The sequence below is a fragment of the Gossypium raimondii genome, chromosome 13 (genome assembly GCF_025698545.1).
Source record: "Gossypium raimondii isolate GPD5lz chromosome 13, ASM2569854v1, whole genome shotgun sequence".
NCBI lineage: Eukaryota > Viridiplantae > Streptophyta > Magnoliopsida > Malvales > Malvaceae > Gossypium > Gossypium raimondii.
The window spans coordinates 2,269,493-2,336,470 of NC_068577.1; the positions used below are offsets into that span (position 1 = coordinate 2,269,493).

The window sequence follows — 66,978 nt, forward strand, 5'->3', positions numbered from 1 at the left end:
AATCAAATAAGTTGGTCACAGTCTTCCATCAACAACCAAGAAGACTAACAAATTTATTTATAATTCCATGCATCAATAACCTACTTACAATTGTCAACTAAATGCTAGCCGATGTATAATTTCACTGATACATTATTAGTTTGACTTACTATGAAAGGAAGGTGTAAACAAGAGAAACATGAAATGTTTAGTTTTATAGAAATTAATTAAAAAATGTTGAAAAGGCAGATGTTTTTGACATTTTTGAGTGAGAAAACATGGTATTTTATCCAGCAGGATGAACTCTTCAAATTGATGGGAGTTGAGTGATGGGATTTTTCTAATAGCTGATTTTGCTGACTTTAGCTAAACAGACAATTTATTTTCTTGTCAGACAAGGAAAAAAAATGGCCATCTTTTGACACAAATTCTAATTTGACCATTGAATATTGGAATTAATTATCATTTCATCAAGCAATCTTTTGATAATACATGTACGTGGTACTGTGGTGAAACTGAAGGAACGAGATTTCAATTTTTGCTTGGTCAAGGATTTCAATTTTAGTCTTGAAAAAAAGGGGTTAATTTGCAAATTAGCTATTTTTTAGTGTTATATTCAAAGTTTTTGTTGGAATAAAAAAAATGTGTACTACAAGAAGAAGTCAAAAAAAAGGAAAGCCCCAGATGAGAGAAAAAAAAAGAAAAAGAAAATTTTTATAAATATTTTTTAATAAAAAATTGTCTTAGATTAAAACCAAAAATGAAAACATTTCGTAATAGATGGTAACGGTAGAGTGATCATTTTATAATAAAACGATAACATAAGTGATTAAAACATAACATTTCAAACATAAGTGACTAAATATATTCTACAACAAACAAAATTGACTATTTTGATCATTTATCAAAAAAAACATATAACAAAATAAATTAGATCAATGGCCGTCCTAAATAATTAAACAGTTAAATTTAAATATATATATATATATGTATATATTAATAAAAGAAGTTGAGGTACCTTGCTAAGGCATAAGGATCCCAGGTAGAAGGAAGATCATTAAGAACATGAGGAGAGAGAAGGAGAGGATAGCGATGAATATGAAGATTAAACAAAATAATGTAATATCCATCGATTCCCAAGCATTTGGTATTGGCTGCATCTTTCCCCCATGACCCGCTTTGAAACCCAAACATTGTATTGAATCTCCCCGATGGTATTTTCCCTGGTATGCTGCATTTTTTGTTGAAAAACTCCGCCATCTACGTACACACCCACCCACCCACCCACCAATCATACACACACAGATACACTAAGATTATGGGTTTAGAGATTGAGAGGTACATCAACAACAAAAAAAAAAAAAAAAAAGAGAGGAAGAAATTGGTATTCATTACCTGATTGAAATCTAGAATATCAGACTGGTAACGAGTTCGATCGCCCTTATCGCATTTAATATCGATGGGAACATCTTTGATGGAACCGAAACCGGGTACGGCAATCTCTCTCTTATCGGTTTCGTCGAGTAAAATGAGCCTCTCCTTGCCTTTGCAGTACTTGAGTCGAAAATCCATTGTTAAATCGAATCCTCTTCCAAGGCTGCTAAGAGCCTTCTCAACTATTCCAATATTGTTGCTCATCTCACTTTCCCTCATACGAAGGAAAAGCTTGTCTGGGTTATTTAAGAGAATGTGGATAAAGACTGGGTATTATATTAGGGTGAGAAAGCTTTGACATCGTACATTGTATAATGAGATGATTGAAGACCAACAAGGAAGTTTCTCTTTCCTTTCGTTTTTATTTCTGGTTTTTGAGCTCAACTTTGACCTTTTTTTTTTATTTCTAAATTTATGATTTTCACACGCATGCACGGAATTTAATATTTCATTCATCATGCATGTCAAATTTAATGTAAATTAATATTTTTTTAATTATTTTTATACGTAAAAAATATTTAAATGCTGAATATTTATTGATATGTAGAGTCTTTTAGATAATTAATATGATAGAGATATTAGATTGATTTAAAATTTTACATGCACGAAAAATTTAATTATATTGATAAAGCGATTGAATCGTTAAAATATTCATCATACCAAAATATACTAAATGGTGTAAGTGGATCCCTACCGTATTTTATTTTTTGGTCTAATTCTATCCTTAGTCTATGTACTTTTGAACTTTTACATTTTACTCTCTCTGATTTCAATTTCAGGAATTTAATCCTCTCTACTCTTCTAATTTAATCAAAATTTAAAAATATTTAACGTTCAACTGATAATACTATGGATGAAAATCTACTAATATTCAAGGTTTGCTTTAAAATTAAAGTTCAATTGATAAAATATATTCAAATTTAATAAAAATAAATTAATAATATTATCAATTGAACTTTAATTTTAAATTAGACAAATAAAGGCACTAAATTCCTGAAATTAAAAGGAAACAGACTATATTTCAAAAATCAAAGAGTACAGGGACTGAAGAGAGAATTAAACCTATTTGTCATAGTGAAATAATTGGTGCTTGAAAATCTCTGTTTTATTAACATTCTCATTGTTGAATGTGAGCAATAACGAAAAAGTCCAAAATTTTACGTACACACAAGGGTTTTTTTTTTGATTGGAAAATTAAAATTATTTATTTATTACTTAATTCACATGTAAAATTTTAAAATACCTACCATACCATTTTCCAAATAATCATATTTTAAAATATGCATATTTAATTTTGAATAGATTTTATTTATTGTATAAATTTAATAAACATCTAACAAAATCTATGACTTTTAAAAATAATAATTATATTACATTATATTTTATCACATAATTTATATTATTTTTAAAATTCAATTCTCAAAGGTAAGCTGAAAAAGTATATTTTAAGTTTGGACAAAGCTTGAAAATAGCCTACTTTAATATAAAGAATAAATAAATCTCACTATACCTTTTTATTGACTTGAAGACCAATGGATTTAATTTGTCCAAAGTAAGAAATATGTACATATAGTTGAAGTAAAAATGGGAACCGTTATTTAATAATAAAATTTAATTAATATAATATTAATATTTTAAAGATTTAATAAAAATAAATTAAATTAACTCTATATGTATGAATGTTTACATTCATACTGTTTATAAGGAAAAAGAATGTTCACTTTCATATTACACATTTGCATTGTAAATATGGACAATTCGGTGGCCGACGTCCTCAAGGAAAGGCCCTTAGAGAGGAAGAACAGTTAATGGCGGCTGCGCCTCTTGTAATAACTCCGACAAAAACACGTTTATGATAAGTATTAAATATTCCCAAATGATGAGAGACCACGTCAACTGAGAGCTACAATTAAGCAACAATGGCAGAAATAGCAGATGGCAAGCTTTGGTTAAAGCTTTTTCTTGAACCAACAATGGCATTCAATCTCCTAAACCAGAGCACATATTTACGGCTTTTAATTAGTACTAGAAACTGTTTGAAGCCGACAGTTGATAATTGCTTAGAATGTAAATATGTGTTGAATGGGTGTGTTTGACTGCAGTAGCGGTTTTAGTAGTGATTACGATGAACACAATAAAAAAATACAACATAGAAAATTATTTACGCAGTTTGATTTTCTTACATCGGTACGAAGCTTAGCTCAGTGAGTAAATTTACTATCTTTAACCCTAATACAATAAGTGATTCAAGTTTTATCATGACCCGGTATAGCAACTTCACTTGTGTACGTAAAGGTCTAAGATCACTCACCTCTAAATTCTCTCACCGAGAACTTAAGCAGTAAATAAAACTTGTTTACTCTCTCAATATGCACTCACAAAATACGTTCCACTATGGACAAATAAGTGCTTTCATTGCTCAATTACAAAACCTATACTAATCTCTCAAATATATAAAAGTTCAAGATTATACTAAAAGATCAATTACAATTTAAACTAGTCTTCTCAAAAGCTAAAATTACATGAGAAGAGATTGTACGAAACTGTGATTCTATGTCATTCCTGTCCATTTTCAATAGGAGAATGACAAATCAAAGTTTTCCTATTGTAAGCTTTTTCCTCTTAAAAAAAGTAGAATTTGGTTTGTCATTCTCCTATTAGAAAAAGATAGGGATGACATTTCATACAATCTTTTCTCAAATTACATTAATATTTTATTGTAATAAAGACCAAAGTAATTAGGACTGTTTGAAGTTGAAGATAAGTCTTCAATGTTTCTCTATCCAACATCAATAATTATATCAAAAATTAATATAAAATTAGCCAAATTAAATAAATTAATTCCTAAATTAAAATTCGAGATTTAACTCATTATCTAATTAAAATTAATCCAAACAAAATTAGGTATATACACTTGCTGTAGTGTGGTTAACAAGTTCAGTTCAGCTGCTTACTCTGTGGGAGAGAACCTGATATTGGGGAGCAGATGTTCTGTTATTGCCCCATTGCTCCATCAATTTGGGGGCATATTATGCAAAGATACAACATAACTCGGCAAACTAGAGCTACACATGAAATGTAAAATGGGCCATCAACAAACTAGAAGGTAAATTATTTTCTTCTATTTGCACTTCGTCTTGCTGGGCATGTGTCACGTCTCGGCATAATTTGGCATCCATTCGAGTCACTAAAAAGCAACAAGAACCATCAAGTGGCCCAACCATACTGCATAGAGGGTTGGAGCCTACACGAGCCCATCACACCATTGGAAGATTCTAGATGAATGTACGCAAGCTTGCCCACATTTGTTCACACTCCTTGTATACCATTTATGATGAATAGTTTGAGAGCTAATAAAAATTAGATCTTCACCGTCCATAGTAGACCTTGTAACTTATTCTCAACCTAGATTCTTTGGAGCTTTGCCTATAAATAAAGGGTTTCCCACCTTTATTTGTGCAGATACAAGTATCTGGTTCAATAAGTGCATACTCGAAAGTTTACTTAGACATATTTGTGTCCAAGTTTTTAAGCCTAAAGCCGCAAGGTAAATCAACTTAAATTCTATGCGACACATTCACATAAATGACAAGAAAGAAATAGACAGTGTTATATTAAATAATCAAGACAACTTAAAATACTCTATATTATCATTAACACTATTGGCCACAGGCTACATGATAAACAAAATTTATAATTATGCACAAAAACCTTTTAGCTTTTACTAATTATTAAAAAAAAGGTGAAGAAATGCATTTGGAAAGTAATCTTATGAGTAACAATTGTAATTAGAATTGAGAAAATTAAGCAATGTAATTAAGCATGATTATTTTTAAACCCAAAAATGCAAACCGAAAGGTTAGTGCTATAAAAGACAATAACCAATGGCATAAACACACACCCAATGCAACAATATTCTTAAAAAAGACCCACCTTCATTCCCTAAACAAAGGTAAAAGCATTGCCACACAAACTATAAATCAAATAAAACTAGACAACGCACTCAAAATACAAAAAAATAAAACAAGTCCCCTACTGAACTCATACGACACACCAAAATAAACCAAAAGCATAACGATACTACAACATGAAGCTCCTGTACCTTCTTCAACGACCTCCCAAGTCACATGCAGTCCTCGCCAATTACCAAAAGGAAATGAGCAGCATAACACTACCAAAGCATAAAGCCCCTGTACTTTCTTCAACTATACCATTACCAAGCAAATTGTTGCCAATACCTGCTGCTATTATTTGCTTCAATTTGTCATCCTAGCTCAACCAAATCTCCGTCGATTGTTCAAATATACTGCTGCAATTTGTTCCGTGTTGCCACTGCCAAGCTTGTATGTATTTTCCAAGTCGATTCAACTTTTGTTGTCGGTTGTGCTTCACCAAATTGTTGCTTTTCTTTTTCCTGGGACAAAAGCATGCAGTCCAAGAAGCTCTTCAAAATGATGCCATGGATCACCTTAACAAAGCAGGCTGTGAGCAACAACAGAATAAACCAGAAAAATGCTGCAATGAAGTTCCTTAGAATAACCAAAATCCATCGCTAGGCACCAAAAGACCATGCCCAAAAACTAAAAGGAACACAAAACAGCGCTGCACCAAATTAACATGGGGCCCAAGCTCATCCTTATCAATATATCCCACTGCATGCACTTTTTCAATTCCATTTACTAACCCAACGTAAACCTTATGTAGCGACTGTTCATCTTCAATGTCAACCGCCATCAAAAGAAACTGGGATGATGAGCGAGACGAGGTCATACACTCCCACCCTCTTTTGGATTTAAACTTGTAATCCCACATAAATTCAGAAACACGAATCGGGCATCTGATGTCATTGCAGTTGACAAAAATAGTTTCATCGATCCTCTTCTCATGATTAGTTAAAATCAACCATGTTCAAAGTATCCCCGTCAATCAAAACTAAATCTCCCCACATTTCTGCAATTCTTTTAAAGGTGTTACGGTTCCACACATGAAGAGGAAGGCCATAGGTCCCAAGCCATGTAAATCTTTTCTCGATGAGCGAAGTAGTCCATGGCACACTCAGATAACTGAGACCAGTTTGAACCCTCCTTCTCTTGTCTAGTTCTATCATCGGCAAAAATCAACAAAAACAAATTCCCTGATATCCATAGTTTATGAAGGGGAAACTAAAATCACCTCAATAGTTTCTACAACATATTCACAGAGGAGAGGAATGATAGTATCATTTTAGTTTCAATGAACTTATTGTTTTTCCATAATTCAGGCCCATAGCCATGAGACAAACTTATAATGTTTTCACCTTTGATGTGTATTTTAGCCTGAAATCTCAATGGCCTTAACCTTAGGTTTCTTGTCTTCCTCCTTGGGGACCATTTTCCATGCTAGCCTTAACTTGATCCATCTTAGCATTCTCAGGCAACCTGAACGTCCTCAACAACTTCCCACTGCTCCTCTCAACGTGGTGCCAGTACTTGTCCTTCTTCTTTTAGTGCTCCTTGCTTCTCTCCCCACTTATCTAAACAACCATCCCTTCTTCAGCCCTTGAAGGATTGCTTTGAACACGTGAGCTTTGGGTGTTTCCTTCCAATCAACCCTCGCGTTGGCAATGGCCGAAGCTTCGCATGCTGAAGATGATGATGGCACAGTGTTTGCCAATGCAGAGTTGAAGAACACATCTAAAGGATCCCATACAGAAAATGGATAACCCAGAAGGCTAGGAATTAAAGAATTCAATCCCAAAAAATAAGAAAATGAAAGAGGTCCAGGACTCGATTGATAAAGAGAAAGCAAAATTAGAGGTTAAAATTAGTAGTTGACTTACCAAAAATGAAATTAATAGTTTGCTGAGCATCATTATAGTTTACCCAAAATTTCATTAACTTCACATAAAATCTCTTAACTCTATTATCAAAATTTACCAAATAATAATCCTTTCCAATAATATAATATAATTAATTTATTAAATTTATATAAATATAGATATTAATTATAAATTTATAACACAATAAATATGCTCTTTGTTTCACTGAAAATAGCTTCCGAAAAATGATTTCTGGAAAATTACTTACTTTTCTGGAAAAGCTAATATTTTCTGGTGTTTGGATGAATCTGTGTAAAACATTTGGAGGAGTCATTAGATCTCAAATTAGTGGGGAGTGGTGTCGTCTCAAAATAAATCTGAATGTACAAAAACCGCTTCGAAGAGGAATCTTTGTTTCATCAGATAATAGGAATCAATGGTGGATTTCGTTTAAGTATGAGAAATTACCTTTATTCTGTTTTGGTTGTGGACGGTTGGGCCATGGACTTCCAGAATGTAGTGTGTTGAGTACTGCAGAAAAAAATAAAATTAAAGAGGATCCTCCATATACGATGGCATTAAAAGCAGAATCAAAATTTGTTGGAAAGGAAGTTATAAAATTTAATGAGTCTGCGAAGAAGGATAGAACTCAATGCTCTTATACTGGTGATTCTGAGTATGTGATGACTGAAGATATAATAAATAGAGAAGTGAAAAATTTGGAGGTGGAGGAAAATGGGAGATTACAAATTAACGTGAAAGAGGAGATGCTGAAAAATCAAGTGGATGACGGCACAGTAATGACTGATGCTAATATGGTGGATAATAGGAGCATCTCTATAATAAATTCTAATTCAGGAAAAAAAATGAGTTGGAAAAGAATTGGCCCAGGTCAAAGGGGAAGTCTACGAGTGGATGAAGGTGGTTTAAAAAAGAGGAAAGTTACGGAAGGAAGAGTGGAGTCTCTTAATGCAGAAGATGAATATGATAATAGCACGAAACGGCAGAAAAGGACCTGGAAGAATCGTTAACAGAAACGATGAGTAATATTTTGGTTGAGAACGAAGTTCAATTGCTTATGGGATCGGCGGCTGCCAAGAGACAAGCCGACCGAACGCAATGAAAAGCATCAGTTGGAATGTTTGTGGATTGGGGAGTCCACGAATAGTTAAAAGGCTGCGACATTTCTTAAGGCAACATAATCCCCAAATGGTCTTCTTAATGGAGACGAAAATTAACAAGCAATGTATGGAAAAAGTCAGGAGAAGTTGTGGGTTTCTAAATGGTATTGAGGTTGCTGCGGAGGGTTCTAGAGATGGACTATGTTTAGCTTGGAAAGGAGATATTTTAGTCACACTGAGAAGTTTTTCCAGAAGTCATATTGATGTTATGGTGAATGAAGAGGTTGATAATGTAGAGTGGAGATTCACAGGATTCTATGGATCCCCTTATGTTAAAGATAAGGAGGAGTCTTGGAACCTTTTACGAAAATTGGGACAGAATCAGGAACACCCGTGGCTTGTAACTGGGGATTTCAACGAAATTATGTATTCTTTCGAGAAGAAAGGAGGGCTTCTAACAGAAGAAAGAAGAATGAAGGCTTTCAGAAAGACCCTTGAGGAATGTCAATTAGAAGATCTGGGGTATACAGGGGCTTGGTTCACATGGAAAAGAGGGAATCTGCCTGAAACAAACATCAGAGAAAGATTGGATAGAGGTGTTGCAAACGACAAATGGAGAAACCTTTTCCTAAATGGTAACATTCAACACTTAATTCACTCGATCTCTGATCACTGTCCAATTTTACTCAATACAAGAAATGGTACTGATTATGTGGGGAGGCAAAGGTTCAAGTTTGAGGCATGGTGGATTATGGAAGAGTCTTTAGAAGGAAAAATTAAATCATCTTGGGAGACACCAGCTGATTCTTTAATGGAGAAAATGGAAATGCTTCAATCGAATTTAATGGTATGAGTAGAACAAATTAGGAAAAGCCGTGAAGGGTTAAAGAAAAGGCTAAAAAAGAATCTAGAGATGTTGTTTGAGGAAGAAAACAATGATGATGTGTTGGCAAAGATTATTGATACGAAGGCGCATCTAAATTTAGAAATTGACAAAGATGAGAGGTATTGGGAGCAGAGGGCAAGAGCAAACTGGCTTAAAGTTGGGGATAAGAATACAAGTTTTTTTCATAAGTATGCTTCGGCTCGTCGGAAAAGAAACAATATTTCGAGGCTTGAATTAGGGGGTGGAGGAGAGGTGGCTGAGGAGGATAGGATCGGTGAGGTCACAAGACATTTTTCGAGAACTGTTTACATCAAAAGGGGTTGGAGATTTATCTCATCTCTTAACAGGTATCGAAGGAAAAATCACGTCAGACATGAACACAGGTTTAACGGATAAATTCACGGTAGAAGAAGTGTTTTCAGCCTTGAGAGGAATGGGGCCTACGAAAGCGCCAGGGCCTGATGGATTTCCAGCACTTTTCTTTTAGCAATACTGGCATATTGTAGGGGAAGAAGTCATCAGTTTTTACCTTGACTGTTTAAACAGGGGTAAAACTCTTGGCCCCTTCAACTCTACTGAAATTATATTGATTCCAAAAACCCAGAATTCCAAAAAATTTAGCAAATTTCAGACCAATTAGTTTATGCACAGTTATATATAAACTAATTGCAAATCGACTTCAGAGGGTTATTGGGCAGTGTATTGATGTGGTGCAAAGTGCTTTCGTCTCAGGTAGATTAATTTCTGATAATATTTTAATAGCTTATGAACTCTTTCATACCTTTAGACGGAAACGTACAGGTAAGAAAGGTTTTATGGCAGTTAAGCCAAAGCTTATGACAGAGTTGAGTGGAGGGTTCTTAGAGAGGTGATGCTGAAAATGAGCTTTGCTGTTGAATGGGTTGATTTAATTATGAAATGTATTTCTTCTACATCTTTCGCAGTCAACATTAATGGGAAAATAGGGGAAATTTTCCAATCTTCCAGAGGGTTGCGCCAGGGGGACCCCCTCAGTCCATTCCTTTTCTTAATATGCAGTGAGGGGCTTTCGGCAGTAATGAGATTGTCATTAAAAGAGGGTAAGTTGAAAGGGGTAAGAGCAAGTAGGAAAGGTCCAGGGATATCACATTTGCTATTCGCGGATGATTGTATTCTGTTCACTGAAGCTACCACAAAGGGAATGAGAGTGCTAAAAGGAGTTCTGAATGAATACGAAGACTGCTCTGGTCAGTGCGTTAATTTTGAAAAATCTACGGGTTTTTTCAGCTCAAATACAGCAGATGAAACAAGAGGTGAAATTTTAGGCAGTTTAGGGTTAAGAGGGTCAACAGATATGGAAAAGTATTTAGGTCTCCCTAATATGATTGGAAGATGTAAAAAGGAGTCCTTTCAATATTTGAAGGATAAGGTTAATTCCAGAATCAGAGATTGGAGCATTAGATGGCTTTCACAAGGAGGAAAGGAAGTTTTTATTAAATCAATTTTACAGGCCATTCCGACTTATGCTATGTCATGTTTTCTTCTTCCTAACTCTTTATGTGGAGATTTGGAAAAAATCTTTGCTAATTTCTGGTGGCAAAAGAAGCAATGGCAGAAAGGGATCCATTGGTGCAAATAGGAGCATATGTGTAGAGGCAAAGAAGAAGGGGGGTTAGGCTTCAGGAGTTTGGCCAAGTTTAATATCTCTCTACTTGCTAAACAAGGTTGGAGAATACTCACCAATCCAAGCTCATTGGTCTCACAAGTTTTAAAAGCAAAATATTTTCCAGAAACTAATTTCTTAAACTCGCGTCTTGGGAATAATTGCTCTTACACATGGAAGAGTATATGGGCTACTAGGGGTATTCTATCAGAAGGATTATGCTGGAAAGTGGGGAATGGGAGTGAAATTTCGATGATGAATGATAGTTGGATACCAAATTATGCCAGGTTATCATCGCATTTTGTTAATTTACGTGATTGTAAAGTTGCAGATCTAATTGATGAAAGTAAGAGGGAGTGGAAACAGGGCTTGATTGAGCCTACCTTTCCACTGGAGATAGCTGAGAGAATCCTCTGCATTCCGCTTGCAAAAGAGCCTCACAAAGATTTTCCAGCCTGGAGGGGAGAGTCCTCGGGAGAGTTCACCGTGAGAAGCGCCTATAAACTATTACAAGGTAATGAAAATGATCCTAGGGCTTATGCCTTACAAACTGAAACTAGGGATTTTTACAAAAATATCTGGCTCCTTAATCTACCTTCAAAGATAAAAATTACAATTTGGCGAATAGCCTGGAATTATATTCCAACGTGGGTGAATCTGCACTTCAGAAGGCTCCTAAGTCAAACGACATGTTCTGGGTGTGGTAGAGCAACAGAAACCACAAATCACATTTTTCGTGAGTGTCATGTAGCAACAGAAGTATGGGAAGAGTTATCACTCTCGAAGATTTTACATGAACCCTATATAGAATTTTTAAAGTGGCTTACCTGGGTTTTCAATCAGAATAATCCCAATATACGTAGGGTATTTTATTGTGCTCTTTGGGCAATCTGGGAGAGCGGAATAAAAGAGTTCATGAGAAGATTAGTAGATCTGGGAAAGAAATTGCAGGTTTTGTACAGAGATATATTTCAGAGCTCAAGGGGATTGAAGAAAAAGCTACAAAAAGTATAAAAGAAGGTAGAATGTGGAAACACCCACCTGGTCAGTTTATAAAGTTTAACTTTGACGCAGCCTTTGATGAAAATGCTCGACAATTGGTAGTGGGAATTGTGGCCAGAGACAGTCAAGGAATCGCCCTTTTATCTATTACAGAGCTTCATCACCAAGTAGCATCAACCTTTGCCCCAGAAGCAATTGCTTGCAGGACAGCAACTCGCATCGGTATGAACATGAAATGGCCAAATATTATTATTGAAGGTGATGCACTTTCAATCATTAAGAAATGCAAAACACAAGCAAATGACAGATCAAGGGTTGGAGCATATATTCGAGATATTCATCAGTTACTAATACAATCAAAAAGACACTATTTTGAGCACACACCTAGAGAAGCAAATAGTCTAGCTCATATGCTTGCAAGGGAGGCATTAAAGGAAAAAGAAGAAATTTACCTGATTGGTAGAGTTTCGGATTATGCTGAGCGACTGAAGGAAGATGAACGGAAGGGAGTACAAAGAAGCAGATGAAATGAATGACACAAATTTTTGAGGTTGAAAAAGGGGAAACCCAAAAGTTTGAAGGAAACAACCTCATGGATATCCGGAAACGTCTTAATGAAGAAATGAAAAAATAGATTTGAAAAGACGGGGAAGGATTTGGTTCTGATTGGGCATGATAGCGGTGCATTTATTAGGTTCTAGAGGTTTCTGTTTTACAGTTTTTTAAGTTTAAAATTCAAAAATAAGGGGGGATTGGTTTTATGGGTTTTAATTTGCTTTCTGGGTTTGAGTTATAGGCCTTTGTATTGGTGGGTTCATTTTAATTTTGGACTTTTTTTGTGTTGATTTGCTTAATTTTAGTAATAAAGCCCAGTCAGAATTTATTCAAAAATATATAAATAATTAAATATGTATATTTAATAATATTAAAAAATATAATATTTTATATTAATATTTTAAATATTTTAAAAATAAAAATAAATTTTATTATCAATATAATAATACTAAACTTGATTTAAAATAACTTTTATATAAAAGTAAAATTATTTATTGAGGAACTCTTTTCCGGAAAATGACTTAAGCTTTTTAGAAGGGTAAGTCATTTTACAAGGAAAAAAGCTTATTTTCCGTTGACCTGTAAGTCATTTTCTTGACCAAGTTGCTTTTCACGTGAACAAACACGGAAAATCGAAAACATTTTCCGTAAAACCTTTTACATGTAAACAAACGGACCCTAAATTGCATGTTAAAATTAAAGATGGTTATGGGTCAAGCCCTAAGTATGATATTAATATAATTTATGTTTCCTCAACCAGGACCGACCCACAATATAAGCCTAAAATTTTTCTCAAGTCTATTTTAGTCTTGTCTATTTTTTAAATTTTTTAAAAGATACTTATATTATTTTAATTTAATATGTTTTTATTTATTGAAATTTTTTATATAGTCATCTTAATATTATTTTAATATTTATATTAGAGTGGTATTATATATTTAGTATAATTTTTTTTAATGTGTTATAAATTACATAATATATAAAAAATATCATAATATAAAATATTATAAACTTAAAAATAGCTTGGGCTTGGGCCTTGGATGTTTAAACCCAAACTCGACCCATATTTTAAATGGGCCTAATTTTTTTGTTAAAATTCATTTTCCAAGCCTAATTTTTTTATTCAAACCTTTCCAAATTTCAAGTGGGTATTCGGACCTAAATAGGTAGTCCAACCGATAAACAAATTTAGTTAAAATATACTATTAGTCTTTATACTTTTATCCTTATACTTTAAATCTTAAAAATTCATTCACTTTAAAAATTTTAGTTGAATCATCATTCTGATGAAAAATTGTTAACTTAATGTATTTATTTTTCATCAATTATATGCCACATGATATAAAGTTGATAAATTTTAAACTAGAAAAAGTAAAACAATTTAATTTTTAACTTTTAAAGGACAGATTAAATTTCGAATTTTATCAAAGTAGAGGGACTAATAGTACATTTTTACCAAAGCGAAGTAGCTAACAATTTCCAAACTTCACGCGGTTGAACGGCCAGAAGCGAAGCGAGGAAAATCCATATAATTTCCCCATTTTTACTACAATTTCCAGTTTACCCTTCTCATGCCTTTACCAAAGAGTTGCACTATAAAAATGAAATTGCTCACACTATTCTAAATATCAAATTTCTTTACTTTTTTTAATTAAAATTCAATTATGGTGAAACCGAGTGAAAATGGGTCTCAGTCAATAGCACCTTTTCTAAAAAAATGTTATGAAATGGTAGATGATGAGTCTACTGATGCGATAATTTCATGGAGTCAAAATAATGATAGTTTTATAATTTGGGATATGACTGAATTTTCAGTCCATTTGCTCCCTAAGTTCTTCAAGCACAGCAATTTCTCCTCTTTCATCAGGCAACTCAATATTTATGTGAGTCCCCCCTGCTTCTTTTTAATGGGTATCTTACTTTCTCAAAAAAACATGTCAGAATTGGGGGGTTGGTGTTTGAGTTTGGATTTTGGACTTTTAAATTGGGTTTTGAGTGTTTTCTTTTTATGTCTGTTGTGTTCTTGTTTTCTTGTTGAAGCAAGTCTTTGCTATTCTTATGATGGAATTTTCTTTTGATGATTTGTGTTTTCTTTTTTTGTTGCTTAGGTTTGTTGTTAAATTGCTTTTTTATTAGTTATGTGTTTGGTTTAATTCTTGTGAGAGCTTGGTTGTGGTGTTCAAGTTGCAGTTACTGGGAATTTAAGTTTCTGAGTGTAAATTCATAGAGGATTGTTGCTTGTTTTCAATTTCTAATATATAGGAATACACTAGAAAGGAATATTTGCTAGCACTAGCAGTATTTCTGGGTAATTTTTATGACTCAATTTTGCTTCAATGGTGAGGTAATTATTAGTTTGAATTTTGCCAGACTAGAAAAGGCTAAAATGGTATTGACTTAGTTTCTTCATTTTGTAATGTTGAGATAAACAAAGTAGAACCAAGTTTTGCTAGACAAGTCATTTGATTTTGATGGGATGCGGTTCGGTTCAATTGAAATTGCAGTGTAAAATTTCTTTATGGTAGCAAGGAAATTAGGGTTAGTAAAGAAAGAAGTACGGGAAATGGAAAATTTTTTGCTGTAGAATGTTGAAAGAAAATGATAATTAAGCATATTCCACAATATGCATTTCTCCATTTTGATGCTTACTATATTTTCTAATTTAAAAATAAAGAGAAGAAAATAACTAATTATTTTGTATCATTAGGCCAATATTAGTAGGCTCAAATTCATTAGAGACAGTGGCTAAATTTTGGAGCCCTTCCAATCCTGTCAAAAAAGTATGTGGGGGTGAAAGTGTTGGTGGAGTTAGGAGACTTTAACACCATTTATGGTTACCCTCTATGTTACTCGGGATATTGGAATATTCCTGACATAGATATGTTCAAGTTTTACAATGTCCAGATATGCATCAGATACAGGCTCTGATTAACATAGGTTACCTTTTTTACTAAATTTCTTAGAATTGGCAAAATCTAAATCTTGTCTAATATCCTTTAAATTAAATTTTGGAAAAATTGTTGAAATTAATTGGACTGCTGTTTTGTTATCAGTCACTCTCTCTCTTTTCCTACTCATTTCAGCACTTATTTGTTTTAGCACAATGAAATGATTAATTCACCGGACTGTCTCATACAATTTGAATGATTTATTGCTTCTTGCTTACATTGGAGGTGTGTAAGGTATTTCTGCATGTTTGTTCTACCTTTTCCATTTTGATTTTGTACTTCATTGCCGGGTGGAAGAGTGGCAGAAGCAAATGCTTATCTTTGGCTTTTTTTTTTTTAATGCTAGTATTTAGAAGGTACTCATAATGCTTGGATTTTTTGGTTGAACTGTTAATTCATTGAAAACATTAGTAACCCTTAAAGTTTTTTCCAGGGTTTTAGAAAAATTGATACAGACCGTTGGGAATTTGCAAATGATGGATTTGTCAGAGGCCAAAAGGACTTGCTTAAGAATATAGCTAGACGGAAACACTCCCCGGGATCTGAGCAGCGTAAACCATTGCAGCAGCAGCCACTACAGCAGCTGGAGAACACTGTTGGATCATGCGAAAACAATGAAAACACTGCACTGTGGAAGGAAGTTGAGAATTTGAAGACTGATAAAAATGCTCTGATGCAGGAATTGGTTAAACTTACGCAGTTCCAGGAAACTGCAGACAATAAGGTTCTTCTCTTGAAGGAACGTCTTCAAGGAATGGAGAAAAGTCAGCAGCAGTTGTTATCCTTCTTAATAATGGCTATGCAGAGCCCCGGCTTTTTGGTCCAACTGATTCAACCAAAAGAAAATAATTGGCGCATGGCTGAACCAAGCAATATGCTAGAACAAGTTACAGAAGATGGTGAACCAATTGCTTCTGACAATATGATAGTAAGGTATCAGCCGCCAGTGGATGGCACATCAAAACCGGTACTCGCACCAGTGGTAGATTGCGAAAATCCTCATGAATCTGATAACTCTTCAGATGGAACAAAAGATTTTTGGATGAATATTGATTTCGTGAAAGTGCTTATGGATGAAAGTCATACACCTTTCATTCCCCCAGATTTACACGATGATGGTGCGTGGGAAAAACTTCTTTTAGGCAACACCTTTCTAGAGAATAATGACGATGGAAATCAAGATAAAGAAATCCCCATGAACTCTGGTATGGAAATGGAGGTAACAGATTCCGAAACCCATTCAGAAAAGTCGTGTAGTTTTGAACAGTTACTACAAAATATGGGGAAATCCCAGAACCTAGAGATTGAACCACTTGTAAATGGATCACCATTAGAGAAATCTCCAGACTTGGAACTTCTAACAGACCAAATGGGCCATTTGACTTCCAAGAGTACTAAACCGCACCAAACTCCTTAGAAAGGTACTCTTGGAAACCTTTTAGCAGAATGCCTATCCTATATCCAATTTATATACATTTATATTCTTCTTTTCATTACACTATATCTAAATACATGCAGCACGATCTTCACAAAAGGGCTGCCTAGCAATATATAGAACAACCAGTGAGTAATGGAGGATGATATATGGTAGTTTACCTTTGTTTATGCCAAGTAGTTGTAGCTATCAAAATGAAGTTATCATTTTAAACTTCTTGTTCCATTTCTAAGTTATTTATAAACATAGGTTAGATATAATCCTTAAACAATCTCTAGTATTCATCATAATACCAATTATGTATTTGCCTGAGAATATCTGTTTATAGAGTCCCTAATTGTTATTCGGTAAGTGATAGTTATCGGGGCCGACATGTTTGAGCCTGAATCAATATGGGACCGTTATACGTTCCTCCCTTTATTTTACTTTTTGTTTTTGTCCTTTTGCTTATTCACTTATATGGGGATAGAAGATTCCTTTTTGGTATTCAAAAGGTATATCTTCTGAAAATAAAGAAAATAATATTGAGACGTGCTCCAGAAACATAATAATAAATACATTGAATCTTTTGCAAATTAGTTTGTTATATAATTTAGATAAATATATAATATCTTACACATGTATGAATGCGGATTGGCAGACACTTATTCATGTCGAAATGGTGATTTACTCATTCGTACAGGTAAAAGGAGAGAATTACATGAAGATCTGAGATTTTAATCGAAATACCAACATGAAAAATATTAAAGGAAACCCATATTTTCAGTTCTTAAGAACAATGCATAAAACTTCTAGGGATGGATAACCTTAGCTATGCCAAAAGCAGCAGCAGATGCAATGGCACCAATGAGAGCAGTTTGGAATGCGCTTTTTACCGGTTTGTTGCCGGTGAAGTAACCTTTGGCGTAGCCGAAGATGAGGAGTGCAGCAATGGTGATGACCACTGATGCAACCACCGCATCCTGGGCTCTTGGAATGAACATGTAAGGAAGGAGTGGCACCAATCCACCCAATATGTAAGAAACGGCAATGTTGAATGCGCTTTGTAATGCTCTTCGTGGATCTGGCTTCTCTAACCCCAGCTCAAACCTGCATATGTTTACAGCAGTGTTTTACCAAATATGTTGGATTTTATGAAAACAATGGGTTCCCATCAATATCCAGCAAAATGTTCTAAAAGAATAAATCTATACATGATTCCACTCCCATTGAAGGAGGGAATGAATGTGTTGAAAATATATGGAAATCTTTGTTTGTAACCAAAAAGAAGAGTTTTTTTTTAGAAGGAAAAAAAAAAAGGCCCCCCAAGTAGCATGCCAGAACCTGTTCCAGTCTGAAGCCGGCCACATGGGGGCACTTTCTGAAAAAGGAGAAAAGAGCATTGATCCGAATATTTCAAAAAGCAAATTTGGCATTTTGCTCCACTTTTGGAGAGTGAGAATAGGGCCACACATTCACTTAATTCGTCAAACACTATTCACTATTGATTGTTCACAATCTGTCTAAAGTCATTCCCATAGATACAAACACTTAATTTCATCAGCCCGAGGCGGTGTTGTGTCAAAGAGTCAAAATCCCAACTCAACTGTGTAGTCCTTTTTATGTCTTTTGAGTTTTGAGTTTTCATTAGCCGATGGCCAGGAATTGCTTAAATCATGGATTCCACCCGTGAAGCAAGACATTGGTTCAACCCTTAAACTGGAATCAAAGGTTTTCTCTATTTACAACATCGAATTTTTATCATTACAAGTCTAAGCAATGAAAGTATGGTAATAATTACAAGCATCCGTGATAAGCAAACTTACTTCATCATGAAATCAAGCCAAGCTTGAGGCCTTTTTCTTAGGGCATTCACCACAGGTGCATATTCATGTGGCTCTACCCCATACTCTGCTAGTATTTCAGCCACCTCAGCAGCCTCTGCATTTTCAGCCACGACACAATTTGCGACACTCAAATGAATCTCAATCCTTAAGTAACTTAATCAAATTACTTTTAAAAAAATTTATAAAAAATTTAATTATTACCAACATCAGGCACATTGATAATTTCTTCTTCCTCTCTTTTCAATTCCCTCGTGTAATGATCGGCTTCACTTTTAGCCGCAAGATACCTGCAGAAATGGAAAAACCTACGTAAAATCCTAATAATAACTTTCACTCTTTTTCTTGCAGTTTCTTAGTAACCAAACAGTACCCATTTTCGAACTTATCAAAACAATGAGAAGTATATACAGAGTTACCCGCCAAGTCCCATAGAGATGGCTCCAGCGGCAACCTCAGCGATACCAGCGGTAATAACAATGGAAGAAGAGGCATTGGCGCCAGACAATCCGGCGGCAAGAGCAAAGGGCACAGTTAAACCATCGGAGACGCCGATGATGATGTCGCGGACGACCTCTCCGGCGGTGAAGTGTTTTTCCTTGTGGTGATTGAGAAGGGTTTGCTTCTCGGGTTCAATGGTAGCTCTGCTGTTTTGAGCAGCCATGCTTTTTGGTAAGTACTCGAAATGATGCAATGGAAAGGGGAGTCGTAGAGAAATAAGAGCGGTGTGTGTGTGTGTGTTTTATATATAAATCCGTTCCAAAATGGGAACAACGTTTGTGCTTCTTTGGCAAGTGTTCACATATTCCAAAATTGTCTACTTTTTTACTAATATTATTGTCCACTCTTGGAATTTGTGGTTATGAGTACAGGTTTTACTTTTTATTTAATAATCTCGCTATCATTTATACATGCAGTATTTAGAATTATTCATAGTCTCTTTCTAACTCATAAATATGAGCATAACATGCTTCAACACATTTGAATCTACATCTTTCTGCATTGACAATAATTTCCATGCCAATTAAACTAAGACTCAATCGACATTTTGAGGTTTTATTTTACAAAAATAAATGCATAAAAATACAAGCTCAACTCTGATTATACGTAAATTTTTGAGTCATGGCTTAGCTGACATCATTATTATTATAGCAATCTAATTGCATTTTAACTCTAATCTATTCTAATTAGTTAGTTTGGGAGTTTCATTTTAGTCACCCAAATATTAAAGCTCTAATGACGGTTAACTATACACACCCCTATCATGTTTGCACTTTCTTTTCTGTCACTCAACTTTAGTTTATTTTCATTTTGGTCACCTAAAAATACATTTTCTTAAGTATTGATTTTGGTAAAATAATCAATGATTAAAGTGAAAACGTGGTAGAAACTAAAATAATAACCAAAAATAGTCAAATTGTACTTGTTTATCTTATTGTTGAAAAGTACAAATTTTTGTTTTAAAAATATAAAATTTTAAATATTAAGATTCAAAATTATAGCAACAAATCGGTTGACATTATCGATGAATAAAAATTTTCAACAATTTATTTAATTTATTTTATATTTTAGAATTATTTTCAATAATTATCAATGAAAAGTATTATTTTTAATAGTTGTCTCTGAAACTCAAATTTCTTTTAACTATATATATGATGTTGAATATGTCGTGCTAAGCTAAAAGTAGGGAAAAATCATTGCAATTAATTAAATTGATTAATTTTATCTTCCATGCCAAACAAAACTCATAATTTTTTTATTACTTATTCATCTAAGCGAAGAACAAGCAATTAATAAATTAATTGCGATGATATTTTCTTTTACTTTTAGCTTAGCATGGAAAAATGGAGATTATATAATCAAAAGAAATTTAAGTTTCAGAGACAATTATTAAATACAAGTTATTTGAGTTGATTTCGTTGATTTTAAAATTTAAATGGAGATTTAATTAATTAATTTTAATATTATAGTAACAAATCAATTGATATTATCAATGGATTAAAACATTTCAACAATTTATTCGATTTATTTTGATGTTTTAAAATTTAAATTTTAATATTAAAAGATTAAAATATTCAGCAATGGGATAAACAAAGTACAAATTAAAATTTTGTGTGAATTATTTTAGTTTCTATCACATTTTCGCTTTAATTCCTGATTTTTTTACCCTAATCAATACTTAAAAAAATATATTTTGGGTGACCCATATAAAAATGTAAACATGATGTGGCATGCATAGTTAAACGGTGTTAGAGATTTAACATTTGGATGATTAAAATGAAAGCACCCTGACCAAATTGCAATGATTTTATTTTGAGTGACCAAAATGAAAGTGTCCTAAAAATTGGATGACCGACGAGAGAATTTACCCTAAAAAAACCTCCGATATTACAGGGTACATTCTATCATATGTCCCCCTTTGACTATCCTTTCTCTAATGTAGTATTGGTGCCAACTTGTTCAGTGTCTCTTTTTGCAAGGTAATTGACTGCCTGCAATTTGCAATAACAAAGCTCGACAAAGAGGCTTTTACTCCTAATGGTGCTTTGGTTTTGGTAGCTCTTCAATGTTCGTGAAGTGGAGATTCCCCAATGGAAGGTGATGGTACCACAAAGTTTTTTATTTAATTGCCAATTGAGTGTTTGTTTTATTGACATCGGTACTGTTACCAATGCAGAAATACATGAATTTCAGTACATTAAACATATTATCCTCCGATTTAAGGGGAGGGAATGGGCTATGGGTAGTTCTAGACATTGTATCAAAAAGAGAATATATGATAAAAATTTATTGAAGTCATATTTTTTTAAAAAAAAAATATTATTCTGATCATATATGCTTTTATTGACACAATACTTAAAACTACCCATAGCTTCTCCTCAACACATAAATAGAAAGATAATGTGCTTTAATGTTCTCAAACTCACGTCTTCCTACATTGACAATAATGCTTATTTTAATTGAGCTAATACTCAATCAAACAATTAAAGTCATATTTGCATACAAATTTATATGGATATGCACATAAAATGCATACTTATTATTTGAACAAAAAGCTATATGTACTTAGAAAAATCTTGTAAATAAGATGAAAATATAGGGTTAAACAAAATCCGATTTAATTCAAAAAATTTGAATTAAATAATTGATTTGAAAACATAGACGCTTAATTCAAAATTTGAATTAAATAATTTGAGTTAATCGAGTTATTCACATCACTAGAATAAAAATCAAAATTTTCAATTCAACTCAAATATGGATTACACAATTCGAGTTATCCAAAATAAAAACAAAAACAAAAACAAAATTACATCGTTTTAATAAAAATTTACCTTTTATAAAATTAAAAGTTATAAAATAAAACTACATCATTTTAACCTATCAAGTTAAAAGGCAAAATCATTATATTGTTTATTTTAAATAAATAATCTTGTACTTCATTTACTAGTTAAATAATTAATCTATGTAAACGCAAGATTGAATATGAATAATAAAATCCATCAACCCGACTCAATTTGATACAAAAAATTTCAAATCGAGTTTAATTGCTAAAATAAAATTCATCTACTCGAATAATACGAAATCGAATACTCATCCCTACTGAAATATAATTAATTTTCCAACTTCGAAAAATTGAAAGCTTATTTCATAAGAAGCGTAATTCGAGATATTTATTTTAATATATAAAAACATTTTTCTAGATAATTATCAAAATAAGTCTGCATAGAGTTTCTATAAAAGTAAATATAATCAGTAAATTTACAAACCAAACTACTACTCATAGATACAGTACTTTGAGCAAATCAAATGCAGTGCCGTTGGTGGTTTAAATAGCATTTCCCTGGTTGAATACATAAACACTACAAAAGTTTCATAACATAAGAGCACCAAATTTACTTGGGATTTCTTAGAACAATTATAACAGAATCTCCCCTAAGGAACATCTTACTGATGAATCTGTCCTTGTTAACTGGTAGTGCCTTTTTCTTGCCTTTCCCGGTCTTCGGTACCTATACCGTAATAGAGAATCGATTTAACCTCTGTATTTGATTGTAATAAGATGAAGGCAAACAAAAGGAGGAAAGAAAAACAACCTCAGTCCACATTTCCCTGACATTTTCCAGAACCATGTTGCAGTGGCGATCGAATGCTCTCACTCGGCCGAGAAGCTTTTTGTTGTTGCGACAGTTGATAAGAACCTGTTTCCATAACGCTAATTTCAGCTCTAGATAAAGCACATTTACAAGTATTGCTAGGGGGTACGGAAGATGGGCTTATTACCTGAGTGTTATTTTTGACACTCATCATCAAAACAGACAGCGGTCCAGTGTTAAATTCCTCTTCCTCATTCTTTGTAGTCTGCAGGTAGATAAGCAAACAAGAGATGAATGTCAGCAAAGATTCATACAAGAAATGCATTCTTTTTGTTTGAATGGAGGGGGAAAACTGCAGTTATGACAACTTACATCTTCTTCCATTGGCCGACTGCAAAAAGAGAAGCAAACAAAGGAGAGGGTTAGTATACAATCTACGAAATGCAGCAAGCAACTTTTTAATGCTACTAAATGAACACGGCAAAGGAAAGAAAAAAGGATAAACCAATTAGTACCTCATTCTCAAATACAGAAGTCTTTAGTGATATCTCTCAGTAAACCTAACACAAAACCTGCAAAAAGTATGCAAATTCCATTAAAAAAATCAAGAAACCCTTACTACACTTGAAAATGGAAATTTTTTCTATGCTTATGTAACCACATGAATGATAGATTTGTCAAAATATTTGTAGAAAAAGAAAATGCATATCTACACAAGAACTACAAAAATTGCCCAATTGAAAATTACAATATTATGGCTTCACTGTAAATTGCCCATGTGACACAAACAAACAGAGTATTTGTCAAAATCTATGCAAAATCTATTCACATGAATACTCAGACTTGGGTGTGAGTATTTGGACAGAGTATGTTAAAAGATCATATCTCCAAACCCATGTCCGGATAGGAGTTAGACATTGGTGTCCAAAACAGGTATTTCAAGAAAATCAGAATTAGGGCAACATAAGAGAAAAAGGTATCAAAATACTATCTATATTGAAAAATCTTCTGAAACTCTTCAGCTCAGGTCTCCATAAAATTTCAGCATTTATTAGCTCAGGAGAACGAAAGTTTTTATATTAAACATCATCAGAGTGACAGAAGACCTTCAAATGCCTAATACCGTAAAGGTCAGTTGTAAGCTATAGTAATAACCAAAATGCAAAACAAATTCTTTTCCTAAATCTAATTGAAGAACAAATTGTAGCTAATTCATATCAACCTCTTCAGTTCAGGTCTCCAGAAATTTTCCGCATGGATTTTCTCGGAAGAACGAAAGTTTCTTATTTTCAATCATCCTCAGAGGCAAAAATGATACAAAAATGGCGAACACAAATATGACAGTAAATAGCAAAAAACAAAAACTACAATGTCTCTTCAGCTCAGGTCTCCATATAGAAATTCCGCACAGATTTTTTCTCTCAGAAGAACGAAAGTTTTTCAAATTTAAATCATCATTAGAGACATTTTTTCCTATCGATAGAAAACTGAAAACCTAAACAGCAAAAAAGAAATCCATGAGAAAGTAAGGTTAAGTAAAGAGAAGAGCGGAGATTTACCTGATTGGCACCTTGACCGATGAGATCTGATTTCAAACGAAGCAGAGTGGAGAGCCGTTTTATAGAGACTCCTCCGACGACCAAAAGAAAAACCCAAATGTTCGCTTCAAATTAGGGTTTTGGTTGTTGGGCCTGAAACTTCTATTTAGTTACTATTAGGGTTTGAATATTTGGGCTGTATAGTTTGTTTAGTTTATGGGCTTACGCCTTTCAGGTAATCAATTTCCTTTTGCAGTGCAATCTAATTATCAATTATCTAATGATGAAAATACACAAATATTAATACCTAATAGGATTTTTTTTTAAAAATTATTTTTAATTATTTCTTAAACTTTATTTAAAAATTAAAAGAATTTATTTCAAATTAATTTAATTTAATTTATTTATTAATTTCATTATAAGTTCGATAATATCTGCTTTTTTTACCTAATACATTACTCAAACCCACATCTTTCTGTATTAACAACAATATCTATGCTAATCAAGTTAAAACTCAATCAACTAAATAAAATTATTATTTATTACGATAAATAGTTAAAGTGTTAATTATTATTAATAAATAAGATATAATCCAAAAAATTGAAGATGGGGACAGTCTCAAATCACAATGATGGAGCAGACACCTTTGAAATGAGAAGATAATATAACACAAAATAAACAATGATTACACAGAATTGTGGGGATTCATTCGCCCACCACCTTTTCATTTATCATGTTTTCCATTAAAATGATAATTAACTCAACTATTATTATTATTATTATTTTCATATTTATTTACCCTTTAATTTGGTGGAAAAACCCTTTATTTATATATATATATATATATATATATATATATATATATATATATATATATACTCTCACAATTTTTTTCTGCTTTTCTGTGTCTTTAAAATAAAAAGTTGAGCCTAATTTGCCGATAACACCCGATCAAGGTTGGGATTAAATTATATATTTTTACGGTAGTAAAAATTTACTTTTATTATTTTAATAGCATATATTTTTATATTTTTAAAGGATTAAATCAATTTTATTATCATTTTTGAAAGCCAAAGTTCTATTTAATTATTATTAATTTAAAATTTTATAAATTATAAAATGCCTAAAAGGAAATCCTGCTATCCCCCGGGCTCCACCCTTACACTAGAGGTGTTCATGTGTCAGGTTTGAGTCAGGCTAAAACATGATCTTAACGTACTTTATGCTTGTCCGACTTAAAATATGGGCCTAAAATTTTGCTCAAACCCGCCCTTATTTGTAAAAGGCTAATTCAAGCCAATTTTAAATCCCCATATTATTTTTTAAAATATTTATATTACATTATTTTAATATTTAATAACTTTATAGAATTTTTATTTTTCGAACTTAATATTTTTACCTAAACCTTTCTAAATTTCGAACAAAACTTTAAAGCTGGACAAATAGTTAACACAAATTATTTAAAATTTGGGGGTAAAAGCTTAAGAGCAGTCTAACTACAAAGTGATGAAAAAAGAGAAGTAGAAAAGCCAAATATTTAGAATAGCAAAAGATGCATGCACGCCTAATAAAGACAACCCCAAACTATAGCATTAGCAACCCATTACTTGAGAGCCTCCCATGTTATTTTTGCAATATTCCACGTGTATAATCATTAATATATTTATATATTATGATTTAATTAAAAGTTTAGATTTCATAATTCATGTATTTCCATTGTTTTATGTCAAGTTATGCTCTCTATTATATTTTAATTATTTTTTCTTCTAATGGTATCATGTGTCTAGAGTGTTCAAGAAAATCTCAAAAATAATATAATTAATTTTAATTTTAATAATTTGATTTGTTAGTGCATATTTTATAAATATAAAAACTTTCAAGGACTAAAAAATAATAATTTTTGGAGAAGGGCAATTGTAGTATTTAAGAAGCCTCAATGATTCACCCACCTTTATAGGGTTTGAAAGGAGGATTTCTCACAAGATTGGATGCTAGCCCTATTTCCTAAAAACCTATAGGGTTCAATCTCTAAACCACAATATATATATATATATTGTGTTATACCAGGATATTTGGTATAATAAAGGTAGCTTTTCGATCAAGTTAAATTAAATGTATTATCTTTCCTCATAAAAAAAATAACTTTTCGATCAAGTCACTAATTTGAACATCAAATGTGTCTTGAAGTATAAGCTTTAGCACCCTATAATTTACTTTCATCTTGCAAGAGTCTAAGAGTGTATCCAAACCTATCTCTAATTCCGATCCATCTTCATTGCGACTGATATATATATATATATAACAAAACTGGGGAAATGCCCGTATCTTCTTAGGAGAAATATCAAAATACTTAATGTCAGTAATAGAAATAGTGACAGACAATTCCCTGCAAAAAACAATGTGGAAAAAGTATAGACCATGCCATGTGCAACATGCTTGCTGCTGCTGCTGCTGCTGTGCTCTCCCTCTATTTTTCACTTTATTTTCTTTCTTTTACCTCGTTCCTTGCTTGGTTCGTAGGATTCTCCCTTCCTCTCCATCCCCCACCCTTTTTTTCTGCTCTTTTTGTCTGCCACCTTCCTATCTATCCCATATTTAAAAAAAAAAAATTTAAACAAGACATTGTTCCCATAATGTAAGAAGACTGAGGGTCCCAATTTTAAGATTTACAAAGCTTACCATACATCACCCCATTTACCTAAAACCGACGAAGATTGTAACAATGAACCAAATCTTTTTAAGGGAAAACCATCACTCAATGCCAACTCTATTACAAACATTCCCATCATATACTATTAGGCCCCCAATGTATTCAAGTTGTAGCTTGAAAAAGAAAAAAGAAATATAAATGCTACAACTCAAACTTACCTTTATGGTATGTTTTACTAACAGTGCATAGAATTATATTAACCCTTGAAATAAATTTTATGATTATATGAAGGAAAATAGTGATTAAGGGTGTAATAAGGAATAATATACTATTGAAACCATGAAAAAAGAATGCCACCGAAAGAAGAACAAAATCATATAATAGATCCAATGAAATCTGTCAAAGTAGGGGTAGTTACAATAGGTCTTTGAAAACATTGTTATATGCATCCCATCAACTTCAATTCAATACCATTTTCACATGCTGTACAATCTCAACAAGAACCAAAACAAAAAAAATATCAGTCTTTAATGGCATTGTGGGACTGCCTTTCTCAACCAACCCCAACTAAGTTCCAAAATGAGGGTCTAATCTTGAAGACCAACTTCAATTCATTGCCAAAAAAAAAATGTATGATTTGATCCAACTGTTAAAAGCTATTTTAAGTACCCTTTGTTGAGTATCTACCAAAAACTCTTGAGTTATTAGCTGACTGGAGCTCTATGAGGAATGCCTTTCCTTTTCTTCACTCTTTTCCTAGGCTTTAACAGACTTTTGGTCACCCATGTCTTTGTCTCCTCAGAAACATCAGTTGATGAAAGAGATGATTGCTTTTCTTCTGTACTTATTTCGGGTGAATTTTTATTGTATTTCCATGAAACATGAGGGAATTCTCGTATCGGCAATTCGATTTTATCGGTTCGGTTTCCAGGTTGCATGGCTGAGACCTGAAACATTTGTTTATGATTCAGGTAAAAGGAAATGAGGGAATTCAAGTGGTGAAAAAATGGGGTTGAATTTGCATACCTTGCATGCGATAGAGCAAAATCTATTAGGAGGGTCTTGAAGGTATCTTCCACAAGCTTCGCAGGCAGCACCGGTTTTTGATTTTGTCGATGGTTTGGCATCTTTAGCTTGAGGCCGAGGGTTCAAATGTACAGCTTTTTCACCATTGATTTTGTATGTCTGGCAAACGATTAAAAATCATTACAGTAGTGTCATGAAACTATGTATCATATCAAATTGCTGGAAAAGCTTATCAAAAGAGAAAAAAAAGTGGCAATCAAAGCAATCATTTGGATGATTCTTCAAACATAATGATATGATTCAACAAGTAGTTTAATCAAAAACACATTATATATGGATCCTAATTAGTGATTTACCCCAAAAAAACAATCTTTTTGACCACATCTATTATACTACCAAGGCAATAAGGTCAATTGAATTCATTACAATTAGTATGAAAGTTTCATAATTAAAAGGCCAATAAGAGCATTGGAAAAGAAATACCTGAATTCTGGAACAATCAATATGTTTCTGCATATCTTGAAGGCGAACAACATCTTGATACACATATTTGCAGATCTGAAGTGAAAGATGTTGGCTATGAACCTTACAATGCCGGCAAAATTCGAGATTACAATCGATGCAGAACACATTTTTCTCGTTTTTCCTAAGGTCTTGATGATCAGCGCAAGGGCCAAAGAACTCAGTTTGAAGAAGGGGAATAAGCCAATCTGTTTTATCCTTTAAGTATAATTCACAACCCACCTGCAATAACCAAATTCTAATTCACTGGAAAAATATTAAAAAAAGCTTGTAAAAGTCATGAACTTTCAAAGCTTCTAGATTTACAATTCATTCCAAGATTGTAGCTTTGATAACAAGTACTCGAAGCAATGGATGAATTCAATAGCAAGATTCAACATTTAACTGTGAATACACCAGAATGAGTATAATTCATAAAAAATTACAACAAAACATTGACAGAATTCTAATACAAACTATTAAAAGATGTTGAATTCATGAAAGGTTAAACGTTTTAACAAAATTAAATAAACCAAAGAAGCCAATACAGGGTTGTTTTTTTCTTTTTGTTTTAATGAGTAGAACAAGCTGCACAAAAGATAATAATATTTCCTTGTGTCCATATAATTTTTTTTCCTGGGAAACAAACAGACCATTATAGCCAGATAACAACAAACACGAAAAAGAAAAACACGTACCCTTTATTCAACACTTGAGATTATGTTTAACAGAAAAAAAAATTTGAAAGAGACAACCAACAGTTAGTGAAAGAAACCAAATTCTCACCATTTTCCTTTGCTTTGAATCCGATATATATGCTCTGATCAGTACGCCAAGGAATAACACTTTGCAAATTAGAATTTGGCAAGAAAGTTGAGAGAAAGTAATTCAAAAATAAAGGGAAAAAAAAAAGAGAAGAAGAAGAAGAGAGAGTAAGAAGAGAAGCCTACAGAATGTGGAAAGAGCGATATAAAGGAATGTGCAGTAAAAAGATATTTTAAAAAATAAAATAAAAATGGAAAATTGAGAGAAAAAAAATTGTATATTTGCTAAAGAAAATGAAGTGACCTACCCTAGGCGGGAAAGGTTAATAAAATCATTCTGATTAGTGAGTTAAAACTTGATCGGACGGCTGTTAATTTATTACATTTATTTTGCTTTAAACAAGTAATTTTGCTGGAAATTTTGGATTATTTTCTTGAAATTATTATATAAAATAAATTTATTTTTTAATGAAATAATTTATTAAAAGATATTAATATTTAACTAAAAATGTGTGTTTTTCTTTTAAATAACTAATTATTATAATAAGTAAAAAAAGATAAATTATGGTAAAAACACCTTATCGGAGTGAAATTTTCAAAAGCTACTCGATTTTTGAAAATTCAAACCCAATAATATTAATTATTATCACTATCATTTATTTGTTATACTATGAATTAAGATCAAATTATTTCTCAATTAATAATATTTTCCAAATTTTGGGTTCAAAAAATATCTCCTAATTTTAATTTCAAATAATAATAATAAAGAGATAAAGGGTTTTCCAGATTAAATTCAAATTAATGTCAATTAAAGATTGTAGATATAGTCTTTTGACATTCCTCTAATTGATTCTTGCAATAATTTTTAAAGTTAGATATATTATTTATAATGATATTATATTAAATGTAGCATAATTTTATTTTTTTTCATTTCAGATTAATCGAAGTTCTCGTCTCGATCTTAATTTGATAGGACACTGACTCATCAAATAAAATTTGATGCGGAGAAAGTTTTTTTTTTTTTTGAGTGTAGCATAAAATAATTGAACGAAGCATGAGAAAGATTCATACAATAATTTCTCCTCTTTTACGAGACAAAACTCAAATCAATTAAGACAATATTCCTAAAGAAAACCTAAATCAAGGTGTAATGAAATGACAACATAGTCCCTTAAAACATGAAGAAATTTGACATTTAGTAGGGACATAATAAGAAATTGGGAGCCTTTATTTGCAATAAAAGAAGAAAGAAAAGGCTGTCCAATTCTTAAAAAGGAATTTTTTTGTAAATTTGCTCAGAAATTCTGAAAATGCAAATCTATGAATGAATGATATCTTACCAAAACCCTAGGTCAATTTTCAATTTATTATTAACTAATTAATTTCAGTATTTTTATGATGCAAAAGAGATCCTAATTTTGAGGATAAAATATTTTAAATTTTAAATTTAAACTAATAATTTTTTGTTTTATATACTTTAATGGGTTTTTTTTTCCTTTATAGAGGTTAATCATTTTAACATCTTTGGATAAAATTAGTTTTCTCAATATTGTAATTTTAACATATTATAAATTTATAACTAACAATTTAAAATATATTTTTATACTATTTTGATTAATTTTATGCTCGCTTTCTATGAATGAATTTATTTCTTTGGGTACAAGTAATTACATCGTAATTATTAAATGAGAAAAGAGAGAATGAGTGACAAGCACAAAAATCGAGCTTTAAACTTAATGTCAATTAATTTAAAATCACAAATTTTTCCAATATTTATTTCAGAATGGAAGTTGGAAGTGTTGGGTTTTTTTTAATTACTCTTTTAATAAGAGAAAATTCAAAATTTTACTTAAAAGAACTTTATTTTGTTTTATTGAGAAAAAGAAAATTATAGTTGAGTTGAAACAAATATATTCCAAACCCTAAAAGGTTAGTAAATTTGTCAAGTTATAATGGACTAATTTGATTGTCATTTTTGACTTATCATTTTTTATCACTATTGAGATCAAGACTCAAAAAAGTAGATGTATTTCACCAATGGGTGGAGTTGCCTTCAAGTTTGTATGTAAATTACCTTATTGGTAGAGGGTATTGATTGTTATCAATGCAAAAAGATGTAAGTTTGAGTGTGTCGAAGTGTATTATCTTCCTATTTATAGGTTGGGGAGGGATTATGGGTAGTTCTAAGTAGCGTGTCAAAAAAGAACAAATTTGGTCAGAACTTATAATAAAACTGTTCAAAAAAATGTATTAAGTAGATATCTACTCTTAAATTTAAATTATAAATAGAAATTCTTTTTGATAAATCATACCTCAACTTATACTCATATTTATCACATAATTCTTTGGAGTAATTATTATTGAGTATATACTAAATAATTGACTGAGACATAATTTCATTAATTAAAATAAAAAAACCCAAGTTAAAGGTCACTTTCTACCAAAATAAATCACCTAAAAATTGAATCCAAGCATGAACCCTTATTTTGAAATTCAAAAGAAAATCCAACCCACCTATAATTTAAATTTTAAAATGTGCTGATTAAGTCTTTAAAGTATCGATATCATATCAATTAAGTCCTTTTATTCAACACTAACTTGAAGGTTAAATATCAGTTCAAATCTGAAGTGGAGCACATTTAAAACACGTATATACAATTTTAAACTTGTGTTTACCTACTATATGAACAGTTTAAATTTGCCTATTAAAAGAAAACAAATCAAAATTTAGGAAGCTTATTTTTTTGACATACCAAATACAAATTGTTCATGTAATAGATGCATACATGTTTAAAATTTGATCCACGTGTTCCAAATATTCTCCGCATTAAATTACAGCTATGATTTATCGTTCAAGTTGACATCCAAGCTAACAAAAGGACATGATTAATATATATATTACATTATACTAGTATTTTGAAGACTCAATTAAAATATTTTGAAATTTAGAGACTAACGTGTAAAGTATCATCATAGTTTGGGGACCAATGACGTGATTAGCTCTTTAAAAAGAAAAAGAAAACTTCGATTTAAGGTGTTAAGTCACGACTTGAATAAATAACAAATATTAATATCTAAAATGTTTTCGATAATTTTTAGAGCATGTTAACTTATATATTATTCAAATAATTAAAAATTCATAACTGTAATATAGATATATATCCGTATTAGATGTATTTTATTAATATAAAATACTAAATACGATTCAAAACTATAACTTCCAAAAATTTCATGTGATGGTTTGATGATCAAATGTATTTATTACCCTAAGTATGGTCTAGATTCAAATTATACTATTTAAATCGATGTTTAAATTTTACCTTATTATTATTATTAAAAAAAACCATAACTTCCAAAAATAAAAGCAACCAAGTTTTTGGTTTGGTCTAAAACAAACTTTTAAAAGAGATTTGGATGCCCAAATCACTTTTTTTTTTTTTTGTTAAGTTTTGCTTTAGCTGAAAAAAAAAAAGCTTCTTAAGGACTTTTAAAAAAAATGCTTAACAAACTATTTTATGACGTCATAAAATTTAGGCTAAATGTTGAATATGAATCTAAACCTTTCAAAGCCCCCTTTGTAGTAATCAAAAATTTGAGAGTGATGAAATAAAGATTAAAAGTTTTCGAATTTACTCATAAAGATCAAATTTTTATATATTTATAAAGAAAAGGGTAAACTACAACCATGGTCACTTTTGTTTACCTTAGGTTACGTTTTAGTCACTTATGTTTGAAACATTACGTTTTAGTCATTTACGTTATCATGTTGTAACATTTTAGTTACTGAGCCATTAATAGTCGTTAATGGTGTAATGGTAAGCTGACATGGCACGTTAAATCATCATTTCAAACAAAATTTTAGGTTAAATTATACAATTGATTCCCATATTTTTTTCGTTTTAAGTAATTTAATTTTTTTTTCTTTTATGTTCTTTAAACTTTCCTCTTTTTTTCCATTCTCATTTGTTTCTCCCTCTGTTTTCATACATTTCCCATTTCTTTTAACATATTAGGAAGTCGAATTGGCAAAAAAAAAAAGAAATAGGAAGTCGATTGTCATCATTTGCCTATAACCAAAACCCTATAACCAAAACCCATAAACCCATACCATGCTTCTTTCTTCACTACCAATTCGACTTCCTAGTATGTTAAAAGAAATAAAGAATGTAGAAAAACAGAGGGAGAAGCAGCAGAGAATGGAAAAAAAAAAGAAAAAAAAAAGAAAGTTAACAGAACATAAAAGAATTAAATTGCTCAAAACGAAAAATTATGGGGACCAATTGTATAATTTAACCTAAAGTTTTTGTTTGAAATGATGATTTAACGTGTCACGTCAGCTTACCATTACACCATTAACGACAATTAACGGCTCAGTGACTAAAATGTTACAACACGATAACGTAAGTGACTAAAATGTAACATTTCAAACAAAAGTGACCATGGATGTAGTTTTCCCTAAAGAAAAACTTATTAATAATTATGTAATAAATGTTTACTTTTTATAATTATTAAATTTATAATTATATGATTATTTTAATTATTTATTTAATAATTATTTGAAATAGGAATGAAAAGAAAAAAAAGATATATTTGTAAAATGAGGTTTCATCGAAATAACTAAACTCATTTACCTTCAGTGGAAAATTCATCCTCCAAGGTCTAAAAACACGCGGACCTTAGATTAGTCAAACAAAACTTTGCACGACAATCGAGGGAAAAATTGTACTAAAACGCACCAAACGGAACCTTACTCAATAGGGCTAAGGTTTATTGTACTTGTGTTGTTGTTCTTTAGCTATAATGGTGTAAAAAGAATGAACCATAGATACGATTTCCCTTAGAGTCATGGTTATTGAACATAATAATTTTGTTATATATGTTTTATTGGTCATTAAATGTAAAATGGTTTTTCCTTAGTCCTTATTTGAGCAAGTGCATTAATTTTTATTTATATGACAGTTTTGAACCCAAATTCAGAATTGTTTGAATAGTTTTTGACTGTTACGTTTTGATGCAAAATTTGCACAACGCATTGGGGATTGTCCATGTGAATCGTAATCACCCACATTATTGAGGGTGAGGAGTTACAGAAATTCCGACGAGTTGCTTCCCTTCAATTAAATTATGAATACTACTGGGTGGCCAGTTGCTACTAAACTCAGTCACCCTCTGCAGATCAATTCACATTGGTTAATCTAGTACATGTTGATAAGAAATGGTCCCCTTCCCTCCGTTAAATACATGACCTGCACAAGGAAGTCGGGACCATAATACGCTACTTCCTTGAACTCACCCTTGTCAAATCAACTTTCATTTTAAACACCCGTCTATTCACATATGGAGTCTGGCTGCTATTATAATTACTTTGCAAAATTCTAGGGCCACTTTGATGATATGATTCCACCTCCCTTCCTACTCATAGCCCCTGCATCACCTTTGTCTACATTATTATTATTATTATTATTATTATCCACGCTTACTTCGTCCGGAACTTGGGAAACCCACGCATATATATTATATCTATTATATAAATATAAAATCCTTAAAAACATGAAAAATAACACAACCCAAGTTATCAAATATGCACCTACATTTTATATTGGAGTTGTTCTCAACGTGCAAGTATCCCTGCCTACTACATTTATCCCAAAATATGATCCTACATAGACCTTTTCTTTAAACCTCCAAATATATGGATAAATATTGAAAGAAAAAGATACTCTCGCAACCCGAGTTCAAATAACATGTTATCATTGTGATTACATAAGACTCGGACGATAAGGGGGGTAATGCCACAAGTGATTAGCATAAGTAGATATAAGATCATTTTATTCCAACTCTTAAAAGTCGGACTCGTTTCTGAACAAGACTTGAAGTAGACGCGAAGGAATGCATTTGGGGAGTAGGGAGGGATAGTAATACTTAAACCTTTGTATAAAGAGCAATAACTCTCGCAAGCCAACAATTTCATCAGTCTCTACAAAATTGGAGGGTAAACCAAAGACCCATGTATATATAAAACCCCAGTATCAAGACTAGACAATATCCTCTTTTGGTGTGGACTGTGGTATCTCATGTATATGTTACATCCTGCTGCCTGTTTCACGAATAATCTGAGCGGTTTTTCATATATTTCCCATTTAGGATAAGAAGCACCAAATTAATGCAATAGAACTTTTCTATGATATTCACCTTTTATTGTTCTGAATCAGTCGAAGTGAAGATGGTGTTTTCTTTTACGACACCTATTAACATACCAAGTTGCATGTTTCTGTAGGCCCATCCCGATCATTACTTTTAGGCTTGTGAGCATGACATAGGTTACTGAAATCAAGAAAATGATCCAAAAAAGTCTCCACGGCAAGGGGCTGTATGGGAGGTGAGCAGCATATACTGGAGTCAGCACTCGAATGACCTTAAGAAACAAAACCAAGAAAATAATAATTAATTTGAAATACTTCTGTAATGAGCATCTTTTTAAAGCAAGAAATTCAACATAGAGAATACTGGTCAACCAGAAATTGAACAATATCTTTTTTTAATATGGTTAATTTCGTGCTTTTCCCTCACATTTTACTGCCTAGCATCTAATACATTCCAAAACCAATATCTTATCACTTCCATTGAACTGTATAACCGATGAACATCTGTCAGCTTTTTCCCCATGACATTATTTGCAATTTTTTCCCAATGTAAACAATAAACAAAATGAAGGAAAAGGGGGAGAGTGGAGGAAGGAGCAAAGAAAACAATTGAACAAAGTATTAACCGGTTCTTACCACACAAGCTGGAGCAAGAGGAACAAAAGTGAGATTTTTCTTGCTGTCTTCAGTTTGCATATTTAAAGTCTGAAAATGTTGGCATCGTGTTACTTTAAAAGTTAATAAAACAAGTTAAAAGAAGATTTTTTACCCTATCAATAAAACAGCTAATTAACGAAAGGGAAAAGAAAAAGTACAAGGGAGGGAAATATGGCAAAAGAAATGATATACAAGAATAACTTTTGTTCCCAAAATGACAGGTTTGGGGGAGATTTATCAAGAATCCATCACTTAAAGAAGCATGTACCTGCTTGCAGAGACCTTCAAGAAATTCCGAGTATTCAATGGGCTTTATACCATTGAATTTGGCAAGGAATGAATGTTTTATGATATCAATTAACATTTCACAAAAGAAAACCACAAATGCATTCTGCAGAGTTCATAAAGGAAATCATGAGCAAGCCATACAAAGTCCTGTAAAGTACTTATGATAAGAAAATATCTGCAAACATAGAGTACCATGATTTTTTATGGTGTACTTACAAAAAGAAAGCTTTCAAACCAAGGACCCTGAGCTTCCAAAATATTTTGAGCTAATACGAATAAGAGAAATGCTGAAATGTGGAATCTCTCTACTGAATCTGATAGGGAAAATAATTCAATAGTTTATATTTGAACAAAAAGACCACAGAGATTAGCAACATGACAAAAAGAAAATGCAGACAAACAATGCAGATAATATGTTTCTAATAATGATTTATTTTCCATGAGTTCCTTGTGGAACTGGTATGTGCTCAAGTTGGTTATTATACACTAACTAATACATGGATTGTGCTTCTTGTTCTTTCTAACTAATATTTCAATTAGTATGGCAGTAAAATGAACATGAAAGGAAAATGTTGTCAATATTTCCCTAGAGATAAATAAAAACCATGATCAGGAAAATGTTACAGTGATGGCTCTTTTTGCAGTTTAAATTCAGCAAGTGTCCAAATTATGATCAGGCAGTCACAAATGCTATAAAAAGAAATGCACAAAGGAACAACTCACCTGCATATGCGAGATTGTGGATGTTATCCTTGCTAAAGCGCTTAAAGACATTGCTTTTTATCTCAGCAAAGTTGTTGGATACCAGCAAAGCAAATAGTGCGTTATTATGAGCAACGATGCAAGTTGATAAAGCAATTGCCTGAGCTAATAAAATAAAAGAATGAAGAAGTAATAATAGTCAAAGAAACAAATTGAACAAGAATATTTAAGAGGGGGGCGGAGAGAGAGAGAGAACATTGCTTAAATATAAGGATATTTGAGAAAGCCATAGCCAATGCTTGGTCAGAAACAAATCTACGGATCCAGAATTTCATGTTTTCCTGAGAGCAAGTTGCTAGTCCTTCTGCAGAATTAAATAGGGTTTCAAACACATCTCCACCAAAACTTTGGCATAATTTATCAATTATCTGCACATGGACACAAAAAACAGTGTTACATAGAATTCAGCCAGAATACCAGCCAAAATATACAAGCAAAATTCAGTGGAATCAAAGCGGATGACAGAAGAACACACACTAGTTTCTTATGGTAGAAAAAGATCCTACAACAGATGTATAAAATAAATGAAACCATAAACGTCATTTAACAGTCATGGATCCAGAAGAATATCTCTAGAAGACTATCTAATATTTAAATATTCCAGATGAAAAGATCTTATTTAAGCATAAGCAGGCATGCTAAGCAAGCTCCAAATCCTTGACCTTAATCCCTTGCTTTGAGATAGCCTTCACATAGAAGTTCTGTATTTCTCCCTCGGAAAAGAAATTTCCCAACTCACAACTTTAAAAATAAACAACTGTTTTGACAAAAGTCACTTATCAAGTTCAATGACTAAAAGGCTGGAAGCTAAAATTTCTCATTTTCAATATGTTAAAGAACATTTGCTTCTCAACATGTAGAAACATGTCACTCTCTATCCCTTCCCAAGGTTTTCCAAGTCTTATCATCATGTTCCATTGACCACCTTAGCAGCTGCCTATCCACTAAAGTTGGGTGTCTCATTACTAGAAATACCAATGTGAGCTCCAATTATAGACACCACTGAGGTACCACGTTGTAATCACCATGAGTCTATTAGGCTCTAGCATTACTAGAGTGGAAGACAAAAAAATCAGTAGATAGCTTAATTCACAGTAAATATTGAGCCTCTGATATAAGCTCTTAAATGCATGCACATCATTGAATCACTCAAAGTAATTGAAAAAGTATTCAGGTTCAGCTGTTCATTCTCACCTCCAACACATTGTAGATCATATAGAGTTTGATTGTTCCTTGACCACGAATCATGTGATATATTAGACTGATATCTGGGAAGACAAAAACTAAAATTAGAGAATAAAACCACATATGAAAACAGTATTACTTGTTAAACTCTCTCAGTCCATTAGTGGTAGAGCACTAATTAAGCCTCAAAATCTTAACAAGCACCAATGATATGGATATTTTTAATGATCGTCTATTACAAACATACAGGCAGTGATATGTCCTGCCATACCTGTTTGGCCCAGGAGAATGACTCCACATGCTAGAACAAGAAAGCAGCCAAAATCACACAGCTCTGCTGCAGAAAGCCTCTTGAACTGCCTGCCACAAACATGGTTAGGTTATTTTGCAATCATTGCAAGACACAATAACTGCAGGATGTGCCAAAAAAGAAGAATATGATGATTTCATATATGGCCTGAAAGAAACAAATGTTGGTAAAACAAAAGAAGCATAAGGAGAAATAATATTTTTTTGTGCACGAACTCTAAAAATGATGCCAGACATTATGCCAGCCTTATTGAAACTTCCAAAAGAAAGCATGAGTCGTAATTCTAATAGAATCCTTCTACTACTTCAACGAAAAACTTAAAAGAGAAAAGGCAGAATTGTTTCGACATAAATTCGCCACAAGCATGGGGATGCAAATCATATGAACCAAAGTATGTATAAATCTGAGTGTGTGAGTGTGTGTGTGTGTGTGTGTGTGTATACAATATATATAATAGCTAACCTTGCAGTCAGGAACCTCCAAAGCTTAATCAGAATCCTTGTTGGCATGATAGTTAACAAGGACAGAAATGCATCAAAGCAGACAAAGAATCCAACATCTATAAGCTGAAATAAGATTGCCGCACTTGAGAATGTTTCAAAAAAAAAACAATGTTACAACAAAATAAATCAATTTGATTAAGCAATCCACAAGAAATAGAACAATAATTCAGCATTTTAACAAAAATAGAGTAGACATAGTTACCAGATGAGGCAAAAAGAAAAATCCAAGAAACAATGAATATAGTAAGTGCACGCAAACTTGTTACTGATAATGTGATGAGGTACAGGTAGAGATTACCAACAAATCCATCTATTCTTTTTCTTTTTGACTCTCCTATTTTATCCACATCAAAGAAGGGAAAGCTAATATTACCACTTCACATCTCCATGGCAAGCGGAAGATAGTATCATACACTCGCTCTCGTTCTTTCTCACTACCAAGTGTTGTGGTCCTCCGCAATGAATTTCCACTATACATTTCATCCAAAAAGTACTTTGCCGGTGATTTGTGCACTGCATAAAGATCTGAAATGCATAAAATCAAAATAAGAATATGTCTTAAACTTACATTTACATGAAACATAACTGAAATAAACAAGAGAATGCAGATATAATATAATGCTCAGTTTCGCTAAATATACGCTCAATCAGCCCCAATTTAAGGTCAGAATTCTTTTATATCTTAACTCTATAGAAAATTCTGCCAACTAGTTAGACTATATGTGAAAAATCCTAACTTCCTGGATCCAACATAACTTTTACATGATTCTGTCGGTGTAGGCTCCGAAACTATAGAAGGGGGTTAAAACTTTAATATATATATATATACACATATGCACTAGGCAATAAACATAAATATAGCAGTGCAGCATGCAAAAACCTCAGCCATATGAGTCATGCATATGTAGCTTTCCCTTTCTAGTTATGTAAATTATGACGCACAGTTTTGCTACAAGTTTGTTGTTAAATATGCCAACAGAACTATGCCTCACTCACAAGAACTACTCGAGGTCAAGCCTTGCAAATTTCTGGATTTGACTCAACTAGGGTTTATGAAGAGGCTTGGTGGACATCAGACCTTGTGTTCTAAAAACTCTAGAACGGAAAGAACCACTTTAGTGAATTATACTTATTACATTAAAAATTAATACATTATATTCAATAAAAATCTCCTTATCAGAGTTCCAAGCCATCAATTATGATCATGTCAACAACTAGTAATACTAACATATGAGTGACACTCTACCATCAACCATGATCGCTGATATAGCCAATTCATTGTAATAATAGTCTTCTTGAATTCTTAATTGCCTCTCTTGAATAGATTAGAAAACACTGATTAAAGTCAACATTTGAGCATTCTATTTATATTCGTCCATATCTCTTCTACCATGTTCCATGCACCAAAACACATTTCCATAAAATGTTCAATAGAAAGATGTTTATAAAAGAACGGAGATGCATAAACGCTCACAATTAGGATCCTCAGACATAAGCCGCTTCCAATCCAAAGACTCAGCTGTGTCCAACTTATTCGCCACGTTCCCATTAACCACGGGCTGAGGCTGTGCCGGGGGTAACGGCTCCTTCGAACCATTCATCTCCGCACGATCCTCTTCCGCCCTGGACGCCACCGCTGCCATCTCCTCTCCTCCGCCAATGACATTCCGCTGCCTCAATTCCCCAAAACCACAAACATTTTGACACACGCTTTCCTCCACAACCACAACGCTCGCGCTGCCAACGCAACTGATCCTGTTAACGTTCCCGTTATCTCTGATCCCATAATTCTCGGAAGTCGACTCCACTAAGGTACCACTGCTATCGTTCCCACACTGTTCCGCCACCGGATCTTCCGAAATTACCGGGGAATCAGCTATAGCCTCCTTCCTCTTCTTCTGTTTCTTCTTCTTCCGACTATTGCGGGACGGCTTAGCGACGCCGCTTTGGAGTCCGATTGGATCTGAAGTCGACCGATACAACAAAGATCGGTCATCTTCTTCTAAAGATCTAGTTTTGCCTAAAATCTCGAAAGAGAGCTTTCTATTACCTGACGATCTCAACGCCATGGTGGCTATGCAATCATCTGAGAGAAATCTAGAAAAGGAACAAACAAAAAATATATAAATAACAAAAATTTGAAAAAAATGAAGATTTTTGTTTAATTAATTATTTTGTTTGTTTGGATTTGGTTTATTTTTACGTTGAATGGAGGAAGTGGGAACTCTCAAGTTTTTTTTTGGCTTCCCATTTGGTTTCACCTTTCAAGGTAATGTGTTTGATGATGTTCCACCTCACGAGCCATTGGCGCCAGTGACGACCTTGGTCAAATCACCTTCTTACACGTAATATCTTTCTTTCCTTAATAGAATATCACCTTTACCTTAATTACTGTTTACCACCTCAACTTTCAAATTTTAGTTTAATTAGTCCTTCGTATGTAAAAACTATCACAACCGTCTTGTATGACAATCTGGCTGTGGTGAATACTATTTTAGAATTTTTATGGACATTTTTAAAATCTATTGAATTTTTAATACTTTTTAAAAAGGAAGCAGAAGAGAATAAAAATAAAGAAAAATGAAAGTTAAAAGAACATAAAAGAAAAAATTAAATTGCTCAAAATGAAAAAATATAGTGACCGATTGTATAAATTGACCTAAAATTGAAATAATGATTTAACGTGTCACATCAACTTACCGTTACATCGTTAATGGCTCAATGACTAAAATGTTAACGTAAATGATTAAAATATAACTTGAGATAAACAATAATGACTACTTTGATAGATTACCCTTTTATAAATTGAAGATCAATAATAAAAATAAAAGAGCCAAAGTGACTAACAAAAATATTAGAGACTTAAAAATATCACATAAGTGCATGTATTCTTCAGAAATTTAAATTTTAGTCTTTGTACTTTTATTTTTCGAATAATGATTCGAATCTAGGTCTTTATTAGGGTATATGAGCATCCGATCAATAGGTCTCAACTTGGATTCTTATTTTTAAAAATTTAGTCTCTACTTATCAAAATTCAAATTTTAGGTCTATTAACATTGTTAAAACTATTTTATTAAATTTAGGTTTATTACAACGTTATTTTTTAGTCACATGCCTACCAAGTGAGTTTTTTTTACTTCAACAAATTTAACAAAAAATAATAGTTTAAGAATTTGACCTTAATTTAGAAATCTAAAAATAAAGGGACTAAATTCTTATAAATAAATATATAATGACTAAATTTCAAATTTGTTAAAATTACAGGGACTTATGACACATTTTAACCAAATTATTATTATTCCTTAATTAATAATCGATCAGGCTTTAAAGAAATGGATGGTTCATTATTCTTTATGATAGCAGATTTCATGATATCTATTATAGGATACTATATATATATATATAAGCAAAGGCCTTCCTTAGATGACACATGTCTCACTTTTTCTTTTCTTTTCTTTTTCATTATATAACAAAATGGTCAAATATCATTTTGGTCCCTCTATTGTGCCTATGATTAAGATTTAATCTTTATTTTTAATTTCTTAAATAATTTGGTCCTTATATTTTATAATATTATCAATTAGTCCAAATAATTAATATTATAGGATAAAATCATAACTATACATGAACTTTAATTTTGTGCAATTATACACTTTAAACTTTAATTTTAGTTCAAATGTATACAAAACCTTTGATTTTGATTCAATTGTACGCATTAGAAGAAATGAATACATCAATTTTTTTATATTGTACAAGTAAAATTATATGTAATATGTAAACACAAAATGGTGTTATATCGATAATGATGTTAGTGGTTTGTGAAAATTGAATAAAAATCAAGATGTCATTTATAAAATTGCACGAAAATCAAAGTTCATGTATAACATTGCACATTAAATCAAGTTCATATGTAATCTTGAGATTTATCACTAATATTATTGACTACTCAAATTAAAATTTTACATTATTTTTTAAAATAAAGTGCTATTCTAATAACAAAGTATTTTCTTTTAAATCCACATTAAATACCAAAATTATTAATCGTGCTAATTATTTGAACTAACTAATATCATAGTTTTTTTTCCTCTCTTTTTTCAATCATTATAAAATAATGATAAATTTTCGTTTCAATCTATTTATTATACTCACAATATTTATTCTTTATATTTTAATTTGATATAACATGATCATCTATTTTTATGTGATAATTTTTACTATCATAGCCCAGAAAATGTTTTTTTTTTTAAATTTCGTAAGGCACCAATCGGAGCAAACCCAATAAATAATTCTTCGTATCCTGTAGACCTATTAAAGTGATAGACGTTGGTCATAGTTTTAAAACTACTTCATACCCAAAATAACGATTGAACCCTCAACCACTAATAAAAACTTGAGAGAACCTTACTCTATAATCATCATTTTATTGGTAAGGGGTTAAGGGCATACATATACAATTAACAAAGTTGGTAGCAATGCATCTCGATTAGATCTTTTGTCTCACAAAATGATAATCGATCTCTATATGTTTAGCTCTCTAATGAAACATTGGATTTGAAGGGATATATAGTGCGGTTTGGTTATTATATATTAACTTCATTGGGCTAGCAACCTCTTATATCAACTCTTGAAGCAACTGCTGTAACTAGATTAGCTCACAAGTGGCTAGGCTCATTTCTCGATATTCCACTTCTACACTTGGTCTTACCACAACATGTTTTTTTGCTTTTCCACGAAATTAAATTACTATCAAAGAGAACACAATATCCTGAAGTGGAACATCTAAATATCCAATCACCTATGAATTCCCATGATCTTCATATAACATACCTTCTTCATGAGAATTTTTTATGTGCCAAAGAATACACATTGTCGCATTCTAGTGACTATCACAAAGACTCTGAAGGAATTGACTAATTACACTCACTGCAAGGAGATACTCGGTCGAGTGATGATAAGATAATTAAATTTCCAACCAATCATCGATATTGACTAAGATCTTTTAAAGACTTTCCTTGGTCTGTAACAAGTTTGACATTAGGATCCACTGGTCTATAATTTAACATCCCTATTTCCTCCAAAATATTCGAAGCATATTTTTACTGGGAAATAATAATACTTATTTTAGATTGAGTAATCTCAACACAAAGAAAGTATTTCATCTTTGTCTGAATATGATCCAAAAGATGTTGCTCGAGACGTGACATACCTTAATGACCATCTTCTATAATATCAATGTCATTAACATATGTAACAAAATAGATACACTTGCTGTGACTGTTGTGATGATAAAAAAACTAAATGATCTGTTTCACTTCGTTTCATCCCAAACTCCTTAACAACAGCTCGAAAATAGATGATTTTAGCTTTAGAAAAAAATTTTAAAAAAAGGTATTGCTTGGATTGTTTTCCATCTTGTGTGTGCTTATTTTCTTTAAAAACGAAGTGTTGAGAACGAAAAAATAAAAAGGTATATAATTTTCATGATATCACCAAGTTTCCACCAAATTTGAATGAGACGATTGCATTATAAATAAATATTGTGTTTATAATAAGAAATAAAGAACGTTTTATTTATATGTATATATATATATTAAAGTTTCTTATTCAAGTTTGGTCAGTCCAGTTTAAAGACTACTTTCATTATTTAAATAATAATATGTAAAACAAAATTTATAATCAAATTTTAAAAAAAATTATAAGTCTGGCTAGTGGCTAGTAACCCAAACCTCTAAACAAAGTGCAGAGGCAAAGTCATTGGTGCTATGGGTAGCTGACACACCTTCTTTGGGGCGGCTTTACATTCATTAAAAAATGACTTAATTAAATCAAGACAAGGACTCGAAATGGCAAACCCACTTTGAACACTTTTCTATAGGCCTTGTATTGACCAGTTTGCTTCAGCAAAGAAACAGGATGAAAAAGAAAAGAATAATGGGAACTATGTACTTCAATCTATGTCTTTTGTACATTGAATTGTAATCTGTAAAATTATAACCAAAACTTTTTTTTCCCTAAAAAGGCCTTTTGAGACCCTTGAAATGGTCTATGGGATCAACACATTCTATTTTGCTCCTGTAAGGGTTTAACATTTTCAACAAGTCTGAAACTCTGTCCTTTGTCTTCTCCACACAACCAAGCTGTAATAGCAGCAACAGCTTTTGAAAAGCCCCCACTTGGAGTGCTTCAATAAGGACTCCACCATCTTCCTTTTTCTCGTTCTTGCAAAGCTTCCATAAAATGGAGACAGAAAACTCGGTGGCCATGGTTGAAACCCTGAGGATTTTCTTGACCAAAACCGGCATCGTCAAGGCATTCTTGCAGGCCATTTCTCTGCCTTGTTCGGTGTCGAAGATTCCATCTAGGACACCCAAGGCTTTCTCGCACATTCCCCTTTCGGCGTCCACGAGCATTTCTAGCAGCAATGGGACTATGCCTAGGTTTACAAGTTTATTACCCACTTGTTTTTCGTTACCATAGGATGTGATCATATGGTAAATGATGGTTAACGATGCTTTTGTTGATGCTGAGCAAATTGGGCTTTTGATAAGCTTCAATAATGCTTCAATGGCGCCTTCCATCTCTGATAACTGATTCAGTATTTTTCTTTGATCTTCCATTGATGAAACGAGCTCCTTCAAGGCCAAAACTGCATTTCGTCTCCTAGACAAGTCTCCGCTGCTTAAAAACCTTATCAAACAATGCATGGCTGAAGCTGATCCTAAGAAACCCTTGGCCTCACCATCGAGAGGGAACATTATTACAAGAGCCGATAATATCTCCTCCAAGACCGAGACGTTTTCGTCGAAAGCCGCCATGGAAAACGCCGCGAACGCTTCCGATAAAACATTGCCTGTCCCATTACTCACAATGCACCGCTTGTTACGTTCACTCTCTTTGGCCAATGACTTGACCTTCGCCACCAAATCTAGGCACCGTGACCCATCTTGCTTCTTACAAGCGACGTCGATTTTCGAAAGAATCTCTGAAACCTCCATGGAACTAACAGGAACACGAGGCGTGGGGATTCTTTCGATCCCGTGGGATCGATTCTCGACGCACCAATCTTGGATTTTTTTCCTTATGATGTGGTTGGGGATGGGTTCGAGACTCCTTAACACTCGATTGGTAAGAGGACAAGTGAAATTCCCGGCTTCGATCCATTTCTCGATGTTGGGTCGATCATACGTTATACCTGAAGATAACGTGACGGGGTCTTTCATCAAGTCCAACGATATCGGACACCTGAAATCTCTAGGAATCGAAAGCTCCATTTCACCATTTTCATTCCTTGCCTGCTCTTTCCCCGCACGCTTACCAGCTCTTCTCTTTCTCCAGGAAGAAATCATCCTCGGAAAAAAATATACTTTTTCTTTCTTCTTGTTTGGTTTCAATGAAAAAAGAAATGTTGGGTTTTCTTTTTTGTTGTTGTTGTTGTTGAATGAAGTAGAAATTGATTGAGAAATTAGCATATGTGTGCGTATATATATATGGTGATGACATAAGGTTGTTCAACGTGTAAGACCTGAAGAAAATACTAAAAAAAATCTAAAAAGAAGAATGAATGAGAAAAGGTTTGAATATTTGACCTTTGAATTTGATAAATACAAATTGAAACGGTAAAAGGGGTTAGAACTCGGTGAAGACAAATAATGTTGGCGGATTCTTAGAATAGATCAAAACTTTGAACCTCATTGTACGAGTCGCTGGATTGACTCCCTCCACCCGTCGCTCGTTCCTGGTCCAGCCATGTGACCGTGACTTTCTCTTTTTCCTATTTAATACATCTAAATTTAATAATTTCATGACTTAATCCAACCATGGGCGTAGTCGGATCGATCCCGTAAAATGAAAAATTTTTCATTTAGACTTTTTAAGATTTTTGAAAACTTAAATTAGTAAAGATAAAATTATACTTTTAACCCTTAAAATGATAAAAAATAATTTAATTTATTAAAAATTATAAAGATACGAGTTATTCAAATAATGAAATCGTATTTTTACAATCATAAAAATTAAAATTTAATTTCGACCCCTAAATTTTTTTTTACCTTTGCCCTGAATCCAACCTCGTCTTAAACACTTTTAACAAACAATATTTTTATTATATTTATATAAAATCTTTAAAACTTGATCATACAATACTATAGTTTGAAAATCTCATGATTCAAACTAAGGAAACATTAATTATTACACCAAGATAGAAGTGTTCATAATCCAGATTGCTTTGAGTTAAATTTGTTTATTGTTCAAAAATACAATATATAAATATAATTTTATATTAATATTTATATACAATTAGATGAACTGTTTGGAGGGGCCAAATCCGGGCTTGAAATTTTTTTTAAAATGTTATGTCAAATAGAGGTGTTTATGGGCCGGGTTAGGATGGGTTCGGGCCGTGCCCAAAAAAAATTTAGCCTGTGTCTTAGGCCTGAGATTGGCCCGGCCCAAAATATGGGCCTGAAATTTTGTCCAAGCCAGGTCCAGGAAAAATTCTTAAGCCTGAGCCCGGTCCGGCCCATTTTTTAATAAACACCAAAAATTTATTTTAAAAATAAAAAATATATATTTATTATATTCGGTCCAGGCCGGGTCGGGCCCGGGTAAAAAAAGTAGTGCCCGAGGCCCAACCCATTTTCTAAAAGGGCCTCTTTTTTTGCCCAAATTCATATTTTGAGCGGGCCATCGGGCCGGTCGTGGTCGCCCGGCCCATGAACATCTCTAATGTCAATTAAGTTTTTCTTTTGAAATTTTATATTCAAGTTTTACATATATAAATTACGAGTGAGCTAAATTATTAAATTAATATTTATAATGATTAATTTTGATGACAAATATTAATACGATTGTAATGTAAATTAAAAAAAGACCATGTCGTAATTATGTTATGTTAAAATATGATTAATGATTGGGTGTTTTATTAAGATTTGGGGTCTGCGTTTCCACATTTGCATGGACCTAACGCGTCCTAAACGCGCATGCAAATTGCGGAGGAAATTGACATCGTTTATAATATGATTCACTATCCAATAATTTACGCGTTACCAAATTTATAGAAATACGGCGTTTGGGCCTCGTGTGGGGATTCTGGGGATAATTAATCTTGTAATGAAACGCGTAACAGTTAGCAAAGCGTTTTGCCCCCCTGACTACGCGTCTCCTAAAAAATATTTCTACTTTTAGTCTTGATCAAAAATATCATAAAAATTATTTCTTTTTTTAGTTTTCTTAGTAACCAAGTCATTTTCTAAATATTTTTTCAATTTTTATTTTGTGAAAAATAATTTAATTAATGAAAAGAAAAATGGCATATTAATTAATCTCTCTGATTTTTTTTTTTTACATTTTCTAAAACTGTATTTGAGTAGAATTTACCAAGCCATTTGCTTATTATCTTTTATTTTGCTTAGCGACGTTGTCAACTTTTGGGCTAGCTATCGCCCGCCTTCTTCCTCTTCCATCAACCATTTTTTTTCTTCTTCTCATTCATTACACATGTCTTCTCTCTTTTTAGTTTGCAAATCTATTTTGTGTGTATCTTTACTGTCTTCACAAGTTTTGATGGTCAGATAACGGTGTTTGTTCTTCGCTAAAACTCCACCAACCATCAGTAGTTTTTCTTGGAAAATGGGTGGCTCTTCGTCAACTTCTTAATTTGTTTCTATTTTGAGAGTATTTCAAAATAATAAATGATTTCACGGGTTGATTTGGACTCGTGTTGTCTTAAGTTTTATATATTTTTTGTTTGTTTTTCCATTGTTTAATAAATCTTCAGTTTTAGAAGTTTTTGTCTGCTCTTGTAGCACGTTTTTTTAGTCTTACTTATGCATGTAATCTTAGTTGTACAAGTGGTTTTAGGAATGAATTTGTTGTTGTCCTCTCTAGTTTGGTGAATACTCGATTCTTTTGTCGATTTTTGCTCGCCGTTTTGGACCATCCGAAGCTGATTTCCTTATCGTATTAAAAATTTGGAATCACTCCAGAGATGTCGTGCTTAAGTTGTGACAAAGCCAATTGTCAATGTGTTGTAATGTTCTATTAATGCTGAGGCTAAAGCCTTTGTTGTGTCGATGGAGCTTGTCATTCGCCATCTACGACGAGCGTTCGCGCTTTAAAAAAAAATTTATTTGAACAATTCAAAAAAATTACTTTAATTAGTTTAAATATTTTTATTTAAATATTTCCAAAAAGTACATTTTGGAAATCTATCTTTCAAGAAATAAATAAACTTGTATTTTGAAAATTTAAGAAAATTCCACTCCTATAAATATAAATTAAAATAGTTTTACATATTATAATAGCTTATGGTAAGATTAATATTTTAACAATTTAAAATTTATCGATATATTTATATAAATTATACATGTAAAGTTTTGAATTAATCGATATCTCAATCATATCAATCGAGAATGTCGTCAGTATGAAGATATATTTAATAATTTATAATTTTTTATATGAAAAAATAATTTCTCACATTATATTTACTTAAAATTCAATTCGATTTCTATAAATAGAATAAGAAATAAATTACCAAGTTAATCGTAGAAATTGTATGATATATATATATTCATATATGGCTGGAAATTAAAGAGCACAAAATTAGGGAGAAATGCATGGGAGGCAGATTGTCAGAGAAAAACGAACTACTTTATAGTTGCCAGTGCATGCATGCACGACTTTGATAAACACGTAGCGTGGTCATCACGAAGGAAATTACATAAAGTAAAAAAAAAACGAAATGTTTGATGGATTCGATTAAAAAATTATTAAGTATTCATGATAAATAATTTAATAATACAAGTTTAGTTCAATCTATTTGTTTAGTCCAGATCAAATGGCCCGATCTATTATTTTGAACGGATATCTCCATCAAATTAACTAGTTTGATTCGATTTCAAAATAAAATGGAAGGCAATGCATTTATAGGTTAAAGCTAGGTCAGATTTGGGTCGACTTTGTATTTGTTTGAGTTTGACTCGACTTAAAATATGACAATCAAAATTTACTCTAATTTATCTATATTTCTAAATTATGTTCAACAATTAGAGCGATATTATTTTACGTTTACGTTTGGTAGAAATATTATTTTCACGCCATGTTCTACTATAAGTTAGCAATAAACTAATTTCAATTAGTAATTTTAGCCACTCATATGGCTGGTTTTGCGAAAGGAAACTACTAAAATAACTTTACAAATTATAAATAAATTATATTATTATTACGGTACTTTTTCTAAATTAAATTTTTAAAAGCACTTTTCAACTACTGACAGTAATACTAAACTACTCCTGCTATCATTTATAGCTTCAAATCTAAAACCTTTTTTGAAAAATAATGAGAAACAAAACTTAAATCTTTCTAAACCTAACCTATAAAGCTATATTTATTATCCAAATCCAAGGCTAACATCCAACCCAAACCACTCATTCTATATCCTATATCCATACCCAAACCATTAATCAATCCAACATTTTTCTTTGAAACAATGGATTATTATTATTAATCTACATTGAAAGCTGGCCCCAAAAATAGTGAAATCGTATTTTATTTTCTTCAAAATCATAAAATTGAAAATTTTAAAAAAATTCCCCTAAAAAAATTACAATTCAATTTAGCCCTCGATATAAAACTTATTCTTTCACCCTATTTAGAACACGATAGATTAATGAATTGAAAGTTGGGAATTTTATTATTAAATTAAATAACAGGAGAACTTCGTGTGTTGACTTGATGGTTAAGGTGTTCATCATTCCAGATGTGATTTGAGTTTGAGTCATGTTAGCTGTGTTGCTGATAGGGCATTACCCTCCTCTTATAATTCAATTATAAGGGGTGATAGTTATAGTATCATGTAAAAGTATAGTTATTTTGTTACATAAATAACTATGGATTATGGTATTTGATGGTGCAATTATTGCTTGAACAGTACGGAGTAATCGAATGAAAGTGTAATAATTATGGATAGTAATTACACAAAATTCTTTTTTTCTAAATGTGTTTGGCTTATAGAGTGTAATTACAATATTGTAATTTCCTATGTCGTGCTTGGTAGGACAAATTGTAATTATACAGTTACATAATTTATAATTTTAAAAATATTAATTACTATAATATTAGAATGATAAAATAATTTTAAACGAGTAACAAAACTTAAAATTGAATCATCATATATATTATATTAATCTAAAAAGTAGTTGATAATACGATTACTAAAAAATAGCAAGAAAAATAAACATCATATGCGCTTTTATCTACTTGTTCTATTGCATATTCGTTGGATTATCTCCTCTTTAATATTTAATATATTCTCCTTATCATCATTTGTTAGTTCTTGACTGAGTTCATCATCGTCGGAATTTGAATTTGTGTCATTAAGGTTATCAAGATCTCCTTCTTTTATTTACTCTTCGAAGTATGAATCATCTCAATTCCACCTATTATTGAGTTATGAAATATGCAGCATGCTACTACATATGATCTAACTTTGTTTTTTTATGCTATATATAATGGTTATGTTGTTAATATGAGAAATGTTTTTTTAGAATAACAAATGTCTTCTCAACCACATTTCAAATTAGCCTTGAATGTCTCAAATAAAAGAATTCGTGAGTTGTCTATAGTACTTGTGTCTGACACCATTTTCTCAAATAGTACACCTCATGATATGGTGCAAAAAAAAAACCATTTTCTATGCATAATTAACATCAACCTTATAATATTTAAGTTCACGTTCCAAATAGTTTATAGTTTTGATTATAAACCTTATATAAACTTAATTTGAGGGGGGAACCTTATAAATTCTCACCTCCTGAAAATTGTAATTAGGGTGTTCCAATTACATCCAATTTTGTGAGACCCACAAACGAACTACATTTTGCATATTTCTTTTGAAAAAGTCAACCTTCCCTCCGTATATATTGATGCAAAGTCAAATAAAAAAAAGGTGTTAGTAATGTAAATGCTAATCAACTCCGCAAAATATGGCAATAACAAAGGGTTAGAAAACCCATTTTGGAAGTAAAATCTTTCATATTGCTTTTTTTTTTTGTTATCAATTTTTAAAAAAAAAATATTTAATTGATATTTTTTTAATAATATTGGGGTGGAGAGAGAAGTTAACAAAAATTGAAATTATCTATATTATATATAATATTTTTATTGAATTAATATCATAAATAAACTCGACACGGTTACTTAAAAAGCTCTTTTTCTATGAAAATGATTTTACTAATGCATAAAATCATAACATCAAATAATAACTTACAGGAAACCCCAAAACATAAAAGGAAATATAAATTGGCCGATTGAGTCTTGGTTTGATTGACATGAATATTACTGTCAGATCCGATCTTAGGGGTCGTGGTGCGACTGTCAATGGCCCAAAAAACTTTTAAGGGTCTAAAAATTTTTTTACCAACTGTTAAGGAACCTAAAACCTCATTTTATTATTTCGCCTAGGCCCAAAAAATGTCAAGAACGGGCATGAGTGTTACCAGTACAGGAAGATATGTGTTCAAATGTGCTGAAACGTATTATACTTCTACTTAATGGTTGAGTAAATTCTAAATATTATATCAAAAAGAGCAAATATAATCGGAACTTATAATAAAATTGTTTAAAAATGATAATAAAAAACATAAATTGAAAACACAAAGCAAATCCAATCAATCTACCAATAAATTTCGAGTCGTGAAGAGAGGTTACAAAAATGAAAAAAAAGAAGAACAAAATGGAGTAAGGCCAAGGCACGTGGCATTGAAAGAGATTGAAGTACATAATTAAACGTGACCACAAGTAAGCACCAATCATATTCCAGCTCACATTTAGACCCACGAACACACCTCACATGCACTCTCTCTATCACAATTTCTGTACTTCCAAACCAAACCCTCTTTTAATCTAACTTCCTTCCCACGTTATCTTTGGAAAAAAAAAAACTACCCCTTTTATTGCGGCTTATAATTCCAAAAAGAAAAACAAATTATGGGTAAATTTTTTTGAATATGTTTATATAATTTAAAGAAATTATAAACTATAATTTTTTTTAACAATCTCATTATAGGTTTAGATTAAATCCACTATAAATAGGGGAATAATGCGTTTTAACGCACTCGAAACCACATCCTCATGTATTGAGGACGATATCCATGCCAATTGAGCTAATACTCAATTAACAATACCCACTAGAAAATACTCTAAAAATTTGTTTATAATTTAATGGGTAAACTATAAAAATAGTCACTTTTGTTTGCCTCAGATTACATTTTAGTCACTTACGTTATCGTTTTGTTACGAAGTGATCACTCTACCGTTAAGCTCCATTACCTCCCTAACGGCGGTCCTACGAGGGAGTCCAAATGGGTTTTAAATGCCAACTTAGATATCCTACGTGGCAGTTTAAATTAAATTTATTTAATTAAAAACATATTTTCATCTTAGCAACTGGACATCCAAGTTAGTATTTAAAACTCATTTGGACTGCCACGTAGGACCGTTGTCAGGGAGGTAACGGTAGAGTGACCACTTCGTAACAAAACGATAATGTAAGCGACTAAAACGTAAAACTTTAAATATGAATAACTAAAATATAATCTGAGACAAATAAAAGTGACTAATTTTATAGTTTACCCTGATTTAATTGGATAAGCTTGAGCATCCCTTATAGGATTGATGGGACAATCCACTATCCCTTCGGCTTTACTATTATTTCCCTTTTGGGATGCGAAAATGAAATCATTTGATGCCCATATCCCTTATCTCAAAGGACTCCAATCTCATTATTTTGGGTATAGGGTTACATGTGCAATATTATCATCAAATAGATATAGTAGGGTTTTCCAGCTCATCTTCTATAGCTTACAAAGAGTTACGTGTGAAATATACGCACCACCATATTTACATACATATATAGTAGGGTTTATGCTTTTAACAAACAAGAACAAGTAATTTCAAGCATATGTAAATTCTATATATATATATTTAATAACGTTACGTTGATGTTGAAATTTTTACTTGTATAAATTATATCACTAATTATTTAATTATGAGTAAGTTTTTCTTTTGTTTTGGCTATTAAATTTAAAAAATTATAATTTGGTCATTAACATTTTCGAATTGTTTTTTAGTCACCCAACTATTAAGTGGCTAATGGTGGCACTTTTTAGTTGGTATAATAACAATTTTAGTCCTTAACTTTTATACTTTTGTCAATTTGATCCTAATTCTATATAAAATAATAAAATTGAAATTCCTTTTAGAAATTTAGAAATTTCTAAAATTCGTAGAAAGTTAAAAATTAAATAAAAATAGATAAAATGAGGGAAATTGTTTTCATTAGAAGAAAAGAAAAGAAATCGATTCAAAATATAATTTGTTTTATGATTGAATTGAGTTTGAAAAAAAATTAGTTGTGTATTTTCTTTTCTTTTTTGCTAAGCATCATAGTCATTTCATAAGTCTATGTAATATCGATTCTGGAAGAGGTTATTCAATAGCTTGGATCTCGAGTTGAAGATATTACTAATTTGGTTAATCTATTATTAATTTTTATTGGATTCTATTAAATGATCATTTTCGTTTTATGTCTCAATATTGAACAATCTTAAGCTTTATTACAATAGAATCTTGATTTTTCTTGTATGAACATAGTTTTTAATCATATTTAAGCTTTATACTAGATGAACATTACGTTAAGAGATTGAAATTGATCAAACTTTTATTTGTTTTCATGATTTTACAGCAACGCTAAAGATTTGTCGTTGCAATAACTTGACAATAACCTGAATTTTTATATAGATTCTTTTAATTTTAAATAACTTTGAGTATTTTTATAATTTTTATACGAATGAGCGTCAAATTGACATAAAGTATAAAAGTTGAGGAGTAAAATTGTTATTATATCAACTAAAAAGTGTCACTATTAGCCACTTAATGACTAAAAAACACTTTGGAAAAATTAGCGATCGAGTATAACTTTTTTTAGTTAAGTGATCGAACGAAAATTTACTCGTATATTATTGAGCGACTAATGGTGAAATTTACTGTTTTAATTTCACAAAGGAATTAAAAGTTGTGTTTATTTTTAAAAATATTTCCTAAAAGAAATTGAAGACATGATAATTTCTTGATTTAAAAGAACTCCATAGTCACCTAACCAATAATATTTTCTTCGCTTGTTTCCAACAACTACTTGATTCAAATAATGAAATGAGTTCACATTGATTTAGTTTTTTTATGTTTAAAAATCTTGATTGATATTATATTAGAAATTTAAATCCAAGACTCTTCTCCTGCTCTACAAATGGCAAGAAAAATAAATGATTGTAGGGAGTAATTTAAAAAAAAAAAAACCCAGAAAATGAAGGGAAGGATGATATTGGATTTGAGTAATTAAGTCAAAAGATGATTATATAAATAAATCATGCTGATGATTGGGTTTTGTTATAATAATAAAGACATTGCCCTGCCCACGTTAATTATCTGTGTCAGGGAGTGGAGAATATTGTAGGCAACTAACACAGCTGGCATGCATTCCCATGTCCACTCTCTCGACCACACGTGGCATATCATGCATAAATCAGACAAAACCAACGACATAGATTTTTCGGACATTCGTGACTGCGCCTTGATGAGCTGTTCGCCTCATTCTCCTCTCACATCATCCCCCTTCTTTTTACCTAAAAGGCTTAAGTACGTGAGTGAAACACAGAAAGGAATATATCATCCAATCGGGAGATTTTTTATATGAAATGTTTAGTAGATTAAGGGTGTGGCGGTGCAAAAGATAAACCTCATTAATGGGGTTGGTTGACTGGTTTGATTACCATTCTTATATTTTTATAAATACGAGTTTGAGTTCCTCAATTTCTGGTAGAATGAGCATGGTCAGACATGCAACAAAGTATGACCGTCCATGTCAAATCTGTTCTGCAACTATCAAACTTGTCGAACAAGAAACGAAATGAACAGCCACCAGCAGGAATAGACATGCAAGATACGTCGTTACTCGATTGCATTTCGATAACTTGTACAATACATTCGAAAATTTCAGTTGTTCAAACTACTGAGATAAATAAATGGGAGAAAGAAACCGTCTCTGACAAACTATAACTGATGAGAGCAAAGATTGTAATGGGAAATGAAGTAGAAGGAATGAACAAACCCAAACATCTTGGAACAATCGATTTGACACTAGAAACTTGCGTTGTTGTTCTTTGTGTCTTTCATCGGGCATCAGCTGATGCGAATGAATCAGCAAAACCTGGCGGCCGGCATGGTATGCTGGTCTGTGTAGTGTCTGTACTGCCCAGAAATGATGAGGAGTCATCCACACTGCTGTTCCCCTCGAAGGCTTGCCACTTTTTCAATGCCTGGGGTAAAGTTAATTCAAGGTCAATGCCATAGATGTCATCCGAATCGGGTTCTGCTGGTTTCCAGAGCTCTGCTAGTGATGACAGCACATTGACCGCATGGCTCATATCTGGCCTCTGGTAGGGCTCCCTAGCACAACAGTGGCCAGCAAGCTCAGTCACTGTGCTAACACTGGCTAGCGTTTCCTCATCAAGCCGGATTGTTTCGTCAATGGCCTTCCGGAATGTGTCTTTGTTCATGTGCATCCGACGGAACCATGACACAAGGTGCATGCTTTCCTCGGGCTGAGTTTCATCAAGTGCCCTTCGGCCTGAGATCAATTCCATGAGGATCACACCAAAGCTAAATACATCTACCTTCGTGGTTACTCGTCCAGTAACTGCCAAAATGCAAGCAATGTTAGTTCTAATGCCAGAAACTCAAGGAACTTGAAATATTTGTATCGAACTAAAACCCAATTACCTGCATACTCCGGTGCCAAATACCCAAAGGTTCCTGCTAGCCTTGTTTCAATTGACTGTTTGCCATCCACAGGAGCTAGACGGACCAAGCCAAAATCTGCAACCTTGGCACGCATATCATCTCCGAGAAGAATATTTGATGGCTTAAGATCTCGATGAATGAAACTCTGTTGTGCCAGACCATGTAGATACTCAACACCTCGAGCGACATCTAGGGCAATTGTAAGTCGTCTAGTCCATTCAAGTGGTTTCAGTCCTTCATGTTTCCAGTTGAATAGGTGCCGACTAAGGGTCCCTTGAGGCATATATTCATATACAAGAAGCCTCTCATTTCCATCCAAGCAATATCCAAGAAGTGCGACTAAATGGCGGTGACGAACCTTAGTAAGAACTGCAATCTCGGACTTAAACTCGGCCAAACCCTTCTCGCTCACAACACTGGACTCCATCCTTTTCACCGCAATCTTTGTCCCATCATGTAATTCCCCTTTGTAAACTGTCCCAAAACCACCCCTTCCTAGCACATTTTCCTCACTGAAATTATTTGTCACATCCCTCAAAACTTGAATCGAGATCACCATGTTGCCAGCCTCAACCAAGTGAACATCAGTTGGTCCACTGCTTGAGTGGCTGAAAGTTTCACTTCCACCAGTGACGCTCGATCCAGCAACGGTGATTTTAACTCCATCTTGGTCACCGGAATGATGAGGATGTATGACTACAGTAGCTGGACTCCGCACTTTACTGGTACGCTTTCCTTTTCTAGCATACAAACAGATACCCAAAACAAGAAGACTCAAGCCACCAACTGCACCAATTGCAGAACCCACAACTGTCCCCGTATTCAATTTCTTTTCACCATTTCCAGAGGAACTACCGCCGCCGCCGCCAGGAGATCCACCAGGGGACTTGCCAGCTGGTGGCGAAGCCATTTCTTTTCCTATATCAGGGTTACCAGCAGTTATCACCGCCACATTTTGCCTGAAAGGTGGTACTTTTCCATGTAGCCTGTTGTTCGAAACATCTAATCGAACAAGCTTCGGCAATGTAGTGAGCTCTGTCGGTATCGTGCCGGTAAGATTATTACCAGAAAGATCCAAAGTTGTCAAGGAATCAAGCTTCGCAAAATTACTAGAAATAGTACCAGTAAGCCCTTTTTTTGCAAAAAGGATAGACACAATATTTCCTTGAACACATGAAATACCTAACCAGTCATTACAAGGATCATTCCCCTTCCAATTATCAGCAAAATTCTCTGGATAACCAAAAGCTTCCATTATAGACAATAAAATAGTAACACGTTCATCACAAGCAACACCAGGATCATCCAAGCAAAATCTATTACTACCAGCCCTCATATCTAGAATTACACCATCAGCAAATTTAGGGGTTGGTCCTTGAAGTTTATTATTAGTCAAATTCACGATATAGAGTGACTTTAAGTTAATCAAAGACGAAGGAACAACACCAGTGAGCTGATTATCCCTCAAACTCAAATTGCTCAACTGAGTCAACATTGAAAAATCAGGCAAGGGACCTGTAAACTGGTTCATATTCAACCATACCTCTCTTAAAGAAGACATGTTCTGTATCACTTCAATTGTCCCATTCAACCTCTGCCCATTGGCCCAGAAAGACTGAATCATGGAACCCGCTAAGGATGCAGGCAATTCACCTTCAAGGTTGTTCATGGCCACATGCAAATCTGTCAAGCCTGGAAAAGTAGCAAGGTCAAACAAACCTGGGAATCTCCCATTAAGATTAGCCTTGTTAGCAGAGAAAGCTTTCAAAGAAGTTGCTTCCTTTATGCTCTCAGGAACCTGCCATGGCTCGAAAGGGTTGTTATCGAGGTAAATAGCGGTTAACGAGGTTAAGCCAGTGAAGAAATCAGAAGGGAAAGATGAGAAATTGTTGTCATGGAAGTTGGCTTCTTCCAACAGGCTTAACCCAGCAAGGCTGGGGATGGGTCCACTGATTTGGTTGTTCATGACTTCAAAGACTTTAAGCTGAGACAGGTCTTTGAGATCAGGGGGAAGGGTTCCACCAACGTTTTTGCTGGGAATTTGAATCCGGGTGATCCTCTGGTTTTCACAGCGAACGTTGGTCCATTGGCAAGGGTCAGGGTCAGACCAATCGAGCGAAGAAGGGAGCTTTAGGCTGGTTTTGAGCTTTCCCATGACTGAAGAATCAGGGCCGGATTGAGAAGAGACATGTAAAGCAAAGAAGCAAAGAACTGAAAGAAACCCAAAAAGAAAACAACCACCCCCAAAGGGAAGGGTATTCGCCATTGTTGTTCCTCGCGTTTGTTTTTTTCTTGGGAAAATTGAGAGAGGAAGTGAGGGAATCTGAAGGAAAAAAAGTTGGGAACTTTATGATGGCGTTGGCTAGATGGGTTTGATGAAGGGTTTATGAGGCATTGATGATATGATGAAAAAAAAAAAAAAAAAGAGTAATAAGGCATAAGAGGAGGGAATTAAAAAGGAAGGAAAGGAGGAGAGAGAAATAGAAAGAGCGGTGATTGCGAGTCTGAAACGGCGGGGACACTTGGATACACATACACATAAAAAAAAAAGGTCAATTCAATTAAATATATAAATTTAAAAAAAAAAACTCAATATTTTAACAATTAACTTTTATAAATTTTTAATTAATTTATTTTGGTTTTGAGTAATGTGGATCAAAATAATACATTTAAAATACTTTAGAGTTTTTTTGGATGAACGATGCGTTTATATATAATTAATATTAAATGATTATAACGCGAGACAAAAAAAAAATTAAGTGCGCTGAACTCCGTACATAATGTCTATTGTATCACTATATATATAAATTTTAAAAATAAAAATATATTTTTTCTAAAATAAAATAATTGGTACATATAAATGGGGTCCTACCTACTTAAAGGAGTTCTAGAATTGTAGGATGTATATCCCTTCCTTGTTCTTTTTCATCCTCTTCTTTTAAGGTATTTTAATTTTTCTAAAAATATTTTTAAAAAATTAATTTGTAAAGAAACCCTCCTAAATCAATTATATTAATACCTTTACGTTTTTAATTAGCTTAGTAGTAAATGATAAAAATCTATTTCGTATTTATTATAAGTTCTGATCATATCTGTTATTTTTAATACAATATCTAGAATTATCCATAACCACTCTTCAACTCTAAAATAGGGGATAATGCGTTTCAGCACACTCAAATCCACGTCCTCCTGTACTGACAATAATACTTATACTAGTCAAGCTAATACTCATTTAATAAAATTCCCTTTTTTAATAATAATAAAAAAACTAGAACAAATAGGTGAAGAACAAGCAAATAATTATTTTATTTTGTAAATAAAATCCAAAATTTAGATAAAATTATAAGGAAATAAATCACAGTGAATTAGGATGGTCCAGTGGTAATATTCCTAGAGCAGTTGGGTATAGTAGGAAATTAACGTTATGATTCTAATATCAATTTTCTATTTAAATCCCACATTTTGTTTACAATTTTATAGGATTTAGGTATGCCATAAGTAATTTTTTTATAATAAATACTTTTTATAACAGTTACCCGTTATAATAATATTTTACTATAATAATTAAATTTTAGAAGAATCGAAATTTTTTTATTTTAACTTTTTATAATAAATTTTACTTATAACAACAATATTTATAGTTATGAAATACAATTTTTTATTACACTAGTTTTCTATTATAATATATAATATGGTCTAAAATTTTAAGTAAAATTATAGTTATTTCAGATAAGCAAATGAAAGCTATCTCAGTTAAAATATTTTTAAATTTCATGTGAAGAAATTTATTAATCATATTTTATTAAATGAAAATAATCATTCATGGGTAGAATTAAAGACATCAATTCAAGAAGTTATTAAGTTTTCTAATTAAATATTCTACTATGAATTTGGAACATTATAAACTTATAAATTGATTATTTGAATTCAAGAACTCGATAAATTAATTAATTAAATTTAATAACTCATCTTGATTAATTGAACTTGTAGATTTATGAACTTTATAATTAACCATGTGAAAAATATAAAATAAAATATGCATAAAAACAATAATACATGCACTTGTTATACGTATTTTAATTTTGTTGATTTGATTCCCACTCTTTTTTTAATATGGTTCTCACTTTATTTATTTGATAAAATCCACAATATAAATTCTATTGTAAGTTTACAACAATTATCTCTTTCTGTATAACAAACAAAATCTAGGCAAATAAATGAGTTGTTATAGATAGAGTTGTCCATGGGTCGGGCTAGGCTAGGTTCGAGTCGGGCCCTAACAAAATTTTAGGCTCAACTAGAAAAATGGGTCTAATTTCTTACCCAAACCTAGCCTGGATAAAAATATTAAAATCCGGGTCCTGCCTGACCGTATTAAAAATTTTTATTTGATTTTTTATATGAAAATTTAAAATATATATAATACATCAAAAATAGTAAAAATATTAAAATGAATGTTTCTCAACAGATTGAAAATAAATTAAAAAGAAAACCTTTATACTTAAATAATATTAAGATAGATGCAACTTAATAAGCCTCTAAATTAGTAATAAAATTAACAATAAAATAAGAGTTATAAAATATCCAAACAATAACAACAAAATAGTAACAACATAATAGTGAAATGACAACAAAACAATGAGAAAATAACAGTAAAATAGTGGAAAACAACAGCAAAACAACAATTTTTTTTTTGTAAAGTCAGGTTGGGCCCAAAAAACTTTACCCGAGGCCTGGCTTGTTTTCTAAATGGACCTTATTTTTTTGTCCAAACCCATTTTTCAAACCTATATTTTTATTCAAATCCTTTTACTTTTTGGGTAAAACTTCAGGTCGAATCGAGTAGCCCGACCCATAAATAAGTCTAATTATAAAGAGGGTTGATTTTATATGAAAATAGGAATAACATTTATCATATATATTTTAAATTTAAAGTATTTTTTTATATTTATAAACTTATTTTTAGCTTAATTTACATCACAAGGTAATCACTATATTCACAAATACAAAGACTTTCACACATTAGTATTATTAAAATGTAAGAAAATAGAACTATTAAAATATAATAATAAAAGTTTTCAAAATTTTAATTGAATTTTAATCCATTTAACATCGTTATTGATATAACAATTTAGATAATATTAATTTAAATATGTCTAAATATGCAATTATTTTTCGATTTAAGAGTTTGAAACATCGAAACATTATGCATGAGGTATCAGATAATAACATAATTAGATAATAATTAAATAAATGTAAATTGTTGTGGTGATTATTAGCAAACCTATCATGTGAATGTGGTAAATCAACGCGTTTATTTAAGTGCTTCCAGCCCCTACAGCATTCAAATCACATTTAAACCAATAAGATTACACCACACTTAACATATAACCCAAACTTTATTATAAAAATTAAATATGATTTTAGATCATGTTTGATGTTCTTTCATGCAACGTGACGTTTGATATATATCGGAAGGTATTGATTAAAATTTTATAAAATTTATAAAAATTATATTATCGGGTTTGGTTTAGTAAGTACGTTCCTAAGAATGTAATGATAGTTTATGAATGTACTATTATTATATAAATTTATCCTACGTATATTTTTCAAATGTAATAATGCATGTATATATAATACTTACAAAAATTCGTGAAAATAATAAAGAAAATCAAATAGTAAGACAAGAGAAGAAGGCAATATCTTCTTCTTTTTCTTTTATGTTTATTAATAGACTAACAGTCTAAACCGGTATAAGATAGGGTTAATTTTTATTTTAATGTATTTTTTACTTTCTAATCTAAACTTTCCCACCTCTTTTATCTTGAAAATTATGTTGTTGAGGAAGTGACTTCCAAAAGAAAGTAAATAAAATTTGACAGACTAAATGTTGAAATCACTTTCCAACCGATTAAATTATTATAAAATAATAAAGACTTTAATGATTTGAGTTCCAATTGAATAAACTTTTGATAATTTCGCAACTAAACTGCAAAAGTTCGAATAAATTAAATGTTGTATAAAAATAAAATTCAAAATATATAATAAAATAATAGTTTTAAGCAAATAGATTATTTGGGAGTAAAATCATTACAACCCATTATCTAAACTTTGTTAAAGTTTTGGGCCTATAGTTTAGTAAAGCCCTACAATAATTGATAGCCCTAGTAATATTTTAATGTCTTAATTTAATTATTTAAAACTTTTACAAGATTTATATATATTTTTATTTCTCAAGTTATCTATCGTAGCGAGCCCAGTAACTAATCCTCCACATTCTGTAAGTCCATTAAGATTTAATTATTTTAAATTAAGATTACTTTGATTATTCCATTTTTTAACAATCTCATTATATGTTCTGACCATATCAGTTATTTTTAACATAATGCCTAGAACTACCCATAGTTCCTCCCAAACCCATAAATAAGAGGATAATGCGTTTTAGCGCATTCGAACCCACGTCCTACTGGATAAACAATAATAACTATACCAATTGAGTTAAGACTCAATCAACTAGCTTCCCCAGTCTTATTTTAACCATCTATATTCTCTAAACATGCAATTAATGAAAAATAATAAAAGAATAATTTCATCAATTTATTTATGAAAAAATATTAAATTCAAGAGATAATTTGACTTGTAAGCAACCAAAAAAAAGAAGAAGTTAAATTAAACAATATTATTTCTAAAAACCCCAAATCGGCAATTCGAAATTTGGGGAAGAAATTTTAAAAAAAATTTGGGGGTTGAATTAATAAATTAATCATGTTTGTAGGTGTATTTAATGCTATTAATCCACAATTCCAAGTTGAAAGTTTCTCTGTTTCAAATTTGTGGTCCAATTAGGGGTTTGATGCTTAAGCTGGACTGATATTATTTTGGTGCCGTCCTTCCATGTCAAACAATATCAAAGCTTTGATGAAACATTAAATCAAATTTCTGTACATAGTACTTTAATTTGGTATTTTTAGTCTCTATACTTTTTAAAATTTTAGTCATCGCTAAACTATAATTGTTAAATCCATTAAAATAAGTTATTCTATTTTCAAAATCTGACGCGGAATGTCACGATAGTTCGTTATTTCTACATATTACTCACTAAAAATTCAGTTAATGGATTAAAAACGGTCATTTGCATCAAAAATGAATTTTCGAGATTCGAAAAGTATGAGAACTTAGAATGATCCAATAAGAGAATATGGATTAAATTTAAAACTGTACGCATAGTTCAAGACTAGTAATTAAACTTAACCAAACAATATTGTTCGAGTGGGGGCTAAATCCACAACTTTTACAAAATACAAGGACTGATAGCAGAATTTAACCAATATATATGTTATATATTTGTAGGCATCTTTTTTTTTCTCTTTGAGAGTTTGTGGGTGTCATTACAATATATTGTTGGCCAGTTGCCATCTGTTCGTATTTGATTATATTCAAAATTAAAATAAGGACATATCCTTTTTGTGTGTATTTAAAAAAAACATTCTTAATTTCTGGTTCGAATTTCATTTGATATTAATTATCAATTATTTGAAAATCTCGAAACTATTTTTTTTGAACAATTTCATTATAGGTTTTGATTATATTGGCTGGAACTATTCATAGTCCATTTCCAACCCATAAATAAGAGGATAATGTACTTCAGTGCACTCGAACTTACATCCTTTTACATTAACAATAATGTACATACTAATCGAGTTAAGACTGAATCGGTAATCTCGAAATTAGTTGAATTGGAAACAACCAAATATTGTGTACGTGTGACGTGAATCCCTCTAACAATAGTGTATTGTTATAAAATTAAGGGGACAGTTTAAAATAATTTGGTATTAAATTGACTAACCAAACCTAACTTGTAGTTTGTTGTAATCATGTTTTAAAGATTGTTTGGTTTATTAAATTCCAATTATTGACATTCAAAATCATTGAAGTATGACTGGACTCAATTGATTGCATGTGCCGGCTCAATGTGGGCCGATCACGAAGGTTATTGAAAAAGAGCTACAATTTACTATTGAGAAAGAGCGGTCCAAGGAGGTGAGAGAAGAGAAAGTAAGGGAAATGGGTCTCGAATTCCACCTGATTTCAATATGGTCATTATTTGTGCTGCTACCTTACCAGAATTAAATCACATAGTTGTGATCATTGAGGATGACCACAACTTAGTGGGCTACTCTATTGCTTTTTCTTCAAAAGATCTCATGCATGCAATGAGAAGGGTTGGTACGTCTATGCATCAGATAACCAAGCGTGAGTTTTAGAGTGCGAAAAAAACAAGGTTGTGTCAAATCTTCAGGGCCGTTGTTGTCTAACATGGATTGATTTGGTGATTCGTCAGCTGGATAATCTTGATAATGGTTTAGGATAATCCATGACTGGCGCGATGTGTTGTTAGAAACAAATTGTTTGGAAGCGTTGCATTATGTTAAGGGTACTCTGATGATACAACAGCCGGATTCATATGCCATCGGAGACCTGTTGTGTTGAGATTGGGATATTGGTATTAGGCATGTGCATCGAGAATACAATATGATGACTGATTGCTTAGCAAATGTTGCAGAAAGGAATGATTGTTGACTTTTACCCCTGATCCCAACCTTTTGATTTTGCTTTGAATGTGTTGCACGGGGATGTTACTGATTTTTCTTTTCCTAAATTAATTGCTATGAAATAGCTTTTACCCTCCTTAATACAAAAATCCGTACACCATTGCTTAAACAATTAATTGCAGGGCTTCGGATAAAGTTTCAATTTTAAAATTGTTATTATTGGAAGGACTTTATTTGAATATCACCTTCAGTCAGGGCTATTAAAACCCTTTTGCTTGAAAAAAAAAACCTATTAAAGCCCTTAATTTTAGTTTAGGTAAATGTTTTATATTTTTCTTTTATTTTTACTCGTCATTAGTTTATTAGTTACAAAGAATTCTTTACTAAACACTCGTATGTATGAGATTACAACTATTTTAACTTACTAAATTTAAATTTTTTGGTAGATTAAAAAAATATTCATTCACCTACCACTCCTTTCCTCCTAAAATTGTCTTACTTTTCATGTTGGGTTGAATATTGGACTTGATTTCCATTCCATTAGAAGGCTCGACTTTAGAGGTTGTTTGAGAGTGTAGTCACCCAAAGTCCAAAATTAGAAAGGGCCCAAAAATTATTTTTTCAGTTTTTAATGTAAAAAAAAGAAATTCAGACTAAAATAAATAAATTAAATACTCTCAATTTTTCAACATAAATGCTTCTTCTCGTAGGATCCCAAAAACTTTTCAGTTTTTATTATATTACATTTTATAATTTCTTTTTAAAAGGATCCGATTTATTGTTTCACCTAGGGCCCAAAAATATTAAGAACAGACCTGTCTATTAGACAACAATTTAGCAAGGGAACTTAAGTTGATAAAAATTCCAAACTTGGCATCAAGATGGTGAGAGCATAATAAAAGCTCAAAATATTAGGAAAGAAGGTGAATGGTCTCATGCATTATAGGTTCGGATTGTATCTTCTCACTCGAACCCACGTCTTCCTGTATTGACAACAATACCCATACTAATCGAACTAAGACTCAATCGCCATGTATAACATTGTTTTGTATTTCATCATTTTGATTTTTTTATGGCTTCCATCTTTCCCTGGATTCTAAATCAACAATCTTATTGCTTCTACTTTGAAAACAATTTGCTTGTGGTTTGTTGTATAGAATTGGTTTTAAGGGCTAATAAAATCACCTAAGCTGCATTATATGGGATCACCTGAGTGTTAATGAAATTGTTTATGTTATAGGAAAGGCGATTCTAAATCCACAAACATTTTTCCTAATTACTTTGATGAATTTGATTTAAACTTGCTTAAATCTGTAATTATGCAAATCTTATGTCAGCATGGCTTGCTTCTCTTGACAAATCTTGAAGTAGAATTAGACTTGATCATGGGTCGGATCACTTCTTTACGTTTGAAGATTCATTTAAAAAGTAAAAGAATTTGAGAAAAAATATAAATCCGAAAATAGACTCGAATAAAAAATCATATCCAAATTGATAATTTAATTTTAAATCCATGAAATAAATTAA

General features: G+C 32.0%; 9 protein-coding genes and 3 non-coding genes across 16 annotated transcripts in view; 2 read left to right on the forward strand and 10 right to left on the reverse strand.

The window, feature by feature from the left end:
* The window catches only part of LOC105784433 (MACPF domain-containing protein At1g14780), a 4,055-nt gene extending 2,324 nt beyond the window's left edge, over window positions 1–1,731 (reverse strand). The window contains exons 1-2 of the mRNA XM_012610316.2: window positions 1,375–1,731; window positions 998–1,239 (exon numbers count right to left, since the gene is read on the reverse strand). Coding sequence (XP_012465770.1) covers window positions 998–1,239; window positions 1,375–1,632 — 500 coding nt within the window. The 5' untranslated portion in view covers window positions 1,633–1,731. The remainder of the gene's footprint in view (window positions 1–997; window positions 1,240–1,374) is intronic.
* Window positions 1,732–8,329: 6,598 nt separating this feature from the next.
* On the forward strand, window positions 8,330–9,184 carry LOC128036023 (uncharacterized). The gene has a single exon (XM_052626521.1). It carries the CDS (start codon window positions 8,330–8,332, stop codon window positions 9,182–9,184), a length of 855 nt encoding a protein of 284 aa, XP_052482481.1.
* Window positions 9,185–14,039: 4,855 nt separating this feature from the next.
* On the forward strand, window positions 14,040–18,107 carry LOC105782999 (heat stress transcription factor A-8). Of its 3 annotated transcripts, none has more exons than XM_052626458.1 (3): window positions 14,040–14,299; window positions 15,798–16,785; window positions 17,482–18,107. In XM_052626458.1, exons 1-2 carry the CDS (start codon window positions 14,081–14,083, stop codon window positions 16,779–16,781), a joined length of 1,203 nt encoding a protein of 400 aa, XP_052482418.1. In that variant the 5' UTR covers window positions 14,040–14,080; the 3' UTR covers window positions 16,782–16,785; window positions 17,482–18,107. The 3 variants fall into 3 exon arrangements, with proteins under 3 accessions (XP_052482418.1, XP_052482417.1, XP_052482416.1); XM_052626457.1 differs by lacking the exon at window positions 17,482–18,107 and adding an exon at window positions 16,883–17,224; XM_052626456.1 differs by lacking the exon at window positions 17,482–18,107 and having other exon boundaries at window positions 14,041–14,299; window positions 15,798–17,224.
* Window positions 17,444–19,370, reverse strand: LOC105782997 (vacuolar iron transporter 1). The gene is made up of 4 exons (XM_012608145.2): window positions 19,042–19,370; window positions 18,827–18,912; window positions 18,605–18,719; window positions 17,444–17,888 (listed from the first exon to the last, which is right to left on the reverse strand). Exons 1-4 carry the CDS (start codon window positions 19,284–19,286, stop codon window positions 17,591–17,593), a joined length of 744 nt encoding a protein of 247 aa, XP_012463599.1. The 5' UTR covers window positions 19,287–19,370; the 3' UTR covers window positions 17,444–17,590.
* Window positions 19,371–22,327: 2,957 nt separating this feature from the next.
* On the reverse strand, window positions 22,328–24,387 carry LOC105783000 (uncharacterized). Its single transcript, XM_012608149.2, has 6 exons — window positions 24,276–24,387; window positions 23,232–23,288; window positions 23,089–23,107; window positions 22,904–22,981; window positions 22,717–22,821; window positions 22,328–22,632 (listed from the first exon to the last, which is right to left on the reverse strand). The coding sequence occupies exons 2-6, from the start codon at window positions 23,234–23,236 to the stop codon at window positions 22,516–22,518; spliced, it is 324 nt and encodes a 107-aa protein (XP_012463603.1). The 5' UTR covers window positions 23,237–23,288; window positions 24,276–24,387; the 3' UTR covers window positions 22,328–22,515.
* LOC128036445 (small nucleolar RNA Z159/U59) lies at window positions 23,729–23,813 on the reverse strand. Its single transcript, XR_008193240.1, has one exon. It is a non-coding gene; the product is annotated as a small nucleolar RNA Z159/U59 (small nucleolar RNA).
* LOC128036444 (small nucleolar RNA Z159/U59) lies at window positions 23,937–24,023 on the reverse strand. Its single transcript, XR_008193239.1, has one exon. It is a non-coding gene; the product is annotated as a small nucleolar RNA Z159/U59 (small nucleolar RNA).
* On the reverse strand, window positions 24,088–24,181 carry LOC128036443 (small nucleolar RNA Z159/U59). Its single transcript, XR_008193238.1, has one exon. It is a non-coding gene; the product is annotated as a small nucleolar RNA Z159/U59 (small nucleolar RNA).
* A 2,868-nt stretch (window positions 24,388–27,255) lies between the features above and the next one.
* LOC105782998 (protein RGF1 INDUCIBLE TRANSCRIPTION FACTOR 1) lies at window positions 27,256–29,386 on the reverse strand. 3 transcript variants are annotated; one of them, XM_012608146.2, is made up of 4 exons: window positions 29,218–29,386; window positions 28,414–28,674; window positions 27,931–28,089; window positions 27,256–27,851 (listed from the first exon to the last, which is right to left on the reverse strand). In XM_012608146.2, the coding sequence occupies exons 1-4, from the start codon at window positions 29,218–29,220 to the stop codon at window positions 27,609–27,611; spliced, it is 666 nt and encodes a 221-aa protein (XP_012463600.1). In that variant the 5' UTR covers window positions 29,221–29,386; the 3' UTR covers window positions 27,256–27,608. The 3 variants fall into 3 exon arrangements, with proteins under 3 accessions (XP_012463600.1, XP_052482205.1, XP_052482204.1); XM_052626245.1 differs by having other exon boundaries at window positions 28,414–28,690; window positions 29,218–29,385; XM_052626244.1 differs by having other exon boundaries at window positions 28,414–28,698; window positions 29,218–29,385.
* Window positions 29,387–34,767: 5,381 nt separating this feature from the next.
* On the reverse strand, window positions 34,768–41,356 carry LOC105783284 (protein POLLEN DEFECTIVE IN GUIDANCE 1). The gene is made up of 13 exons (XM_012608650.2): window positions 41,305–41,356; window positions 40,518–41,140; window positions 39,417–39,568; window positions 39,003–39,106; window positions 38,502–38,590; window positions 38,240–38,313; window positions 37,263–37,413; window positions 37,007–37,174; window positions 36,500–36,597; window positions 36,264–36,386; window positions 35,975–36,043; window positions 35,388–35,610; window positions 34,768–35,308 (listed from the first exon to the last, which is right to left on the reverse strand). The coding sequence occupies exons 1-12, from the start codon at window positions 41,346–41,348 to the stop codon at window positions 35,404–35,406; spliced, it is 1,902 nt and encodes a 633-aa protein (XP_012464104.1). The 5' UTR covers window positions 41,349–41,356; the 3' UTR covers window positions 34,768–35,308; window positions 35,388–35,403.
* Window positions 41,357–44,890: 3,534 nt separating this feature from the next.
* LOC105784232 (U-box domain-containing protein 21) lies at window positions 44,891–46,503 on the reverse strand. The gene has a single exon (XM_012610047.2). It carries the CDS (start codon window positions 46,390–46,392, stop codon window positions 45,058–45,060), a length of 1,335 nt encoding a protein of 444 aa, XP_012465501.2. The 5' UTR covers window positions 46,393–46,503; the 3' UTR covers window positions 44,891–45,057.
* Window positions 46,504–56,027: 9,524 nt separating this feature from the next.
* LOC105782573 (receptor protein kinase TMK1) lies at window positions 56,028–59,333 on the reverse strand. The gene is made up of 2 exons (XM_012607390.2): window positions 56,879–59,333; window positions 56,028–56,795 (listed from the first exon to the last, which is right to left on the reverse strand). The coding sequence occupies exons 1-2, from the start codon at window positions 59,163–59,165 to the stop codon at window positions 56,269–56,271; spliced, it is 2,814 nt and encodes a 937-aa protein (XP_012462844.1). The 5' UTR covers window positions 59,166–59,333; the 3' UTR covers window positions 56,028–56,268.
* Between the last annotated feature and the right edge of the window lie 7,645 nt (window positions 59,334–66,978).

Coding starts and splice junctions, on each gene's coding strand:
- LOC128036023 (XM_052626521.1), top strand. CDS start 8,330: ATGAAAAGCATCAGTTGGAATGTTTGTGGATTGGGGAGTCCACGAATA.
- LOC105782999 (XM_052626458.1), top strand. CDS start 14,081: ATGGTGAAACCGAGTGAAAATGGGTCTCAGTCAATAGCACCTTTTCTA. Junction 14,300..15,797: donor TCAGGCAACTCAATATTTAT/GTGAGTCCCCCC, acceptor AGTTTTTTCCAG/GGTTTTAGAAAAATTGATAC.
- LOC105782997 (XM_012608145.2), bottom strand. CDS start 19,286: ATGGCTGCTCAAAACAGCAGAGCTACCATTGAACCCGAGAAGCAAACC. Junction 18,720..18,826: donor TATCAATGTGCCTGATGTTG/GTAATAATTAAA, acceptor CTGAAAATGCAG/AGGCTGCTGAGGTGGCTGAA. Junction 17,889..18,604: donor TGGCTTGATTTCATGATGAA/GTAAGTTTGCTT, acceptor AAACATATGCAG/GTTTGAGCTGGGGTTAGAGA.
- LOC105783000 (XM_012608149.2), bottom strand. Junction 22,822..22,903: donor GTGTCAAAAATAACACTCAG/GTAATAAGCCCA, acceptor TTATGGAAACAG/GTTCTTATCAACTGTCGCAA. Junction 22,633..22,716: donor TCAGGGAAATGTGGACTGAG/GTTGTTTTTCTT, acceptor ATTACGGTATAG/GTACCGAAGACCGGGAAAGG.
- LOC105782998 (XM_012608146.2), bottom strand. Junction 28,090..28,413: donor TTGATTGTTCCAGAATTCAG/GTATTTCTTTTC, acceptor ATCGTTTGCCAG/ACATACAAAATCAATGGTGA. Junction 27,852..27,930: donor TTTGCTCTATCGCATGCAAG/GTATGCAAATTC, acceptor CAAATGTTTCAG/GTCTCAGCCATGCAACCTGG.
- LOC105783284 (XM_012608650.2), bottom strand. CDS start 41,348: ATGGCTCGTGAGGTGGAACATCATCAAACACATTACCTTGAAAG. Junction 37,175..37,262: donor ATTGGCTATGGCTTTCTCAA/ATATCCTTATAT, acceptor GACTATTATTAC/TTCTTCATTCTTTTATTTTA. Junction 36,387..36,499: donor GGTTTGAAAGCTTTCTTTTT/GTAAGTACACCA, acceptor TGAACTCTGCAG/AATGCATTTGTGGTTTTCTT.
- LOC105784232 (XM_012610047.2), bottom strand. CDS start 46,392: ATGATTTCTTCCTGGAGAAAGAGAAGAGCTGGTAAGCGTGCGGGGAAA.
- LOC105782573 (XM_012607390.2), bottom strand. CDS start 59,165: ATGGCGAATACCCTTCCCTTTGGGGGTGGTTGTTTTCTTTTTGGGTTT. Junction 56,796..56,878: donor TTTGGCACCGGAGTATGCAG/GTAATTGGGTTT, acceptor GCATTTTGGCAG/TTACTGGACGAGTAACCACG.